This window comes from Ziziphus jujuba, chromosome 9, assembly GCF_031755915.1.
Source record: "Ziziphus jujuba cultivar Dongzao chromosome 9, ASM3175591v1".
Lineage (NCBI taxonomy): Eukaryota > Viridiplantae > Streptophyta > Magnoliopsida > Rosales > Rhamnaceae > Ziziphus > Ziziphus jujuba.
The window spans coordinates 29,124,352-29,196,440 of NC_083387.1; the positions used below are offsets into that span (position 1 = coordinate 29,124,352).

Here is a 72,089-nt window from a genome sequence, read left to right on the forward strand (position 1 = left end):
ACAAGAAAGAATGTCTTCCAAAACTCAAAGGGACTCACTTCACACAAAGCTTTCTTTCGGGTCTGCAACTTTTTCCACTCTCTGTTTTTCTATTCTATATCTAATATATAAAGAAGAAGACCAAAAAATACATATATGTATTTCCAGAAACAAGAAACGGTGTGTTCAACTAATTTCCAACAGCTCTTACGTGGCAAGCAAATTGTTGTAACTAAAAAAAAAAACATGAGATGACTTTTCTATCCTTCATTAACTGATGTGGCAGCAAAGTGTTGTCGTTTTGGAACCTGGAAATTTCCTCTTCTTTCTTCTCTGACCAGCAGCTTGTAAACACATAAATAAATGGCTTGATTTGAGGATTATTATCTTACAAGAAAAAACTAGAACTAACTAATAAATCTTTTATTAACTTAATGCTTTTATGGAATTTGTTTATCCAACAAATAAGGAATTGTAGAATCAACCAATTTGGCTATTGTTCAAGTAGCGTCGACTATTTTGTGTTAGGCTAGTGTAATAAATATATATATATATATATATTTGAAGGCATAAAAACTTTATTGCAGAAATAACTAGTGCTCCTAATTTGTGTGAAGGCAGAATATTGTTAATAGGTTTGACAACATTTCATATATTGTACCTTTTTTACACTAAATCCGAGAATAATATAATGCATCTCCCTTTTATTTACCTACAATTATAAGTTCTCAGAACAAAGATAAGGGCAAGTCAATGGCTTTTAGTCCTGTCCTCTGGTACATTATTCAGCACCTTTTAGATGCTTTATATTTGTTAGAATAATTTTACTTCCGTTCACAATTTGTATCTTTTAATAGGCCAAAATGCTGGACTTGTAAAATTTATATTTTGTCAAGCTAAGGCTTCTATAAATAGTACGCCTCTGCTTTGGGTTAGTAATTATATGCATTTTTCTCGTTGCCAATACGAGATGGTATCCGTTGATCAAGTTTACAAATCATTTATTCACTACAGATAAATGGAAACGCAAAGATAAAAGCAAGTTCATATGTAATTAAGATTAGAACATTTATATAAATTGAAGATCGTTCATAGAGAAAACATAATAAAAACTCTGCTTTCATATAAGCTTTTTTGCTCATGTACTTCTCTAATCACATGGTATCCAATGAAATAACTTACTTTCATAATTAATTAAACATGAATCCTAAGAAATTTTTCTCTATGCAGACTACACATAATCTTAATTTATCCCGTTAGGTTTCTACAATAGATAAATTCATATTAATATTTTAAAGTTGAAAGAATTAAAACAAAGTTACCTTCACAAATTTAAAACAGATAAAAAATGAAAAAATAATAAAATCTTTATAGCAATTATCCTGTTTGGTTTGAAGTAAATGCCTTACATTTATAAAATTATAGTTTCTTTACTTCATACAAAAACTTAATATTTTCCAAACATCAGAATTTGATTCAAACACATTTTTAAAGTACATAGAAGCAAAAAGAGAACATATACACAAAAGAGAAAAAAATAAAAAAAAGAAAAAAAAAAGGAGCCTAAATTAATAGAGTCAACAGCTCGTAAAAAACTTCGTACTCCCAGAATACCAGAAATTTACTCCAAGTGCTCTATTTCTTCATTATTGGACCAAGGGACACCTTCCATTTGAAACGTACGTAGACCAGCAAAGGATGTACAATCCACTGTGAACAATACATTACTTTCTTATAATTTGATATTTGGCAAAAGATGCGTTAATATAAGTTTTGCATATACATTAATAAGAACAAATTGACTATTATTAATTTATTCCCTTGCTATAACTAATTATAATATTATGTTAATAGATGCTTTTGAAATAGAAGACGGTAAATATATTTATTTATTTATTTATTTTGTAATGAGGAAATAATTATGTTAGTTTGATATATAAATATTTTAAGGTAGTGAAGGTGTGTTAAGGTGAGGAAAACACTAGACAGGTACATATTTTCATGCATCATAAAGATATTAAAGGTAATAAAATAGCTCCCACTAATTATATTTATATTTTTGAACATTGCAATTATTCCCTGCATATTTTTATTTATTTCATTTAATCTCAACGTCAAGACAAAAAATGTAACAAAAGACTGAAATTATCAAGAGTATAGGTACCTAAGCAAATGAATAATATTCTAAAGATATATATTAATGTTAGAAGCAATACCTTATAGAAGATGAGACATTTCATTAACTGTTATAACAACTTGTTATCTTTGCACGGAACCATCTCAGCTTTAGGACTGAAGCCACATAGATCTGGTCTTTGATGTAGTCAAGAAACCTAAAATAAGTATGTCTCCATGTCCTATTGAAAATAAGGGAACCACAAACTCCCCAAAAACCTAGAATGAATCCAACAGCCATGCTAATATAAAACCATGACATTTCATGGCCGTCTTCTTTTCTATTCTTTTCAACAACAGTGACTTCACCATTTGCGCTGCAGTTCAGAGTGAGTGGAGGACCACATAGATTGCTGTTGGCAAAGCTTGATGAATTGAAGCTTTGGAGTTGAGTGCCTGTTGGGATCTTTCCACTGAGGTTCTTGTAGGACAAATTCAAATAGCTCAAGAAACTCAAACTCGACATAATTTGAGGGATTTCACCAGAAAGATTGTTCATAGAAAAATCAATGGACTCCAGTTCTCGCATATCACCTATTCTCGTAGGAATCTCTCCATTTAAAAGGTTGTTTGACAAATTTAATGAGAGCAGATTTGAGAGATTTGTGATTTTTGGAGGAATGTGTCCTGACATAGAGTTACTAGACAAGTCTATGTTATTTACAAGTGCAAGTGTCTTATTGTAATTAATTGGCTCGCCTTTCATTAGGAGTAATGCAGCCTCTACGTAAGCATACTAACGATCCCGTGCTGTCATATTGTACAAAAAGTCAGTAACTTCAACCTTTTTTATTGCCATAATAGAGAAATTGTTAAAACATTTTGGTATTGGGCCGGACAGATTGTTGTTTGAAAGGTCCAAGATTTGAAGGGAATTGAGAGCACATAGTTCCTCAGGTATGACCATGGAAATCATTGAAGCCAGCAATAAGAAACCTCAACTTTGAAGGACTTGTTCCAAGCCAAGTAGGAATGTTTCTCTCAAATTTATTTCGACTAAAATCCAGAGTAACTAAATTAATACAATTCTGTAAAGAAGAAAGAGATAATATTCCATATAGGTTGTTACTACGGAGATACAATGATTGAAGAAAAATAAACAAACTGAAGGATGAAGGAATACCACCACCAAAGCTATTGTCATTTAAATATAAGGCCTGTATATTGTTCCATTTACTCCAGCAGTTGGGTAAATTTCCTGACAATTGATTTTTGGCGAGATAGAGAACTACCATATTCATTGGCTCACTTGGTGAGCAACATAGGAATTGAGAAATGGATCCTGAAAGTAGATTATCAGAAAGATCTAGTTTATTCACCTTGGAAGATACCAAAGGCAAAGGCCCCTCGAGGTGGTTTTGGCTCAGGTTGATTTCTGAGTAGTCCTGCATCCCTATATTCATCAGATTGGGAATCCTTCCATGCATTTGATTTTGAGAAAGATCTAAGCATTGCAATTCTGAAGAGAAGTGGAAAATCCAATCGGGAGGAACATCTGCAAGACTTGTGTTGGATAAAACCAAAGAAGAAAGGCTCTTTTGTGATCGTACCCACATTGGATATCGTGGGCCCAAATGGCAAGAGCCCATATGTAATGCTTCAAGTTGAAAAGGAGGAACCCAATCCTGACCTACTTTCAAAGTTAATTGGTCATCCCATGCAGAAAAATATCTAAGACTCGTTGTATTGGCAAAGTGAGCCTCTAAAACGATTCCTTCCATATGATTAATGTGAATGTCTAAATCTTCCAAATTAACAACTTGTCCAAAGATTCAGGGAGAGTTTCACTAATATGATTATAACCAAGGGACACAACTCTCAAAGAGGAAAGATTTCCCAATGATGCTAGAATTGGACCAGAAATTGAATTAAAAGATAGATCAAGATCGATCAGAGTTTTGAACTGCCCAATTTTATTGGTTAAATGACCATATATTTGACCACTCGCAAGTCTCAAAACCTGGAAGCTATCAAAAAGACATCCGGAGCAACTATCTAGGATTTGGGATATGGATCGATTCCATGTGTTGTCTGACAGATCAATTTCTTTTAATTTGCAAAGTTGAGCCATTCGATGATGTTGGCAAATCTCCTTGTAGCTCATTCTCTGACAGATCAAGTGTAATGATAGATGTCATATTTTTTATTTCACTTGATATTGTACCTGTCAATTGATTACTAGCAAGGTTGAGAACCTCCAAATGACTTAAACTATATAACCAGCTGGGTATTGAGGTATTAGAAGAGTTATAAGAAAGATCAAGGTGCACAAGGGAAGTTAAGTTTTGAATATCTTCAGGGATGGGACCTCCATTTCCAGATGTAATATTAATTAGATAAAAAGAAGTCAAACTTCTCAAATTGGAAACCCATATTGGAATATTATTCCCTAAATAGTTTCTCGAAATATCAAAAAGGGCTAAAGATGAAAAATTGACATGATATATTGGACGAAATTTGAAATTCAAATTGCAAGAGCTTAAGCGCAGGACTTCTAAAGAAGGGAGTGAATTTGTTACCTCCAACCAATCGGATGCTTCTTCAAGGTCAATGGAACTCATGTCTAGGTACCGCAACGAAGAAAGTTGAGAAAGCCATTGAAGATTCTTAGCATATGTATAATGCACAATACTATAATTGATAATTATGTATAGATGGCCAAGATCAAGAGTGTGTAAATTTGTGAGATTACCAAGTTGATGAGGAATCATTCCAGTGAATCTAGTTCTAGAGAGATTAAGATATCTTAAACTCTGTAAAGATCTAAGAAACTCTGGAATTCGGCTCCTCCAATATGACTGATGCTTAGATCCAAGTGTCGTAGATGCTTCAAATCCACCAAAGAAGGGTTTATCTCACCACTTAACAGCTTCTCAACAAATTGTTCTCCAGGATCACCAAGAAGGAGCTTGTGAACATGAGAAGTGATTTTGGAGTAGACAACACAGACCAATTACAACAGTCGTCACCAACCCAGGAGGCCAAGCGGGGGGCAGGATCATGGAGATCATGCTTGAAGTTGAGAAGCGCTTGTCTCTCGCTTGGGATGCAGCTGAAATTAGAAGAGGTGGCATTGCAGAATATAGAATTATTATGGAGGATGAAAAATCCAAAGAAAATAATAAAAGCAGGAGCAGCAGCAACTGGAGGAGGTATTGTAAAATCCATGGCTTGCAAGAACTAACAAAAAAGCAGGGGAATGGAAATGGAAATGATAATGGAATGGATGATCGGATTGTGGGTTGTTTTTGATAATAAATATATCTGAAGGATCAATATTGACTTAGAAGATTCTAGAATTAACTAGTATATTTGATATACTTGGTTGGAAGTTGAGCATTAGAATTTGTGAAAAAAATATCTAAAATTGGGGATGAGAGCAAGGACATAGTGGAGAAGTCTAGAAGCTTTGAGAACGCCAAAGCAACCGACTTTGTCAAGTATAAAAGGAAGCTTTGGCTTCCTTGCTTGGTGAGCTACACAAGTGAGCTCCAAGGAGGCTCTCGGTTGGTGTGAATGAAAGAGCTACTCAATTGAGTAGAGTAAGCTCTTAGAAAGAGAGAGCTTTCATGTGTCAATAAATGTTAAGAGTTGTGTTTATGTGTTGAGTCTTAATTATGTGTGTGGGTCCTGCTGCATATATATGAGTATTCTATAGTGTGTTTATGTATTTGTTTTTTTAAAATTATTAATATAAGAGAATTGATTTATTTTCTCCCCCAACAATTTGGTATCAGAGCGGGGTAAGATTCAATAGGATAATAGTTTAATGGGTTTGGTAAGTTTTGGTGTCTTGCTTGGCATAAAAGAGTGGTATGTAAGAGTTTGTTAGGGATCAAGGCATGAGCATTGGTGACCACAATATTGGAGGAAACGGTCAAAGACCGTATGGTGAACGGTTAGAGACCACAAGTGCCAGAGGATGGTCAAGGACCATAAAGTTGTGAGGCAATCAGGGATCGCGGTGATGCATGGAGGCAGTCTAGGACTGCAGTGGCAAGAGGTGGTCAAGAATCGTTGTTGGTGGAGCTTCGTATGATCGTGCACAATCTGGGATTGTGGAGCTTGCTGTTTGGGACCAAGCTTGTTTGGTGCGTGAGCGGACCACCAAACCACGATGAATGACCTTCAAAAGATAGAAGGTATGTGGAAGCTCAATAGCATAGATTACAATATATGTGGTCATTGCAGGGATAGAATTTCTGGGAGATTGTTGGAGGCGACAAGATTATGTCGCTGCTTTGATGAAGTGGAAGATCAAAGCTAGTAAGGCATGTTGGTAATTAAGACTACCATGGAGGAGATAATTTCGAAGCCTACTGGAGATGCCAAGACACCAAAGGAAGAATGTGATAATTTTTCAGCACTCAAGAAGAAAAGAAAGAATGGGAAGTCAATATTGAGGGGGAGAATTGAAGGATCAATATTGACTTAGAAGATTCTAGAATTAACTAGTATATTTGATATACTTGGTTGGAAGTTGAGCATTGGAATTTGTGAAAAAAATATCTAAAATTGGGGATGAGAGCAAGGACATAGTGGAGAAGTCTAGAAGCTTTGAGAACGCCAAAGCAACCGACTTTGTCAAGTATAAAAGGAAGCTTTGGCTTCCTTGCTTGGTGAGCTACACAAGTGAGCTCCAAGGAGGCTCTCGGTTGGTGTGAATGAAAGAGCTACTCAATTGAGTAGAGTAAGCTCTTAGAAAGAGAGAGCTTTCATGTGTCAATAAATGTTAAGAGTTGTGTTTATGTGTTGAGTCTTAATTATGTGTGTGGGTCCTGCTGCATGTGTATGAGTATTTTATATTATATCAATGTATTTGCTTGTATAAATTATTAGTATAGTAGAATTAATTTATTTTCTCCCCCAACAATATCATCATATTACACTGCTCTATCCCCACACGGAAAATATTCACGGCACGTATTTGTCACGCCTTGCAAAGGGGGGCAGGACTCATGCATCTTTTATTTTTCCTTTTCTCTTTTTTATTTTTCCTATCCGTTAACTCTTTATTTTTTTATTTTTTTTAGTTTTTCAACAAAATTTTGAATCCTATTTTCTTAAAAAAAATAATAATAAATATGCTCATACCTGGGTGCTCCTTTTTTTAATTTTTTCTTTATTATTATTATTATTATTATTATTTTTTAACTTTTTCAACAAAATTCTGAATCCTATTTCTTTAAAAATACAAAAATAATAATAAATATGCTCATACCTGGGTGTTCCTTTTTTTTTTTTAATTTTTTAATTTTTTTTATTTTTGGTTTTTCAACAAAATTCTGAATCCTATTTCTGTAAAAAAATAAAAATAATAATAAATATTCTCATAAATTTTTATTTTATTTTATCTATGTCTTCCTCTATTTTACAGCGTCATTTTTTTTTTTTTTGCGTTCTTCCATTTTCTTTCTATCTTTCTTATTTTCCCTTATTTTTTCGTCACTTTTTATTTTTAGGTTTTTTTCTTTTATTTTCATTTTTTCATTTCTTTTCTCTTATCTTTTTTTAATTTCTTTATTTTTTTTTATCTTTTTGTTTTCCTCTAAATTTAATTTTTTTTTTTATTTTTTCCCTTTATATTTTTTTTCTCCTCTTTTAATTTCTTTTTTTGCCCCCATTTTCTTTGTCTCGTTTCTTTCTAACCCTTACATAAATGCTTGAATAGTTTTATTTTTTCTCAATTTTTCATGGCAGTATAAACAAAAATTATATTTTGGAAATTTTCTTGATGTCTAGTACATGCAATTTTGATAATTTATATCAATAAGATATTATTAATATGTCTTAAAGAACTTTAACAGCTACCTCCTTTACCATGTCTGAGCTATGAATGCCTAATCTTAGCATAAGTACATGCAACATAGCACTCCAAAAAAAAAAAAAAAAGTATTGATAATTTATATCAATAAAATATTACAACAATGAGGCAGTCATTTAATTTAGAAATTTGATGACTGCTTTTCTTTGAAAGGGGTTCATGCCCTAGTTTTTTTCTTTTATGCATTTTTTTTTCTGGTTTTATCCTTTTTAATGGGGTTCACCTCCTAGCTTTTCAATTGATTATGTTGTTAGTAGCTGATTGAGGCATTTCAACTTGTTTTCTTACTAGAATTCATGCATATTATATAGTGGATGTAGTTTCAATTGTTATGCATAATCTGCTCATGTCATTAATTTTATAAGTGTTTATATTTATGTATGTTTTTCTAGTTTATATTTAGGATACAAAGTTTCGTTACTTCTTCATTTTTCTTAGATATGGAGAACTTGTACATTTTTTTACTTGAGTAACAATTAGTTATTTTTACATATTAGACTTTGCCAATTTGATTAACATATTAATGAAATTCATGTTGAATTGATTCTAATATTTTGTTCATATAGGATTTATATGTTATTTTATACAATAATAAATTTTTTGGAAAGCAAATTATTAGCTATAAAAATAATTTTGGTCATGAACATAATCTGTAACTAAAAGAACATTTGGTCACGGACTATAATTGTGACTTTTATTATTTTGGTCATGGAACTCATATTTTTCATGACTAAAACTTTTTAATCATGGGGTTTGGTCACGGCTTCATAACGGCCAATTTTTGTGACTAAAACCTTTAGTTATGAACTTTTGCGATGAACAAAAGTGCTTTTTCTGGTAGTGGCATAGGTGAATTAGATTAACCTTTTAATTGATTACTAGATAATTATAATAGTTGTCTAGTTTAAATCATTTTGCTCAATTAAAAAATAAATGTTTTATGTGGTAAAGTTGCAAGTGTTAATTAGTAGTACTTAAAATTTGTTAGACATGCCAAATAATCACAAAGAAAAGGAAGAAAGACCAAATAAAAAGAAAAAAAAAAAGAAAAAGAAAAAACCAAAAGAAAAAAAAAAAAAAAAAGAGTTTTTGTGGGGGGGGGCAGAGAATACGATATAAAACTATGTATAATTTGGTATTTATGTTTTGTTGTTATTTTTTTTGATTTTGTTATTTCTTTTTATTCTTTAAATTTGTGGTTAATTGTGATATATGAAAAACTCTAACTATCATTAACTCATACTAACAAATATTCGAGTTAAGCAAATTATACACAACTAGCTAGGGAAAAAAAAAAAAAAAACATTACTAGATGATACTTACATTTCTAAGATTTGTAAGTTTGTTCTGGTCTATGTTGAAAATTTCCCTATGATTTTCCCTGTACTACAAGGTGGCGTTTAGCAGGTACAATCCTAGCCGCATTGTACTAAAAGATACAATACAATATTTGACATAGAAATATCCTGCACAAACGCACATTTTTTATGCTGCCCATGGCGTATAATTTATATACAGCTGAAACAAATGTGTGCTTGGCTTTTATTTTTATTTTTATTTTTTTGTTGGCAGTAGGGCTTGTCTTTAACAAGTCCCCAGATTGTTTAATGGGAATGTCCATGGGTAGGAACCCATATAAAAGAGCACTAGCTATTCTAATATGAATAGAACCATCCATGGCGATGCTAAATTTTGCAACAAAAATAAAAAAAAATGGATATGATATGAGCACATTCTACTTTTGGAGAGTGGTTTTCGTATACACTTCTAAAGTCTACTGATTCAAAAAGTCTTGGTGGGGATCCAAAAAGTAGAAATTTATATGCATATTTTGGATGATTATTAATTATTGATGAAGAATCAAAGTTTTTGATGCTTCAAGTATTAAATTAGCAATGATCCCAAAAAGCCATGAATAATCTTGGAAGAAGTTGCTTCGAAAATGCTTCCAAGACTTTTCTTTTTATTTTGATCTGGCAGGTGCTTTTCATTAATTTCCATCCATCAATAAGTTACATCATCCTCAATATTTGTTTAATGGTTGTTGTGGCCATGAATTTCTATCAGACGAAAATTAAGTTTTAAAATATCTAATTAAATTTACAATATGAATACTTTTCTGAAAAAAGAAAAACAGGGTAAACTTTAATATAAATAGTTTTATAGATCTGTAATTTATTTTTTACTTTTCTGAATGACGGTTTCGTAAATGTTTGGGTGTATAGGGTTTTAATTAACCGCGAAATCTAGAACTATATATAAGCTAAATTCAAATCGACTATCAATTTGGCATCTTGCTTGTTAGCTACTTGACAGAGTTAATTAATTATTATATACATTTTTAGGTAACACATTAATTTACCTTTAATTTTTACTTTACTTGCCACAAGAAGGCATACATCATATGCATATATAGAGCAATACATCCAGATCAATTAAAGTTAAAATAGACAACTAAACCAGAGTATCCTTATAAATTTAAGCCAGATAAAAAAATAAAAGTATAGAACTTCAATTTTTCACTTTACACAGAGAGAGAGAGAGAGAGAGAGAGAGAGATTCAGATTAACTAAAATTAAAATAAACCACTAAATTAGAGATAACTTGATAAAATTAAACTAGGTATTAACTAAAAATAAAGTAAAATTTTCTAGCAATTGACTTGTTCAAGCTAAAGCAACTGCCTTACATTTATAAATAAATAGTTCCCTAACTAATTTATGCGGTATAATAATTTTCCAAAAATAAGAATTTGATCCCACTACATTTTGAAAAAGAAGTAAAGAAAAAATTCTTCAGTCAAAACAGAGAAAATTCTTCAGTCATAGACCAAAGGTCACCTTCCATCTGAAGCATACATAGATTTATTCATAACCTGCAAGGAAAATACCATCTACCCTATCAACTTTTTAGTATTGAACAATTAATCAAAGTTTTTGATGCTTCAAGTGGACATGAATGGTCCATGGGTTGAACAATTTTCATTTTTTTGTGGTCCATGAATTAATCCAAGTTTTTTAGGAGGAAATTTCCTCTGGTGTTGATGTCGCATTGCTTTTCATTACTTAATATATTATCAATATACATGACTCTCAATGTTTAAATGGTTGTATGTTCAATTTTTTTCTTTTCATATTATTTATTCCAATAAAACTCATATTGATTGGATTTTTTTCGAGAAACTTTTTATGTACATCTAATTTTAAATAATTTCGTCGAAGCAGTTTGGGTTGTTTCTTAATGATATCTCTATTATAATATATATGTTACATGTTTTCTTCTTCTCAATTGAAATCAGAGCACACTTCCCAAAGAAAAAAAACTGTGCTATCATGACAAAGCTTCTAACTACAAATGTAAAATCTTCTATATGCACTTGTGATAAATTTTTTTATGGCACTAAATTTTGTAGCTAATAAAAAAAATGTCATTCAAATCATATGAGAACTTCTGTTTTGTTTTTTGTGAATCAAGTCAATAAGAACTTGTGCAATAAATATAGTGAAAAATAGCTACAAACATATTTTGTGATCAAAATTATATAGTTGCTGCTTAAATAAATCTATGAAGGATTTGAGTGTCCTGAATTAAATATATGGTTATAAACATATTGTGGATGATTGTGAAATTTGGTAAGGAATCCAAGTCTTTGATGCTTAATGTGGACATGAATGGTCCATCCATGGATATGTCGTGGTCATGAACGTGTGCTTTCCATTCATAAATGTGCATGAAGAGGGTATCTTCTTTTCCTTTCTTATTTATTATTTTTTTTTCTTAAATCTCAAAAAAAAATTTTAAGGTGCATGTTACATTAAGTATGGGATCATTAATTTTATCAACATCTTCACAGATTTTGGAGATTTTATACTGCTATAAATTTGTCAACTCACATTAGAGCCGCCACTGCAGAACATATGGAATTATTAATGGATAGGGGTATGAAAAGAACCAAGAAAAAGATAGGTAAACTGCGCGTTGTGCTTGCTTTTGAAGAGTGTTGTCCATATCCCAACTCCAAAGTCTTCTGAATTAAGTTATACACTAGAAATTTGTATACACATTTTGGATGATTATGAAGATTTATAGACAATCCGACCAAGTCTTTGATGGTTAAGTTGTGGGCACAAATATTCGATGGATTTATCTTGGTCATGCATACTGTCCAATATCTAACAACTTTACGTTGGATTGTGAAAGCATAACTTAATTAATTTTGTTGGACTATTTACCATTGCATACCTTTCAACCTTCCAAATTGTATCGGCTGTCAGATCATGTTAAATTTATCGCCTTTTTTAATTTATGTTCTATGTTCATGCTGTGTGTTTTTATGCTTGCAATTGATATCTCTTATTTTATTACATCTCAATGTGAGATTCCACATCGGTTGGAAAGGGGAACGAAGCATGCCTTAAAAGAGGGTGTGGATACCTTTCCTTGTGACGCGTTTTGACAAAACCATGCGGGCTGGGCCCAAAGCGGACAATATCGCATGCGGGTGGACTGGGCTGTTACAGTTGGTATCAGAGCCAGTACCCGGATTGGTGTGCTAGCGAGGACGTTGGGTCCCAAGGGGGGAGGATTGTGAGATCCCACATCGGTTGGAAAGGGGAATGAAGGATGTCTTAAAAGAGGGTGTGGATACCATTTCCTTGCGACGCGCTTTGACAAAACCGTGCGTACTGGGTCCAAAGCGGACAATATCGCATGCAGGTCGACTGGACTATTACATCAAGATCTGATACGAACCTAGGACGACCTGCTCCTAAACCTGTATTATATTAGCCCGGATCTTTAATTAAGTTCAAGTTCTAATGGAATGGACCTCAACCCCTAACCAACCTGTGGTTAGAAACCTTGGTATAATGTAGACGCCACAATAGGGGATGGAAAACCTATTGATAAGTCAAGCCAAAACAACCAATTCTCTAATGGTGTTTTCGGTGTTCTCAAAGAACAAAGAGATAATTAATCTCACAAGTATTTTCTTAATCAAATCAAATTTGTATTCTTATTGAAAAATAAGCCTTAAAATAGGATTTGAAAGAAACAAAGTAAACCCTAAAAACCCTAGGTAAAACAGGCCACACAATAAAGAGTTCTATGGTGGCCGAAATTCTCACTCCTTTCCTAATCTAATTTGGATTAATTAATTCCTTTATTTTGAATTAGGAATGAATTAATTTACAATGAAAATAATAAAATAATAACTTTCCTAAACTTATTTTTCCAGAAAATAAATAAATAAAAACTAAAAAGTAATGGTAATTTTCTAAAACAAAAAGTAGAATCAAATTAGGAAACTATAATACTAGTTTTTTGACTAAGTTGACTTTGACCAATCTTTGACCAAATTGAGCTCCAAATCAGCTTCTAGATGCTTTGTAGGATGCCAAATAAACTGAATATGGAGGCCCACACGTTGCCCATGCTTGGAAAAATAAGAAAAGGCTAATACAGTAAAATACAGTAAAGCCAGCAAGCAATACAGCAAATTCGGCCAAATTGTTGAAGCTGTCCGTACAAGCCTTTTTTGATTGCATTTGAGGCTGCTTTAACTTGATTCCATGACCTCTTAGACATATGTATTGAACCCATAAAGCATTGGAACCATTTCATGCTTCTCGGACTCCAAAAATGTACCAAAACCGTCACCTGGGTCCGTATCGGCTTCCACCACTTGGATGCTTAGAATAGGCTTTGTATCTTCAAGTATGGACAAGCTCTGTTGAGATTGATTACCCCCTATATAAATACTTCCAGGTTGTCCTTAAATCTCTTAATTTGAGCTCTTGTGATTGGCCTAGTCTTCATCCGTGTCGAGTCAGCACCCCAGCGGGTTATCGGTTGAGCGGGCTCGGGCGGAATCACATCATTCCCCTCCTCTTGAAAAGGATTTGTCCTCAAATCAAGATCATCACCTGCAGCAAAAGGAGTTAAATCAAAAACATTAAATGCAGCACTCATGTTATACTCACCCGGTAAATCAAGCTTGTAGGCATTCTTGTTATTCTGCTCCAAAACTTGAAAAAGTCCATCCATAGGCGGCATGAGCTTTGACTTTCTTTGTTTAGGAAACCTTTCCTTTCATAAGTGCAACCAAACCAATTCTCCTGAGTCAAACACTATTATAACAAAATCTAGAAATACATGCTCATTATGGTAAAAATTACACTTTTTAAAGTTAGCAAACAATATTTCCCAAATTTTCAAATTACCACTAAGTAAAGCTCTCAACAATGCAGATAAAGTTCTATGCAATAAAGACATCTTCGAATAAGTATCTTTAAAGTTCATGGTCAGCAATGATTTCTTATTCATAATTACTTTATTAACATCACCAAAGCCAAGATAAAAATTTATATTTTTCCTTTCTTGTCTTCCTTTTCCTTTGTCACTCATGGCTATCTCACCTTCCTCACTCTCGGCTTTTGTACCAAATTTCTCACTCTTGGTTTTATTAAAATTTTTCCACACAACCTGAGTATTAGAAGACTTACCTTGGACAGCAAGCTCACCTTTTCCCTTTTGATTGGATGGTAGTCCACTTGGAATTTCATTTGGGAAGACGTCTCCAAATTCCTTCAAAAAAGAAATCATTGAACTTGGCAATTCAAGTTCTTCAAAGTTAGTTTGATCATCAAAATAATTTTCTTTATAAATCATGACCAGCAAAGGTTTCTTACACTCAATAACCTTATTAATATCCCTTAAACTCAAATAAAAATTTCTACTTGACCTTTCTTTTCTTTCTTTTTCTTTTTCTCTCTCGGATTGGCGCAAACCTTCGGATTTCCCTTCCTTCTCCAAGCTCTCGGGTTTGCCACTTTCCCCTCTCTTTCGGTTTTTCCTTGATCTTTCCACTCAATATGAGTCTTAGAAACCTTACCTTGATCAGCAACCTCATTCTTACCTTCTTGAAAGGATGGTGAAGCCGTTGGTGCCATACTTGCTTTTTCCTTGAGCTTTTCGGCTTCTCTCCTTTGTTGCATTTGTAATTGGTCTTTGTAAACCTCTTTAAGAGATAATGGTTCCAGCTTGACCTTCTTCCCTTCAAACCTGAAAACAATACTATTTTCTCGACCAAAATGAGTAGCATCTTTATCAAATTGCCATGGTCTACCTAATAGTATATGTCCAGCAATCATGGGTACAATATCACATAAAACTACATCCTCATATCTACCTATATTAAATTTTACTTTGGCTTGTTTATTCACTTTTATTTCACCACTATCATTAAGCCATTGTAATCTATAAGGTTCTGGATGTTTAATAGTTATTAAGCCTAATTTATCACACACTCTTGCCTTTTTCCACTCAATGAATTATCTCAAAGTTCTAATTAAGACACCCACAAAACAGTAATTAGATCACTAGTATGTTTTAATTAAACTTATCAACAAACAGTAAGCAAAAAGTAGGCAATACCGAAAGAATCCAACAAATGCTAATTTTTCGGCTTTCTAGACAAGAAAACACAAAATAATGGGAAAACGTTGGAATTTTTGAAAACTGCACCAGATGGTAGTAGATTATGAGTTCAAGAATAAAATTCCAAAAAAAGAAATTCAAATACGAACAAGAATCAAAGAGAACAAAAATATAGAAAAGTTGTTGGTTGTTGTTCTTTGTAATTCAAGTTTTGTATCAATTCCTTTAACTAATTTTAATCCAAATAATTTAAGCACCCAAAATCCAAATACCTAGCAGCAAAAATAATTTCCCAGCAATTCAAATATTGATTAAATAATCAAAAACCAGCAGCTCCAACAAATTTCCAGCAAACAAATCAAACTCCAACAAACCGAAATTTTTTTCTGTTTTTTTTTTTTTTTAATTCGGCTTTGCCTCTTTTTTTTTTTTTCACTCACAGAACATAAACAACTGCAGTAGCAAGAATAATTACCAAAATTGCAATTCCAACTCCAAAACAAACACCAAACCTGTGACCTCCAAATAAACATAAATGTGTAGTTTTTTTTTTTTTTTAAATGTTGCCGCAAACTCTTTTTTTTTTTTTTTTAATAGATGAATGCAAATATTTAAGACTAAAACAGCGAAGAAAAATTAACAAAAACCAAAATTAACAAGAACAATGATGAAAAAAAAACAACCAACAAACTAGGAAACAAAAATACGATAAAACTAGGAAATCCTAATTCAACTAGGAATGGTTTTTTTTTTTTTTTTTTTTAAGATGCAGAACGTGTATGATGATAGAAGCAACCTTAACCTAATGCTAAAATTGTAGATTAAGACAAAAATAAATAAAGCAAATAAAGATAGATCAAACCTGAACAAAATTTAGCTCTGATACCAAATAATACGAACCTAGGACGACCTGCTCCTAAACCCGTATTATATTAGCCCGGATCTTTAATAAAGTTCAAGTTCTAATGGAATGGACCTCAACCCCTAACCAACCTGTGGTTAGAAACCTTGGTATAATGTAGACGCCACAATAGGGGATGGAAAACCTATTGATAAGTCAAGCCAAAACAACCAATTCTCTAATGGTGTTTTAGGTGTTCTCAAAGAATAAAGAGATAATTAATCTCACAAGTATTTTCTTAATCAAATCAAAGTTGTATTCTTATTGAAAAATAAGCCTTAAAATAGGCTTAGAAAGAAACAAAGTAAATCCTAAAAACCCTAGGTAAAACAGGCCACACAATAAAGAGTTCTATGGTGGCCGAAATTCTCACTCCTTTCCTAATCTAATTTGGATTAATTAATTCCTTTATTTTGAATTAGGAATTAATTAATTTACAATGAAAATAATAAAATAATAAATTTCCTAAACTTATTTTTCCAGAAAATAAATAAATAAAAACTAAAAAGTAATGGTAATTTCCTAAAACAAAAAGTAGAATCAAATTAGGAAACTATAATACTAGCTTTTTGACTAAGTTGACTTTGACCAATCTTTGACCAAATTGAGCTCCAAATCAGCTTCTAGATGCTTTGTAGGATGCCAAATAAACTGAATATGGAGGCCCACACATTGCCCATGCTTGGAAAAATAAGAAAAGTCTAATACAGTAAAATACAGTAAAGCCAGCAAGCAATACAGCAAATTCGGCCAAATTGTTGAAGCTGTCCGTACAAGCCCTTTTTGATTGCATTTGAGGCTGATTTAACTTGATTCCATGACCTCTTAGGCATATGTATAGAACCCATAAAGCATTGGAACCATTTCATGCTTCTCGGACTCCAAAAATGTACCAAAACCGTCACCCGGGTCCATATTGGCTTCCACCACTTGGATGCTGAGAATAGGTTTTGTATCTTCAAGTATGGACAAGCTCTGTTGAGATTGATTACCCCCTGTATAAATACTTCCAGGTTGTCCTTAAATCTCTTAATTTGAGCTCTTGTGATTAGCCTAGTCTTCATCCGTGTCGAGTCAGCACCCCAGCGGGTTATCGGTTGAGCGGGCTCGGGCGGAATCACATCATTGGGATACCAAATGATACGAACCTAGGACAACCTGCTCCTAAACCCGTATTATATTAGCCCGGATCTTAATTAAGTTCAAGTTCTAATGGAATGGACCTCAACCCATAACCAACCTGTGGTTAGAAACTTTGGTATAATGTAGACGCCACAATAGGGGATGGAAAACCTATTGATAAGTCAAGCTAAAACAACCAATTCTCTAATGGTGTTTTAGGTGTTCTCAAATAACAAAGAGATAATTAATCTCACAAGTATTTTCTTAATCAAATCAAAGTTGTATTCATATTGAAAAATAAGCCTTTAAATAGGCTACAAAGCCACGAAATAAAATGTCAGGACCCGTCCAGAATTCCTTCCCCGGAACCCTAGACAGCCCTGATCCCAGGGAAACCCTACCGAACCTTCCAACGGAAAATCCGGCAGAGCCTCCCCTAAGGGATTTACTTACCACAAAATTCCCTGCACTGAAAACACACTTCTAAAATTATCCCCTTATTCCTCCCACAGTACTACAAATCGATTCCACAAGTTGCAGCACTTAAAAAAAATAAATACAGTAATCCAGTGCAAAATAAATACAACAAGAGTGAAAGAAATATTACAACTGCAATAAAAGAATAACAGGGTACTGCCGAACTAAAACAGCGAGGAAGATCAAGTCCGCTCCGAGTGAACACCGACAACCTGGTACCTAGAGGAACGGAATTTAAGAGTGTGAGATGCTAATCATCTCAGTGAGCGACCCTACTACTATACCATATAATATCACAGTAATAAGTATAAATAATAATTATTTGGAAATAATATTTTCTCTCAAAACCCTTACAATTCTCTCAGTTGGAAAGGTTCCCCTTTTAAAACAATTTCACAAAACCCTTTATCCATATTCCCCGAAAACCAAGACATCAATTAAATACCAGAAGCGGTAACAATTATATTTTTAATTCCAATTCAGTTTCCAAACATTTTATTTTTAAAACACAGTTCTGAAAATCATTTGATGCACCCACTATATACCAGTGGCGCCAACAGTACCCAGCGTCCCAAGGTACCGCCAGACAGGAGGTTATAGAGAGAAACCGGCATACGGTCGCGTGGCGTCCCACTGCGCCGCTGCTAACCTGGTGTCCCGGCCAAAGGGGGGTGGCCGCCCTCTCCGATGGCATCCACAGGACACCCTCATAATATCAACCGCGCGCTACTCACACCCACCTGCGCGCTAATCACATCACCTGCGCGCTAATCACACCCACCTGCGCGCTAATCACAACCGTGTGCACACTAACCATATCACATATACCATATCACATAATCAGAACACCAGTACGTGCACGGTGCATCTAAAAATTATAAAATCCATAAATTTAAATCATAAAACAATTTTCACATTTTTCATAAGCATAGCGGGCATAATCCATCCGCTTGAACCGGGAAATTCTCCACAATTTCCTTATAATCCATACCATAAATTCCATGATTTTCAAATCCACCAACTCCCAAATCCATCAATTCAAATATCCACATTTTTTCCAAGCATAAATAATTTCTCGAAATATCATAATCAAATCCCATAATATTTTATGGGCATATTTCATAAAAATTGAAATCACCAACATAACCAAATATTTTCCTTGAAATATTTGAAAATCAAATCGTGCCCAATTTACCATTAAAACCACACCAATTTCAAAATCCTCAAAACCATAAAATAATTCCACACGGCATAAATTTGTAGAATTCGCATTTTCTTAAATCCAATAAATTCATAAATAATTCTACAATAAATCCAATAAATATTTGGCACATAGAAATTAAATTCCAAATATTTAATTCACACATAATATATTCATCAATTAAATTCCCCAAAATTAATTTGAAGGTGGGTCACTCACCTGGAGCACGCAATTAACCCATGATCCACTACGGGATCAATTCTACGACTCACCGGTGCTCCTAGAACAAAATTCACAGACAGTCAAATAAAATAATATTTTATTCGGGTAAATAATACCCGGTACCCTGGGGGTCAAAACACAAACGATATCTAGAATTTACGAGTTATATACCGAATCGAAGCTCGAGTGATGCTAATCACAGATCCGGTCTTAATTTTCGATGATCGTACCCGACGGGGTTTGAATTTCGTCGGGAAGCTTTTCGGGTTTCGGCTCCGCAATTCTCCCAAACCGTCGCAAATTGGCGGAAACGGAAGTCGGATTTGGGTTCAGGAGGTCGAACACTGCGGACTGGAGCTGGCCGGAATTTTCGGGTACTCGCCGGAACAGTAATTTCCGGCGGGCCGCCACGTCACCGGCAACCGTCGCCGGAACAGTAATTTTCGACGGTGGCCGTTTGCTGTGAAATTTTGCAGATTTGTAGATCGTGAGGAGAGCAATCCAACGGGACCGACGGTGAGCAAAACGGAGGTCAGACGGCGGAGAAATCACCGTTTGAAGATTTTCGACCCCTCGCCGGAAAACGCTCCGATCCCGGCGCGTCGGTGGTCCGATGGCCGTGATTTTTGGTGGGTAGGCCGGACTTGAGGAGAGGATGCTGGGTGTATGGCGCGTGTACTGTATATCGGCCGGAATAGTGCCGATTCGCGGTGGCCGGCGGTGGAGGGGGAAAAATCGCCGCCAAACTTCGGACGTCCGATCCGGGCGCGTCCGGCGGCCGTTCGCCGTGAAATTTGGAGGTTTTGCCGGAAATGAGGTGGGCAAGCTTTCTGTCCGGCGCGTGTACAGTAACTCGGCCGGAACAGTGGCAAAATCCGGTGGCCGGCGGTGGCTCTCTCTCTCTCTCTTCTCTCTCTCTCTCTCTTCTCTCTCTTTCTCTCTCTTCCCCGAGAGTTTTTCAAAATTAAAACCCTGCATGACACTGTTCATGCCACGTGGACCAATCAAAAACTGACATGTGGCGTTTCACTGTTCACCGACCCAAAAAAAATATTAAAATAATACGGTATCCGGTAAACTTCAAACGTCCATAACTTTTTAACCGGATGTCCGTTTTGAGCGTGCCGCTAGTCTGTGAACTCGTATCGACGAGCACTTCACAACCATGCATGAGTCAAAGCTCAATTCCCCATAAAAAAAAAGTCAACTCCGGCACCCCTTGGACAGTTTGGACCGCAACTTGTTTCGTCCATAACTTTCAAACCGTAGCTCCGTTTTCGACGTGCTACCAGTCTACGAACTCGTGGCATCGTGCACTTCGCCACGGTGCCCTAGTCATCTCGAAATTCCCACCGAGTCAAAAAGTCAACTTTTGACCCCTTTGGTCAACGGTCAACGGTCAACCTCGGTCAACGTGCACGGATTCCGGTGCGATTTGGGACGGGGTGTTACATAAAACCCTAGAACATAAAGAAAACCGGCCACCACACATAAAGAAACCTAGTTGGCCGAAACTATACTTCCTTTCCTAATCTAAGTTTGATTAATTAATTCCTTTATATTAAATTAGGAATTAATTAATTTACAATGGAAAGAATAAAATAAAAACCTTCCTAAAGTTATTTGTCCAGAAAATAAATAAATAAAAGCCAAAAAGTAATGGTAGTTTCCTAAAACAAAAAGTAAAAACAAATTAGGAAACTAAAAATGCTAGCCCTTTGATCAAGTTGACTTTGATCAATCTTTGACCTCTTTAAGCTTCAAATCAGCTTTTAGATTCTTTTTAGGATGCCAAATAAGCTTAATATGAAGTCCCACACGTTGCCCATGCTTGGAAAAATAAGAAAAGGCTAATACAGTAAAATACAGTAAAGCCAGCAAGCAATACAGCAAATTCGGCCAAATTGTTGATGATGTCCGTACAAGCCCTTTTTGATTGCATTTGAGGCTGCTTTAACTTGATTCCATGACCTCTTAGGCATATGTATTGAACCCACAAAGCATTGGAACCATTTCATACTTTCCGGACTCCAAAAATGTACCAAAACCATCACCCGGGTCCGTATCGGCTTCCACAACTTGGATACTTCGAATAGGCTTTGTATCTTCAAGTATGGACAAGCTCTGTTGAGATTGATTACCCTCTGTATAAATACTCCCAGGTTGCCCTTAAATCTCTTAATTTGAGCTCTTGTGATTGGCCTAGTCTTCATCCGTGTCGAGTCAGCACCCCAGCGGGTTATCGGTGGAGCGGGCTCGGGCGGAATCACATCATTCCCCTCCTCTTGAAAAGGATTTGTCCTCAAATCAAGATCATCACCTGCAGCAAAGGGAGTTAAATCAGCAACATTAAATGCAGCACTCATGTTATACTCACCCGGTAAATCAAGCTTGTAGGCATTCTTGTTATTCAGCTCCAAAACTTGAAAAGGTCTATCCATAGGCGGCATGAGCTTTGACTTTCTTTGTTTAGGAAACCTTTCCTTTCGAAAGTGCAACCAAACCAATTCTCCTGGGTCAAATACTATTACAACAAAATCTAGAAATACATGCTCATTATGGTAAAAATTACACTTTTTAAAGTTAGCAAACAATATTTCCCAATCAAGATCTTAAACGAATTAGGAGGAGTGCGTAATTCAACACTCGGATCAAGAAGTTTTAATCTTCTTCTTCTTCTTTTAATTTATATATATATATATATATATATATATATATATCTTGAAATAATGATTTTGATGTGGCAGTTGCTTTTGATATATCATGAGTTCCATTAATCAATATTTACATTTACATCATTTTAATGATTGGGATGATATAGAAAAATTAACCATGTTCTGACCCATGTATTGTTCTAATTCAATATGGGTCTAGTATTTTGGTCATAAATATATGTTGATCACTTATTGCAAAATATATTAATTAAAATGGAAAAAATGAACAAACTCATAGTGATTAATTTTTTTGGAGAAACTTTTTCGTACCTTTTATCTTAACCTGGTGAAAGCAGTTTCGCCATGTATTATATGTTTGCTTCTTTTTACTTTAAATTAAGATCAGATCAAAGTAAATGGGTTTCTAGTCCTGTTGGATATTATTCAGCACCTTTTTTATACTTTTTTTTTTTGTCAGAGTTTAAATGTCTTTGGAAAGGGATCATCATGATATATAAAATGCAATATACTAGTGGAGAAAATGCAATTGACCCATTAATTTGCTCTTCTTTAAAAAGTTAATTTGTCAAACCAAATTGTTTTTAAATAGTCGCTGAGACACCTCAGCTTTGCTTTGAATCCTAATTATATACACGCTTCTTATTGCCAATACAAGATGGGTTTTGCTCATAAAGTTTACAAATAATCTATCCAATACATATATTAATTAAAATGTATGAAGACAAAAACAAGTTCATACCAAATTAAGAATTAAAATATTTATATAAATTGAAGCTGGTATACATAGAGAAAATTGAATTAAGACACTGCTTCCATGCATATTACCTTTTATCACATGTATTTCTCTTATCAAATGGTATCCAATGAAATAACTTACTTCCATATATTAATTAAACATGAATCCTAATAAACATTTCTCTATGCAAACTATACATAACCTTAATTTTTCCCTTTAATTTTCTACTAAATATATATATATATATACACATCGTATGTATAGCCATGCATAACTTTAGATTAATAAACTAAAGTTGCAACAAAGAACTAAGACATAATTACCTTCACAAATTTACACCAGATCAAAAGTGAAAAGATAGTAAAAATTTTCTAGTAATTGTTCTGTTCAATATGAAGCAAAAATATAATACATGGGGTTTTACAAAATTTCTAGAAGCACATGAGGTTGGATTAACATGGTGCATGAATGCCAACTTATGGTTGTTTAGTTTCTTTGAGAAACCAAATTAGCATTTTCTGAATTGGAATGTACACTTTACTTGGTCTGACAGCTATTCAAATTATAATTCAATTTGGCTTCTGCTTCAGGATGGATATTTAAATAACACTATTCTTTGGCAGTCATTTAAATAATACTTGTATTCCTGTTCTCCATCACCATGGAATTTAAAAATACTGTGTTCACAGGCTCAGCAGCTCAGCAGCTTTTTCGGACAACCTTTAGAATCTAGCACACATCCAAACACAGCTTAACCAGGTTCCATCCAATTTCAATTGCTTGTATGGTCAGTATGTCATATGAGTATTTTCCCAAAAAGTGTTCTGACTTTCTAGCACATAACTAAGATATATACCAAATCTACATGAATTATTTTTCCATTTAATATTTTGCCTCACCTAAGACACAGGGCAGCAACATAGTTTGCTGCTGTAAATGATTGAAAAAGTACTGCCATGCGAATAAGAGTATCATATGTTAACCTTGAACCTTTCGTGCAACCAAAAAAATAGACAGACAAATATATATATCTACAGATATACACAAATATATTTATTTATATACGTACATATATTTATATATATATATATTTATACAGTAATTATTTGTCGGCAACACGACGGATTCTCAATGAACATTCCCATCTGCACAGTTTGGATTCAACAAACACGCTGTCTCAGATCCAATCGAAACAACATGAGCATTTTGCATTCCCTTCAAGCCAGGTACAACAATTTCTACAATATTGAAAAATTATAATAAAGAAATTGTACTGTCTCAGCCTACCATAAGCATATTGAATCTCTTGTTGAAACATATAGTTTTTACGTTTTTAATTATAAACAATGATGGGTTTACAATACATGAAGAATATGATAATAACAAGACTTATACTTCACAACAATGGGTTTTTGACAAAAGATCAACAGCATCCTCACATTTTTCAGAAATATCAGTTGAATATACATCATTAAACCACTGCAGGAGAATGAGAATATAAGTTTATGCTTTTATAAAACATGTTAGTTGATATGTAAGACAAATTTGAGTTTAATCTACTTCCCTAAGAAGTGGCTATTACAGCTGAATACTTCCTTTTAGTCGCATGGATCCCAAAATGTTTGAATTGTCAAAGATAAATTTGGAGCACCAGATGGGCCCTCCAAAAGGTGAACAATGATTGCTTTGGCATATAGGCGAGAAGAGACAAATTAATTAATTAATTATTATGGAGTAAAAGCTGGACAAAATTCCAAATAAATCTATTTCCATGCATGACTAGATTTAAATGAGGATAATTATCAACATTATAGAGTCATTAAATCCTAAATCAGAATATCAGATAATTACTTATATATTCTGTAAATGCAATTATCTTTCTTCAAGTACTTTTCTTTTGTTCCGTTCTAGTGGCCAACAAGGTCACATTATAGAAGTAATATCTTGATAATGCAGTTTTTTTCAAAGTTTCTTGGCAAGTACTCAATGGTAAGGTTTTCAAAAAATACCGGTTTCAAACTAATTCTATCCGCAAGAGAGGAGCACAGGATTGCCGATTACCTGATAAATTACAAGTTGAATCAGAAGTCTCTCAAAAATAAAAAACCGACTATCAAAAGATACTCAAAAATAAAAGGTAACTATTGGAAAAACCATCTAATGAGAAACTCTGCAACTAAAGTAAAGGAAAGCTTGCTTACAAGGATGATTTATCAAAAACTAATTGATTAGAATCTCAAAGAAAAATAATATATATATGTTTAAATATATACATATACATATATATATATATAAAATGATTAGAAGCTCAAATTAAATGCAACTCAAAATAATGGATAAACAGTTACAAGCATGATTTTCTTGCACTAGCATTACATCCTCCACAGTCGATGCACTTGTTCCAATAATTTCTAGAGTACCAGAACATAATGACCTGGGAAAGAAAAGAAAGAATCACAATAAATCAAAAACTCTGGCTTTGGTAAAATCTCGCTACAATATCATATTTATATATACATAAACACAAAGATGAACAAAATAAAATATTCAATTTAATCACTAAGAACTTTTTGAACTCTTCATATTACTTTGAGACTATGTTGTAAAGATTCTAGCCTTCTAGGGGTAAGCACAAAGTAGCAGTTAAAAATGATACATCCCAAACTCAACCAGATTTTTTACAGTAAGCATTTTGATTTACCAAAATACATGTTTTAGAGATGATGTCCCAAATATAGGTTCTACTTGACATAAAATTATTAATAGTTGTTCTGTTTATCAATGTAAAATTCATTATAAAAAGTGGAGTGCATGTACTCCAATTGCCTAGCTGGTGTCGGACAATAAAACCAAAGTGACTATCAAACTAATAGCCATTGCACGCACCTTTCTGTTTACCATAGCATGAAAGGCCAATAAAAGGCTTGCAGGCAAATAATTAGAAGTTTCTTTTGTATATTGTACTGAATAAAAACGAATGGCCCATTTTTGACTTAGTAAATACTGATATATAAAGATCAATTCAGTGATTCTGCACAAAACATCTCCAATAAAAAATAAATAAACAAATAAAGCCATAAAGAAATATCAAAATCTGGAGAACAATATCTGGTCCCTATTATACCATCATGTTCCATTTGCAAAGCAATGCATCAGAAAAGGAACTAGTGGATTATTTTCATCTTTAAACTAATAGTGAAAGAGTACCCTTCCATATCAGTGCATCCAAATGTTGTCTTCAAGCACACTGCCCCACAAAGGGAAGAAGGTATACGCACTGAACCTGCTCATTCACAATAGAAAAAGCATAACTAATACTAAATTTAAATATATAAGAAATAATAGTGTAACCCTTTCATATTAAGTTTTCACAACCTCTACCATCTGTTCCAAGCGCTGCAGGGCATATTCCAGAAGCTACAATTGCTGCTGAGGCTGAGGAAGATCCGCCTGTATACCTTTCTGGTGTATGAGGATTTCTTGTTGCTCTTCACCCAACAATTATCCAATTAAACTTAGTACATAAGGATCGGAGTCAGATAGTATAGCAAATTATGTCACAGATATAAATCAATATGATTTGTATTTATCTCCCAAAAGAAACCCATGGTGCAAAAGCATATCGGATAAATTCAGCAATCAAGATACCTTCGCAATGGTTAAACTGGAAACGTTTCTACTGAAAAGAAAAAGAGGATAAAGTTAATGGAGAAAAAGTAAATAAAAGATCTTTAGAAGTTAATTCCAAAATAGCAGGTAGGCATGTGACAATATCAATGACCTCTCTGTATTGTTCATTTATCCCTGAAAAAATAATAAGCCCCAAAATCTCCGTTATACTAAAAATAATTACTTTGAGCCTTTCAATTCCTAGAAAGGTTACACTTCTGATTATTTTCACCCTAGTAACTCTGCATATGCTTAACCTGATCACTAGGTTATTTCAAAGTTACCAACTCAAGCATTCCAAGGATTTCTTACTAATCAAATATTATATGCGCTAATTAAGAAAAAAAAAAAAAAAAAAAAAACTTACCAATAGTTTGGATTGTTTCCAGCCGTTCCCATGTCCAGTTCATGCAAATTTGTCTTCCCTACAAAAGTGACACCACATCTATGCAATCTTGATATACAAATTGCATCCTCCATGACAGAGCAGACTTCATGCATCCATGTTGTCGCACCTGACATCATGGAATAATATATAAATTTGCTAATATTTAAAAAAAATATATATCATAAAGAGCATGGTAAGGTAACCACATCTGTAGTAGGATGGGGATAGCAGTGAATATCGTCCATGATTGCCACAAAAATCCCATCCAAGATAGATAATGGGTTCCCTACAAAATCAAAATTAATAGGTGTCGTAGGTATTTTGCAAGTCTGCATCTACTTCCACCACCATCAACATAAATAGAAACAAGAGTTTTTTCAACTTAAATATAAATACAGATGGTGTAATCTACCAAAACATGGTCATAACTTTAAGATACCTTCTTCAAACCTCCTTGTTGAAGCCGCAGCTTGCTTCCTGACTTCCTCAGCGTCAAAAGAAATCAACAAAGGTTGTGGGGTTGCTTACCGCTTAACTCTTTTATAACTGAGATTACATGCTCTACAATCTACATAATTTGCAATTTAGTTACAACCAAATCAAACTTCGTGCTTACTATTTATTTCAATTTTTTTTTTTTTTATACTGGTTTTAAGCTCCCTAAAATGATGCCAAGTTAAACGAACATGAAACTGTAGGTGAGGCGACCGAAGTGGGGCTCGAAACATGGAAGAGAATGTGAAGCTGTTGCTTATTCATCTGTATTTGGCAAGAGTAGGAGAGAAGAAAGAGATATATGCTCAACCTTAACAAACTCAGACCATGGTGGTGCCTTTTCCACCTGCTCACCATTTCATTTGTATTCATGTTGGCACATATTTTCTGGTGGATGTTTAATTTTCCTGTATAGGTTTCAAAATCTGATGTTAAGGCTGCTATGAAAGTTCTAAACTTTGCAATACATATATATATATATATATATATATATATATATGAAGACCTTACTGAGACAGAGAATCACAAGCAAGAAAGAACGAAAGAGAGCAATTGCAGAACAGAAGTCATCCAAGTGAAAATCGTAGATCTGAAAGTGGTACAGCTGGTATAGAAGAGTAAGTAGTAAGCAATGTATATTATGAGAAACTGCCTATACGTATTGCTGGAGACAATGCTATGGTGGTAACTATGTTTGTGTTGCACATCATATGTGTCACTGTTTCTTTATCTTGCAAACTCTTTTCTACTATTTTCTTAAGCAAACTAGCACCCCAACATGGTGACTTTTATTCTCCTAATTCCTCAAGATTGAATAAAGAACTTGTCTTCATACGAACTGATTATGTAGTCCCTCTAGGTAAAGAGAGGAAATGAAAGGCTTTTAAGTGGAGATGTGTGCCCCACTCTAGACCCCTGTTTGGAATAACAGGGGAAATATTTTGATAGCAACATGCAATTGAAAGCATCTCTTTGAGCTTCGTAAGCTCTTTTTTTTTTTTTTTTTTTTTTTTTTTTTTTTTTTTTTTGTGAAAAGCTAATCAAATTGTGTTGACATCATATGGAACTTCCTAGCCAGTAATTAATTAATTTTTCATAACACTCAGCTATCTCTGCTGTTGTTATTTTAACCCTCAACCTTCTAGTTAGCAACACTGCGGATGAGTTTCACCTCATTTCCTTTTTAACCTGACAGCACATGATCTTTATACCTTTACCCATCTTTTCCCTATCAGCATTTTTAGCATGTTCAAAGTTTTACAACTTTTTGTTGATTCTTACTCTAGGATTTTGCTTTGCTTTTGTTAGTTTAAGAGCCAGTGCCATGGAAATAGATGATCCTGCTGTCCAATCCGCTTCTGCTATTTCTACAGAAAGGTTCAGACAAGCAAGAAATTAGCAGTTTTTTTTTTTTTTTTTTTTTTGGTATTTTTATTGAGAGTTATCAATCTCTACTGTTAGTCTTAATTTCTTTATGTCCTTTTGTCTTGCAGAATTAAAGTATTTAAATATTTATTTGGTGAGCATATGCGTTTGAATCGCTTGGAATGGATTTCTATTGAGGATATAGAGAAGGTTGTCAACTCTAGAGCATATGTCTGCTTCTCAAGAGCAGAGATAACAATCCTGTTAGAGGTAAAGTAGTGTTGCTTATTTTATAAATGCAATAAATGAATTTTAGTGGCTCTTCTAGTCTTGAAGTTTTCAGATAAAATAATCGTGTTTCTTTTGTTTTCCTGCTTATATTCTTGAGTTTGGGTATGCTGCTAGGTAGTACTTTTGTATTTTATTGGTAACTTAACTGGAATTTTTCTCTTTTCAGATGCTGCAAAGTGATAACATAGTTTCGGTAAATAATGAAAAGGATGCATATGATTATCTGTATGAATGCCCATCTCCAATGGCTAAATCTGGGAGATGTATTTTAAGTTGTATAAACTTTTTATTGTCATCCAGACATGGCTTGGATGCATTCGTTGCTAAACTGAACTCTTTGAGCAAAACTGTTGCATACTACATTTTTGCATCTTTCTCTGTTTACTTTTGTCATTTCAGTTTGACACAAATTTGCATGCGCTGTGGGTATCAAAGTACTCATAAACTTTCTAACTGTTTTTGATGTAGTAAAGATTGACAGACAACTTTTCCGAATATTATCCTCTGCATGCTTTGGAGAAGTCATGTACATTCTAAGACTCGTTTGGCATGCATAACTATACTATTTTATTTATATTTAATGCACTGTACTCAATGATTCTAAGAACGCAAGAAAGTTAGTCATAAAATGCATATATTTTGGTTGATTTTTCACAAAAATTAAACAAACACCTTAAAAAAAAAAAAAAAAAATCATGCATTTCCATAAATTTAGCATGAACCAAATGAAGTCAAACGAACAAATAGAGACTTTAAAATCCTCGGTTGGAAGTGCTTCCTAGACAACACTTTTCTATGGCTTGTATGTCAAGCATCAAGAACTTAAACATACAATATTGGCGTATTGGGGTTTTTCAGCCATAAGATTTGAAGAATCTCAAAGGAAAACAAACAGAAATACGTCGAGATCAAGTAATTAAACATAACATTTGACGTTTTGCTGCTCAATACATAAAATTAGTTAAACGAATGGGAATAAAATCGTTTGTTATGAAATTTCCCAATACGCCAACAAGAAAGAAAGAAAGAAAAAGTCTCGTCTATTTTTCTAATATTCATTACACACCTCAAATCAAAGCAACTTCTTAAAGTGGAAATACAACAAGTCTTCTTCATTGACTACAAGTCATAACCAGATTCCAAATTAACAAAAAAAAAAATAATAATAATAATAAAAGAAATATATATATATATATATGTATATATATATATATACAATTTTTTTTTTCCTAAAAGGCAAATCCGAAAACAAATTAGAGAGAGAAAAGCCAAATAAAATCATACTTATCAAGGGGAATAAAAATGTGCATTTTTTTTTTTTGACAGAATAAAAATGTGCTCTAGCATGAAGAAATCAATAGCGCAAAACATTATAGAAGTAGTTAAGTACCCCATTTTGGATTTATTTATTAAAACTTTGCTACATATCCAAGGGCATTGAGTTGTCATGTGGCAAACTAATAATATTCTTCCCCTTCAAACCTGGAATATTTATCTCTATTGCATCATGCCTGTAACACCCCGTCCCAAATCGCACCGGAATCCGTGCACGTTGACCGAGGTTGACCGTTGACCGAGCGGCTCAAAAGTTGACTTTTTGCTCCAGTTGGAATTTCGAGTTGACCAGGGTACCGTGGCGAAGTGCACGATGCCCCGAGTTCGTAGACTGGTAGCACGTCAAAAACGGAGCTACGGTTTGAAAGTTATGAGCAAAACAAGTTGCGGTCCAAACTGTCCAAGGGGTGCCAGAGTTGACTTTTTATTTTTGGGTAAATGAGCTTTGACTCATGCGTGGTTGTGAAGAGCTCGTCGATACGAGTTCACAGACTAGCGGCACGCTTAAAACGGACATCCAGTTAAAACGTTATGGACGTTTGAAGTTTACCGGATACCGTAATATTTTAATGTTTTGAGTCGGTGAACAGTGAAATTCCACGTGTCAGCTTCTGATTGATCCACGTGGCATGAACAGTGTCACACTGGGGTTTTTATTTGATAAAATTCTCGGGGAAGAGAGAGAAAGAGAGAGAGAGTCCGCCGGCCGCCGGAATTTTTCAACTTTTCCGGCCGATCTACAGTACACGCGCCGGCCAGAAAGTTTCCCCTCCCCATTTCCGGCAAAACCTCCAAGTTTCACGGCGATCGGCCGCCGGACGCGCCCGGATCGGACGTCCGAAGATCGGCGGCGAGTTTTTCCCCTCCACCGCCGGCCACCACAGATTGGCCCACTTCCCGCCATTTTCCGGCCACACGCGCCGTACACCCTTGATCCTCTCCTCATGTCCGGCCGACCCACCAAAAATCACGGCCATCGGACCACCGACGCGCCGGGATCGGAGCATTTTCCGGCGAGGGGCCAATTTTCCGGAAAGTACTGTTCCGGCGAGTACCCAGTTTTTCGGCCGGCTCCAGTCCACTGTATTCGACCTCCTGAACCTGAATCCGGCATCCGTTTCCGCCAATTCGCGACGGTTTGGGAGAATTGCGGAGCCAAAATCTAAAAAGCTTTCCGGCGAGATTCCGACCCCGTCGGGTCCGATCACCGGAAAGTAAGACCGAATTTCGTGATCCTCATCATGCGAGCTTCGATTCGGTATATAATTCGTAACCCTTAGATATCGTTTGGTGTTCGCTCCCCGGGTACCCATTTGGGAATTACCCGAATAAAATATTAATATTTTTGGTTGGTACACTGTGGTTGTTTAGGTGCACGTACGAGTGGTGGAGTTGATCCCGAGGAGGATCTTAATTGATTTACGCGCTCAAGGTGAGTGACCCACCTTCAAAAATATTTTGGGCAATTAATTATGTTTAATTGGTATTTAAATTGGTATTTAAGTTATGCTCGTGTGGTGTGATTTAATTATGGTTATATTGTGGTTTAATTTATTATGCATGAGCAAAGTGTATTTTGGTAGTATTTGTACGTGGTTTTAAATTTGATTTTCCGGGCATAATTGGGTTAAATATTTTACGAAAATATTTGTTTAAATTTTATAAATTATGCCCGCGGTATTTTTATGGTTGCATCTCGTATTTCGAGAAAATTGTGGTTTGTTGGTTATCAATGTTTCGTACCGGTTTATTAAATAAAAATATGTGGGATGGTAAGTGTGAGAATTTAATGTATTTCCCACGGTAATTTTGGAAAACGGTACAGTTGGTTAATAATGTTTATTTTTAGACGCACTCATACAGTATTGGTGTTCTGGTGTATGGTGTATGGACACTTGGTAGCGCGCGGTTATTATGTGGTTTAGCGCGTGGTTATTACTTCACCCGTGAGTTTCCATTGGACCGTGGGCAGGCAAGTGTTTTCTTGTGCACAGTTGCCCCCCTCCTTGGCCGGGTTGATGGTTTTAGCAGCGGTACTGTCGGGACGCCGAAGTGACCGTTGCAGGTTTCTCTCTTTAACCCCCCGCCAGTCGGTGCTCAGGACGCTGGGTATCGGAGGGCATCACCGATATATGGTGTGGTGCGTCGGTGTAAATTGCAAATAATGTTTTAAACCCCAAAGGTGTTCAAAAATTACTTACTATAATTTATTACATTTTAATTATATATTGGGGTATGTTTTTATTATTTATTGTTTATCAAATGGTTTAATCCCTTGGTTTTTGGGAGGTATATATATTGGGTTTTGCGAAAAGGTTTTAAAAAGGGAACATTTCAAACGGAGCGATTGGTGAGAGTTTTGAGGGAAATTATTATTTTCCAACAGTTGTTATTATTTATTTATTAATTGTTGGTATTTATTCAATTCCCTTAATTGTTATTATTATTATTTTATTATTATTAAAAGTGTTCAGTAGTTAGGGTCACTCACTGAGATGATTAGCATCTCACACTCTTAAATTCCGTTCCCTTAGGTGCAAGTGGTGGTAGACGTTCTTCCGGAGCGAACCAAGTTTTCCGCTGCTGTTGTGTTTCGAAAAGTACTTTTGTACTCTTTCATTTCAGTGTATTATTTCTTTCAGCCTTGTTGTATTTCTGTTGACTAGCACTTCTTAAAGCTCTGTATACTATTGGGATACTTATGTTTTATTTATACACTGGACTGTTGTTGTTTTTGAGAAGTGCTGAAATTTGTGGAAACAATTTGTAGTTTGCGGGAGGAATAAGGGGGATGAACTTTTGAAGTGTGTTTTCAGTGCAGGTAATTTGTGGTAAGTAAATCCCTTAGGGGAGGCTCTGTTGGATTTTCCATTGGAGGGTCCGGTAGGGTTTTCCTGGGATCAGGACTTGTCTAAAATTCCGGAGAAGGAATTCTGGACGGATCCTGACAACGGCTGACTAAATTTTTGAAAAGTTACATGCAATTAAATAATGGATTACTACAATTTAAAATAAAAAGAAAGTCTTGTGCTGGGTCCCATCAAATAATAGACTCCTCTTATAAAAAAAAATAATAATAAAAAGAAAAAGAAATTCTTTTACTAGGTCTCGTCAAACAAAAACAAAAAACAAAAAAGTATTCGGCCCATATATATTAATTTTGGAAAATTTTTAGTCCTGTCTATACTCCTTTTAACATCCAATCACATTTTCTACATTAATCTGAATCTCTAAAATTCATTATACCTCATATCAAAATATCTTGTTAAAAAGTCTTCCTACTTATTGAATGCGAGTCATCGCAAGAATAAGAAAGTAAACCAATAATAATAATAATAATAGTAATAAAAGAGTTCTAAAAGAAAAAAAAATAAAAATTGAACATATGAAAGTTAGAGGAAAATAAAAAATATTTTTCAAGCATCAAGTATCAAAGCCCAATTGTTTTTCTACCGTAAGTTCAAATCTCCATCTCCAATATGAAAAAAAGAAGAAAAAAATAACAACGAGGAATAAATAGCAAGAAACAAAGCTTAATTATAGGCCTTGCTCTGTCTAAATATCAGAGTTGGTCACAGAATTATGGTTATACCATCATATAACAGTTATTAAAAATATCATGTCTTCTATGGTGCATGGGATTAATATATAATTTATTCATAACTGTTAATAAAGATTCATTACTAGTTTAATTACATTATAAGGCCAAATTAAAGAAAGGGACAACGTAGATAACATTTGCTAATAGATTTAAAGAATAAACACATGCCTCATAAATATCCCGCTTTAGTTAAATTGTGATAAAACTCTAAGGATCATTTTATTTTTATTATTATTATTATTATTATTATTATTTATATAAATGCGTCTTGCACTCTTAAGGATCAATTGGAAAATGCAAGAAATGTCTCTATACCTTTCACTGACCCGGGTCCACAGACCTTACACCAACCTCTCACCGTACAATTTCTCCGCATTTGTAGGCTTCAGATTAAATAATCATGTTCCTCCAAAAGAAATTAAATAGTATTATCATTAACTGCAAGTCACTCTTCGCAGGCGATAATTAAGGTTATAACAAGTTAATTTTTTGTTTTTGTTTTTTCTAAATTGTATGTAACTTATTTCAATAGTTTGTTGATATTAGTTAATGATAATTAAAATTTGTTAAATATATCAATTAACTACAAATGTTAAAAAAATAAAATAAAAACTAAAAACAGCACAATTTTAAGTTGTGTTTTATTTTTTATTTTTTTCATCAAGGAGAAAAAGGTAGACAAAAAGAACATGAAATCCAACGTATAAAGATGAAATACTCAAAACAAAGCTTCAAAAATTTAATTAATATATTAATATGAAAGGGTTTTGAAATATATCATGCCGTGTGGACTAGGCCCCTTAATGATAATGAATATTGAAATCGTGGCGTCCAAGCTACGTACCGTCCAACATAAAGCCAGCCATGACCACAGATTTTTTTTTTTTTTTTTTTTTGAAAAGGATCCCTGACTTGAAATTATTGTACATACATACAAAATTTTTGAGGTGGTTTTCCATCTTAATTTTGCCGTAGAAAAAGTCGAATTAACATTTTTTCAAAAATTTTAAATTTATGAAAGGTATGCTATCATTTTTTTGTTCATTTTCACTAAGACTATAACTTTTATTCTTTTTCTATAAGATTTAATGTTTGATCAAACTCATATAGTCCACCAAAATATCTTTGAATTTTAAACATTAAAGCAATTCAAAAACTAATAATAAAAGTTTTACAGCAAAACTATCGAAACATCCTAATGAATGATGAATATGCATCTAATGCAATTGCATTTGAGATCTTTTAAATCTCTTCCTCAATTCTAAAATACAAAAAGATTTTAAAAGAAATTCTAAATTACAAAAAAAGGAAAACATGCTTTAGATTTTACTAGGCAAATACTCTTAGCCAAATTTTAACAGATATATTAAGCTGTTAATCACTCCCTTATTTGAATTTGCTCACAGATTTTGATAATTTTAAAATGTTTTTACATAACTATCAAAACCAAAAATCATTTCATTTTATCTTTGCCCCAAAAAAAAAAAATCCTTTCATTGAAAAAAAAAAAAAATCGTTTCGTTTTATCTTTGAACTTCTCCCATTAATTAACGTTGCAGATAATTATATATGTCATGGACTCCAAGTAATCGCAAACGATCGGTTTCGAACATTGAAAATGATAAGTAAACCAGCAAAAACGAAAACTTGAAAACAAAAGCATAGAGATGAAATATACAAAACAAGGATCCAGAATTATTAAATAGTGATATTGTTATTGCATGCTAACTTGTTAGATTCTACATGTATGGGCTTGGTCCAACTCTATACAGGAAGAACGAAGAAGCAGTACCATTTTAGAATAGCACCTTAATTAAAGCAGTACCATTTTGAAATGTTTCTTCGTATTTCTTCCCCAAAAAAAAAAAAAAAAAAAAAATAGAACCTAAGGTCGAAGGATTTGAATAAAAAGTCATTTCGTACAAGAATATTTTCAGACATATTTGATTGGAAAATTAGATTAGTAAATAAAAAAATTATGCATTGAAGGTATGTAATATGGAATTTGGAACACCAAATTGAAAATTCCAACAAAAGTCCAGAAAGAGGGTTAAAAATTATTAAATCCTATACGACATTGAGTCAATATTCATGCTAAATGTCCCAAATTACCATGTGTATTAATATGACATTATTTGCTACAGCGTTCACATCTTGCTGTATACAAGATGGGAAGAATTTTCTTACTACATTAAACGAGAATAAAAACATTACGATCTAAACCTAGTATACAGAAATATACTTTAAAATTACTGTAAGCCTATTAAGCCCCGAATCTCATTTCCAAACAGCTACAAAACCAGATCATGATCAATTTTTTATAATTATATAGCAACATCAGTAACAACTTTCCATATTATTCATTTTGCCTCACAGCCAAAAAGAAAAAAGAAAGGAAAAAAAAAAAGGGGCTAATTTGCATCCTTGTTTGACAACCATGAAATACAGCAGCACTTTCATTAACGGAAAGTGTTTATTTATATTTTTGTGTGGAATTATGTTTCTCACCAAACTCAGTTTCTACATTGATGACCTTGATGTAGCATGCATAGATTGACAAGGCCCATCTCGAGAACCCTCCCAGGATCTCCCTGGTGGTCCCGCCTAGTGAAGTCCCACCGGACAATCGCTAAGAATATCCAATGGAACTCCACCTGAAACATGGACAACGAACACCAGCAATATCAATAATACCTCGATATATGAATATAAAATAATTCCACAACAGCGCAAGTCCACAACTGCCCTATTATACCACAGTGCATAACTACACACATATATAGTAGGATCTCTAGTGAGTCCAAAATCTAAGTCAGAGCATTCTAATAATGTCAACGAAGTCTAAGAGTACATGTAAGAAATAAATAAGTCCAGAAGATAATGATAAGTAAAGAAAGGATAGATATGGTTGCTGTCGTGTAAGAAACAAGGCGATAAGCTGTGCACGAGATAGACTGCTACTAGCTGTCTAGGCCTAGAGGAACGAATTTAAAACAATAAAACTTGAGATAATGAAATTTCAGTGAATGACATAGTATAATAGAAAAATAATAGTTTATTTCTGAAAAATCTTTCTCTCAAGATCTCTCGTTCCACTCATTTGAAAAGTTTCCCGTTTAAAAATCATTTTGCAAAATCCTAACTTGTACCTCAAATTAATATCATAAGACCGATGCTGAAAAGTATCAAGTGCATGATCATTGTAATATTATAAAATGTCTTAATCAAGATATAAATATTAAGTATAATATAAAATGAATGCAATTCCACAAAATATTTATGAAAATACAGTAATAATCACTATATTTAAAAATCAACAATGTATTTAGAATGTATACAATGTACCATTTGATGTATCAAACTGTAAACCGTGGGATACCCCCACCTCACGACCCTCAATATTTGAAAGGTATCGTGGAAACAGTAAACCGTCGGGACATACCCAATCTCACGGTCCGTGGCAATAATATCCTGTGGGCCAAGCCCAACCTCACTGTACCATGTCAATAATAACCTGTGAGATAAACACAACTTCACGATCTGTGGCAATAATATCCTGTGGACTGAGCCCAACCTCACGGGACCGTGGCAATAATAATAAACCTTAGAATAAACCCAACCTCATGGTCCATGACAATAATATTCTGTGGGCTGAGCCCAACCTCATGATACCGTGGCAAAAACCCAGCATGCTGTAATGTAATATAATATAATACTGATCCAAAATATTGGCATTACATGGTATATCAATTTAAAAATAACCGATATAGCATTCTTAAAACAATCTTATAAGATCAATTATACTTTTCCCAATCGATACTGTATCCTAAATCATAATTTAATATTTAAATTCCACCGCTTATTCAAATATTTCAAAAATCTCAAATTATTATTTCATACGAAAACCAAAAATATCATAGTGAAATATATTCACCATAAACCAATTTTAGACACCTAAGAATTTATAAAATATTTGAATATGCTTAAAATCATATAATTTTCAATATGCTTTCTCAAATCAATTATTTTCCAAAGTGATTTAAAACCTCAATTCAAATACCAAAATATTTAAATACCACAAGTTCATTCATGAACTCATTAGAATTGCCAAACATTTAAAATATTGACAAAAGTCATATAAAATGATAACACATATATGTAAAAGTAGATCCTCATATATCCATAAAATGAATATTCAAATCAAACGATAGGTATAAGTAAAATACTTAAACCACATATATATTATACTACATACCCAAAACATTTTTTAAAATTATAACCACTCACAATACTGCAGATGCTCACTCCTGCTCCCCTGCAGGATCACTGCCAGGCTCAACTCGAGTGCCTGTAATTTAATAAAATATTCCTCAGGCTCCAAATAACTAAACCAAAGACATTTGTATGATGCAAATGTCTCAAATTGATTTATACTACTATAAAATTATATAAATTGAACACCGGGAGATCCAATTATACTGCGTTCCCTTTGGATCCGGTACCCAAAATTGGACATTTTCACTCGAAGCCTGATCTTTCAAAATTGAACCTCCTAATGGGTCTTAATAAAATCCAATTTCACCAATCTAACTCCAATTTTAACCAATTTGACCAATGCTATCCAAACACAGTCCGAATTTATCCGAAAATTAACTAATTGACCCAAAAATGGAAAAATCATCAAATGACCTCCAAAATTTATAAAATTTATATTGATGGAAAGCCCAAGAGACAAGGAACCCACCAGTATGCTCACCTTGGTCCAAATATTTCTCCGGTGGCCGGAAAACTCAGTTGAAGCTTTGTCCAAAATTAAAGTCATTGTATCTCCCAAATGGTGAGGAATCTGGGAAAAATAACCACGGGAATGAGTATAGAGGGGTTAAAATAATGGAAAAGGTGTATGGGTTGGCCTGAAATGGCCAAAAATCAAGAAAATTCGGCGACCCACCTTGCCGACTGCCGAGGACTTCGCCGGCCCGATCTGGGCACGTCCAGCCTCCTTTCACCATCAAACTCTCCTTGACATGGGATTCCTCCCTGACCAGTGCGTGTGATAGTTTGGTGGTCGAAATTCGGCAAAATGGCGATGACCCAATTAGGCCAAAAAGGGGTTCGAAACAACCCAGTTCAAGTCCGTGGGTCTGAAGAGAAATTCTTGTGTTTGGGTGACAAAATGGGTATTTTGGAACTTGTTTCCTACTAGGCATGCTTTCCCACATTTATATAAAGCCTTTGGTCACTAACAGACGAAAACTGGAGACTGGTTTGGACACTGATATAAAACTTATGCTTAAAACTTCTTAGGACCATAACTTTTTATCCGTAATTCAGAATTTGACATGCCACAAATCTATGAACTCGTATCAATGAGATCCACACAATGGTACCTCTATCAAACCAAAAATATTGGCTATCAAAAAAGTCAACTTGGACCCACCTATTGTTCACTTGGTCAAACTTGGTCAAACTTAGTCAACTTGGTCAAACTTGTTTAATCATGTGTATTTTTGGTACGGGGTGTTACATAGATGCTGAGAAGAAAGCACTTGTCAAGTTCAAGGAAGGCGTAACAGATCCTTCTGGCAGGCTTTCATCATGGGTGGGAGATGATTGTTGTAGATAGGAAGGAGTAAGCTGCAACAACAGAACTGGACATGTGGTCAAGCTCAATCTTCGCTGCCCCTACTCAAACAGTTTGGATGATGCTGGAATAGTACAAATTTTGAGTGGTAAGATTGATCCATCTTAGCTAGTTTTGAAATACCTAAATCACTTAGACTTGAGCATGAATGATTTTGGAGGTTCCCAAATTCCCTCTTTCATTGGATCATTACAGAGATTGAGATATCTCAATCTTTCTGGTGCATCTTTCGATGGAACTTTTCCATCGAGTCTTGGAAACTTATCAACATTGATATATCTTGATCTTAATAAAGATAATTAGTTTGAGTTAACCAAAAATGGCCTGTATTGGCTCTCTGGTCTTTCTTCTTTAAAATACCTGCATTTAGGAGGTTGGGATTTGTCTATGTCTACAACAGATTGGCTCCAAACTGTTAACAGACTTCCATCACTCCTGGAAATGCACTTTCCCTCTGCCAACTTTCTAACCTTCCTTTCACCCTTCCTTCTCTTAATTTCACCTCTCTTATGGTGCTTGATCTCTCAAACAATGGATTCATCTCTGTAATACCAGATTGATTATTCAATCTCAAAAGCCTAGTTTACCTTGTGCTTAACTCCAATAACTTATATGGACCACTTCCAGATAAAATTGCTAATTTGGCATCTCTTGAAAATCTTGACTTTTCACTGAATACCATTGAGGTTCAGCTGTCAAAAGAATTGGGAAAGCTATGCAATTTACGGAGTCTGAAGCTTTCGCAAAATATAATTACAGGTGAAATAACTAATGTTTTGGATAGTTTGTCCACATGCTCCAGAAGTAACCTAGAGACATTGAATTTAGGGTACAATGAGCTGACAGGAAATCTACCTAACTCTTTAGGATATCTAAAGAGTTTAAGGTATCTTCAAATGTCATATAACTTATTTCAAGGCTCACTCCTAGGCTTAATTGGAAACTTGATGTAACAGCCCAAACCACCCGCATGAGATATTGTCCGCTTTGAGCCCAGCCTGCACGGTTTTGTCAAAACGCGTCTCAAGAGAAAGGTATTCACACCCTCTTATAAGGCATGCTTCGTTCCCCTTTCCAACCGATATGGGATCTTACACTTGATATCTTTGGAAGAAATTTCTCTATCCAATAATAAACTGAGTGGTATCCCAAAGAGTCTTGGAAGGCCTCTAAGCTGATTGTATTAGACATCTCAAAGAACAGGTGGGAAGCGGTCATAACTGAAACTCATCTGGCTAATCTTTCGAGCTTGAAAGAGTTAGCAATCGATAAAATATCGCCAAATATTTCTTTTTTCTTCAACATTAGCTCTGATTGGATACATCCCTTTAAACTCACCTACATCCTTGTCAGGACCTGTCCAGAATTCCTCCCCGGAACCCTAGACAAGCCCTGATCCCAGAGAAATACCATCGAACCTTCCAACGGAAAATCCGGCAGCACCTCCCCTAACGGTAGGACTTACCATAAATTTCCTGCACTGAAAACATACTTCTATATTTATCCCCTTATTCCTCCCACATTACTACAAATTGATTCCACAAATTTACAGCACTTCAAAGAATAATAGCTACTCAGTGCATAAATAATAACTACATGTCCAATGCAGTATACAGAGCATTATACAATTAAATGTGGAATTAATACAATGACAGATAAGGAAGCAATACAAGATGAAGAGGAAAAAGAGAAGAAATACTTCTTGGACTTTCGGCAATGAACTGAGACGTCGGGCTCGCCCCGGACGATCAACGTCTCCCAACCTGGACCTAGGGGAATAGAATTTAAAAACATGAGATGCTAATCATCTCAGTGAGTGACCCTATCTACTGAACACGTTTAATATTAATAATATAACAAATAAAGGAATTTAATTAATACCAACAATTAAATAAATAAATAAATAAATAAACATTTGAAGGTAATACTTTCTCTCAAAACCCTTACTATTCACTCCGTTGGAAATGTTTCCCTTTTAAAACATTTTCACAAAACCCGATATTCATATTTCCCGAAAACCAAGGGATCAATTAATTTAATAAACAATAAATAAACACCCCAAATATAAATAAAATGTAATAAGATATAATAAATAAATTTTTAATACTTTGGGGTTTGAAATTTCTTTATCCAAAAATTTATACTTGACGCACCACACCATATACTAGTGATGCCCTCCGATACCCAGCGTCCCGAGCACCGACTGGCGGGAGATTAAAGAGAGAAACTTGCATACGGCACTTCGGCGTCCCGACAGTACCGCTTCTGAAACCGTCATCCCGGCTAAGGAGGGGGGCAGCTGATGCGCAATATATAAGACTTGCCTGCCATCGGTCCAATGGCAACTCACGGGAGACATAATACTTGCGCGCTAACCACATATACACCAGAATACCAATACTGTATGACTGCGTCTAAAATAATTATTAAATTAATTATTACCGTACCGATTTTTCAAAAATTACCGTGGGAAATATACCAAATTTCAATTTCACCATCCCATATATTTTCCTTTAACATACCCGGTACGAAACTATCTATAACAATATAAAAATAATTTTTCTCGAATCACAAAATCCATCAAATAATATTCCACGGGCATAATTATAAAATTTAAAGCACCAATTAAACAAATATTTTTCTTAAAATATTTAAACCAATTATGCCCAAAAATAATATAAAAACCACACACAATTAATTAATGAAAATACTTTGCTCATGTGTAATAAATACAACTAACCCACAATAAAATAATAATCGGGAATTTCTTAACAACCCAAAATTTCGTTTAGCACCAATAAACATATACGTACTTATAAAATAATATTTTTGCACAATTATAATTAAATTGCACCACATGAGCATAATTGCAGATATCAATTAAACACCAATTAAATATAATTAATTACCCCAAAATATTTTTAAAGGTTGGTTACTCACCTGGAGCACACAATTAACCTAAGATCCTCCATGGGATCAATTCCACGACTCACCCGTGCTCCTAGAACACAATTCACACACAGTCAAATAAATTAATATTTTATTCGGATAAATAATACCCGGTACCCGGGGGGTCTAACACAAACGTTAACCAAAATTGAAAAATTATATGTCTATGGAAAGCTTGTGAGATGAGGATCACATTACCGACCTCCGTTGAGCTCAATTCGACCGGCGGTGGCCGGAATTTGGCCGGAAAGCTTCAGCTGAGTTTAAACTTGAGGGATCTCTCAAACGGTGGGGATTTTGGGCAATCTAACCCCAGAAATAGACTCAGAGGGGTCGAAAATGGTGGGATAGAGGTATGGGTTGAGCTGGGTTGGTCGGAAACGGAAAAAATCGCCAGAAAAACTTAACCCGCTGCCACCGACTTCACCGGCCCGATCTGGGCGCGTCCAGCGGCGTCTGGCTGGGAAAATTGGAAGTTGGGGTCGCGGGGAACTGGGCTTCACCGATGGCCGGCACGTGTGGCCGTCCGGCCACTGAAATCCAGCCAAAACAGTCGGTCAAAGAGAGAGGGGGAGAGAGTCAAAGGAGAGAGAGAGAGAATTCCTTGCTGGTGCTTGACGGGCTCGTGGAAGAAGGAGAAGGGAAGGAAAGGAAAAGAAAAGAGGAGAAAGGTGTTTTCCCACATGGGCAAAAGAAAAAAAAGAAAAAAGAAAAGAAATAAAATAAAATAAAATAAAATAAAATAATTATATAATATTAAAAATAATATTATTATATAAAATAACAATAATAAAAATAACATGGTATTAAGCATGGTTGACATGTGGCATCTCAACATGGTAACACATGGTCACATTTATTAAGTCACACGTGGTACATTGTTACACGTTTAAAAAATAATATTAAAATAATACAGTATTTGAAAACTCTACAGGTCCATAACTTTCAAACCACATGTCCAAATCGGACGTGCCGCTAGTCTACGGACTCGTATCGATGAGTACTTCACAACCATGCATGAGTCAAGCCTCAAATTTGCATGAATAAAAAGTCAACTCCAGCACCCCTTGGACACTTTGAACCTCAATTTGTTTTGCCCATAACTTTCAAACCGTAGCTCCGTTTTCAACGTGCTACTAGTCTACGAACTCGTGCCAACGTGTACTTCATACCGGTACCTCAGTCAACCTAGAATTCCATTTGAGTCAAAAAGTCAACTTTGGGCCTTTTTGGTCAACGGTCCACGGTCAAAGTCAACGGTTAACGGTCAAAGTTGAAACATTTTCGTTGTACTTTGGGACGGGGTGTTACATTCTCATCATATCATGCCAATTAGGTCCCAAATTTTCTACATGGCTTAAGAATCAAAGTGATCTGACCTTTGTGGTACTCAACAATGCAATGATTTCAGACACCATACCTAACTGGTTTTTGAATTTGGATTTGCAGCTGGATAAACTTGATATAGCTTATAATCAACTAAGTGGCAGGGTGCCAAACTCATTTAGATTCAACAAAGAGTGCACTATCGAATTGACTACAAACAGATTTCAGGGTCCTCTTCCACTTTGGTCATCAAACATTACCATGTTGTATCTAGGGGACAATCAGTTTTCTGGGCCAATTCCTCCTAACATTGGTGAAGTAATACCTTGGCTATCAGATTTAGATGTCGCTGACAACTCTTTGAGTGGAAGCATACCCTTGTCCATTGGAAATCTAACTGGATTAATGACATTGGGTATCTCCAACAATGAATTATCTGGTCAGATTCCTCATTTCTGGGAAAATAAGCAATCCATGTACATTGTGGACATGTCAAACAACAGTCTTTCAGGAACAATACCAACAACAATGAGCTATCTAAGTTTTCTTCAATTCCTAGTTCTCTCAAGCAAAAAACTCTCATGTGAAATTCCTTCCTCTTTCAAAAACTGCATTAACATGTTTAGTTTGGATCTTGGAGATAACAGATTTACAGGAAGCTTCCAGCTTGGATAGGAGAAAGTATGCACGATTTGTTGATCTTGCGCTTGCAGTCCAACTCCTTCAATGGGAACATTCCTCATCAATTTTGTGGGCTTTCCAAACTTCACATAATTGACATGTCCCACAATCATCTCATTGGTCATATTCCACATTGTATTGGGAATCTCAATGGCTTGAAATCTGAAGGCATAGAAGAAAGTACATACCAAGGAAAATTGAAGGTGGTGGCAAAAGGAAGAGTTCTGACAACCACTTATCAGGAGGTATACCAATGGAACTAACAAATCTCACTAAACTTGGTACTTTGAATTTGTCAATGAATCATTTGACAGGTCAAATCCCATCAAGCATTGGGAATTTTGAGTGGATTGAAACTCTTGATATCTCCATGAACCAAATCTCTGGTCCAATCCCACTTTCAATGACTTGTTTAACACTTCTGAACCATCTCAATCTCTCATACAATAACTTGTTTGAAAAAATCCCAACCACCAATCAGTTTCTGACCCATCAATCTACCAAGGAAATGCCGGTCTCTATGGAAGACCCCTGTCAATTGAATGTCCTGACAATGGCCAAAGAAAACCAGGAGGTGATGAAGAAGACCGAGATGGTGATGGTGGAAGTAAACTTAAGAAACTAGGATTCATCATCAGCATCGTGATTGGATTTTTGTGGGGTTTTGGGGAGTTTGTGGGACTTTGATCATCAAGAGGTGTTGGAGGATTGCATATTTTCACTTTGTTAACAAGGTGAAGAATAACTACTTGTCAATGTTTTGAAGAATGTTTGTCCCAAAGAAACACCCTTGTTTGTTGTGAAAGCATGCCCATCAGATTGCATGTTTCCAAAAATCGTTTCTCTTTGTCTCGGTTTTAGTTATTTTCATGGTAAAATAACTGTATGTGTTATACCATTAAATGTTTGATTTTCCCTTTATTTTTTGTTTAATTATAAATAATAATAAAAGTATTCCCAGTAAACTATATTTTGATATTATGTCCCTAAATATAATGGTAATTAAGTAAATAAATCTATTCAACGTGGACTAGTGCTTTTGCAGTTGTCTCTGCCAGAGCAGACCCTCTGCTGACTTGTTTGGATGCTTCAACCTGTGCTTCAACCCACGGGTATTTTTCAGTATGTTGGCTCCTCTTATTCTCAGCACATAGGGGGATTCCCATTCATTTCTCTTTCCATTCCTTTGTTGTTGATTTTAGATTGGTTCCTACAACATATGAAGCTCCCACCAATTATTGTTTCTCTTAAATACATAAAGAAATTATTGTCTATAAAATTAACTAGAAAAACGAATCATATATATTATTGGCATGAGAAATTTTCAAGCCATAAGTAAATAACAAAAAAAAGTTTAATCCAGTAAGCCTATAAAATCCAATGTTAAACATAAAAATATAGCAGAAATGAAAATAATACAATTCTTCACTTTTGCAGGCTTTAAATTAAATAATCATTTATGGTCCTCCAAAAGAAATTAAATAATAGGGTAAGATACGCTTTACCACCTTAAACTTTACTCCTTTTTCACTTTACCACCTGAACTAATAATTTTGACACATTGCTATCTAAACTCTTATTTTACTAGTATTTCAGTACAATGTCAAACATATATAAAAGCAAACCTAGCAGGATGCATGTGCACCTGATCATGTGATCGAAATCAGGGGCATTTGATGGAAAGAAAAATTGATTCCCATATTTCATGTTTGAAGAGCAAATAAAGGTAAAGATAAATGAATCCTTGGGAGCAATTATTTAGGATTAATCGATGTCGTGCTTAAGTGTGCTCCTTATTTGGAGACCTTTGCATTATTAAAGCAACTGCAAATTAATTTAATTGGATTTTGCAATTTGAGCAATCTTTAAACTAAAGGATTTAAAATCCTCTGTTACAGGAACGTTGAGCAAGGGAAGGAAAATGGTTTCATTCCATTCGGCTAGATATTTGCTTCTCAAACATGAAGTATGGGGATCAATTTTTCTTTCCATCGAATGCCCTTAGTTTTGGTCACAAGAGTTGCATATGTGACCATTCTGTTAGGCCTCCTTTAACACCGTTTGACATGGTACTGAAATGCTAGCAAAACAAGAATTTAGGTGGCAACGTATATTTTTCCTTAAATAATGTTACGTATCATTAATTGCAACTCAATCATTGTGGTTGATGATTAATTAAGTTTCATGTAAAACAAATCAACCAGAAAACAATAGATTCAAAAACACGAAAACAAATATTATAAAGATAAATACACAAAACAGAGCTTCAAAAATTTAATTAATATCATTATAAATTTTAAAATATTTATCATGCTATGTGACTCGGTTCCTCAATGATCATGAATGTTAAAATCCCGGTGTCCAAGTTATGTACTGTCCAACCAACAAAGTGGCCCATGACCATAGGGAGGCGAGGAAACACTATTATTATTATTATTATTATTTTTTGATAATTAATTCAGTCTCTTCATATTCCTTGGTAGTAGGTACTTAATTAATATTTTTAAATGTTGTGTAATATTTCAAGAAAATATTACAGTTTGATGCGTTATATTTCTCAAGTGTACGGACTGTATCAAATAATAAAGCAGTGAGAAAGTATTATTCTCATATAGATTGCTTTTAATATTTAACTAATTACTAAAATTTTTACTAATAATAAAGCAATGAGAAAGTATTATTCTCATGTAGATTGGTTTTAATATTTAACTAATTAATAAAATTTTTACTTATTGTTTTTGTCTAGGTAAACTAATGGAATGTTTCAATGAAAATAAAAGCATGACAATGAATTAAACAATGAAAATTGTAAAGTGTTAAGAGCAATTGACAAGACAAGGAAATTTAGGGGAAAAAAAAAACGCACAAATTCAAGGACTTAAATTGGTAACAATGAATTAGAAACATAGAATTTTGACTTCCCCTTTACCCTTCCAATATTAGCTTAAATAAGTTGATTAAAAGACCAAATTCTATCCAATTTATAGCCTAGAGAGTTTCTAATTTAATCCAACCTCGTAAGTAAAATTAGAATCTATGAGTCTCTAATGAAAACTAAAAATCCCTTTCTAAAAATCCTAAGTCCTTATTCCTTAAACTCTCTCTTTTGTGGCTACACAAATCCTAATCAAGCTTCCCAACACTAATTAGGACCTTTATATAAATCTAGTGACTAATTCTCCAATTTAAACTTTTCCAAGTTGAAAAATAGAAAACTTACCCAAAACCCAAGCAATTTTCTAAATGCAAGAATATATTGAACAATAATTGCAAAAATTACATAAGAAAATTGGATAAACAAAATAATGGTAAACCCATTAATTAAATAATATCAAGATAGAGGATCCATCAAAATCCTAGATGAGAAATTTAGCCTACCATACTCTTATGAAATTTTATACTCAAAATCAAATAAGAATTCATCAAATAAACATAATTCAACACAGAACAATATTAATAAATTCAAATACAAAAGAAATAATAGAAAGAGTTTAGAAAAAAAGAATGGATAGAAGAACTTTTGAAGCCCAATCCCTTGCAATCTTCTATTCTTCTTCAATTCCAAGCTTTCTCTCTCTAGTTTTTCTGTTTCTCTATCTAGAATCTCTCTTGAATTTTGTGCCTATTTTCCTTCTTCATCTTCCCAAAAACGAGCCACCACCCCTTTTATCTTCAATCTCTTTTAAAAACCTCCTAAAAATGGAAGATTAACCCTCCATTTTTCATTAAAAAAACACCCCGTTTTAACACCTCATCATCTTTTTAAGTGGTTGTGTGAGGAGAGCATGTGAGGAAAAGGAGAGGCAGAGCTGCATGGCTTGAAGTTGCTAGATACACTGAATTAGATTAGCTCTAAGCCACTGTTGCTGTGAGACCAAGCTGAGTTTTGCTTGTGAAGGAGCTCTATAGCATGGCTTGGAGTGCTTAAACACGCCTCGTTTGGTGTGGAGTAGCCAATTCTAGCGTGGACTGCCTTCAAAAATAGGGCGGAGCTTGCTTTGACTAAGAAACTGGCATGGACCATGCTATTTGTTAAGCAAATTAGGGTGAACCAACTTCAAAGTGGCGTGGACGACTTGATTTGGCATGAAGATGGCTTAAATGGAGTGGAAGCCACATTTGCTACCAAGTTGAAAATGAGAACTCAAGCATGCCAAGGTTTCTACAAAAATTTGCTCTATCCCTTTCGAAAATATATAATAACTTCACAATCATGCCTCCTATAAAAACTTAACAGAAGACATTAAAAATATCACCATGCTTGAGTTTTCAAGCATTTAATCAAATATTAAGGACCAAATAAGCGAGTCAAAAATTCAATTATCAACAGTCATAATTTTCTCTTCCACATCTTCTTATTAAAGCTATAAAAATACTAGAAAATAAATTTTAAGTGAAATTTTGGAAGTTTAGATTATTATTACTACCATATAAGTGAGTCAAAAACTCACTTATCAACAGTCATAATTTTCTCTTCCATTTTTATTAAAGCTATAAAAATACTAGAAACTAAATTTTTATGAAATTTTGGAAGTTTAGATTATTATTAGTTAACTTTGTATTTTTTTTATTAGTATAAAATTATTGTTATTGTTCATTGTATTTATTTATTTATTTTTAAAATATGTATAGAAGGCCAACATATAAAGTTGGCCTAACACCTCCAAAATCTTATATTAGTGCTGGCCTTGACAACCATGTTTGAAAAAATTTTATACATTTTATAGCAGCATCGATTTGGGTTGTATACATAGAGAGCACACATTGCATTAAACATAAGATATATCCAATTTGCATATTTGCTATCAACACAAGAATGATGGTCGTAACACTAGTTCTCCTTCCAATATTCAATTTCTCTGTCTTCTAACAACAATCTTTATGGACAAATTCCTTCTTCCTTGAAAAATTATACCTTCCTGCTTAGTCTTGATCTTGGTGATAACAAATTTTCTGGAAAACGTACAACTAGGATAGGAGAATGGATGACCATGTTGATGATTTTGAGCTTGCGTTCGAACTTGTTTATAATTGGAGACATCCCTACAAAATTTTGTATACTTTCCCAACTTCATGTGTTGGACCTTTCACACAATAATTTCTCAGGTCATATATATGCCAAATTACGTAGGTGATCTGAGTTTTCCGAATTATGATCTACATCAACTTTTTGAGTACAAATTTAATAGTGAAAGTTTCAAGGTAATCACAAAAGGAAGAGAGCTAGAATACAAGTATTCCATTCTATACCTTGTTAATAGCATTGATCTATCCAATAATAAGTTATCATAGGAGATTCCAGTGGAGCTATAACAAGTCTCAAAAAAATGCAAATTTTGATTTTATCAACGAATCATTTGGCAGGAAAGATTTCAACAACCATGGGTAAACTTGACAATTTTAGAAACTCTTGATTTCTCACGAGACAAGTTTTTTGGTGAAATTTAGCATGGCTTCTTTAACATTTCTGAATCATTTGAACCTCTCATTCAATAACGTGTCCAGAGAAATCCCAACAGCAAATCGGTTTGAAACCCTTGATCCATCAATCTATCAAGGCGACGTCGGCCTCTGTGGAAAGCCTTTGCAAACTGATTGATCGGACAGCGGCCAAAATATTGCAAGGGGAGAGAAAGAAGAGAAAAATGGTGATGATGTTTTTGAGTGTATGAGACGCTAGGCTTCTTCATCAGCATGTCATTAGACTTTGCTTAGGGGTTCTGGGGTGTTTTATGAAGTTATTAATTTGATCATAAAGAAATCTTGGAGACATACCCGCTTTGGCTTTGCTGAAAGGCTTGGAAACAGAGTAGTCAGTTTCCTTTTTTTCGTGTATCATAATTTTTTACTACCGGGCTGCCTTTTTTACATTTTGTCTTTGGTATTTTTGTAATAATTGTTATATGCTATTAAGTGTGCCAAGGAATTTAGGAAAACTTTACTTTGAAATAAAACTTTGAACTTTTATTAAATCGACAAAGAATTACACATACGTGCATCACTTTGAGAAAGGGAAAAAAGAGCCAATCTGGCCCTTCAACCATCCAAACTTGAGCACAAGACAAAGTTAAAGATTGACGAGCTATTTTATGGGCTGGTCTATTTGCTTCTCTTGGAGCATAAGTACAACTAAACTCATTATGAGAAGCTAACAATACTCTTATATATCAGCTAGCTACTAAATAAAGCTCAACAGCCCATATAATTATCACTATCAGCAATAAGTCTAAATGCTTCTTTAGAATCCCTAGATATTTCCACATTCATATAATCTGAATGCCGCCTAAAAAAAACTGAATTGCTTCCTTAATAGCTAGCAATTCAATAGCAAGCGAAGAGTACAACCTTGAAAATGGTTTAGCTAAAGCAGAAATCATCTTGGCATTGCTATGCAAACTGATTTAGCATTTCAACAGTCCCATATAGCATATGTCATATAGTTTCCTCACCTTTTTTACATAAGCTGCAAACCCCATCATTCCGAATGTGTCTACTATAAATTAACTATGCGCAGGGAAAAGCTGGAGAACATGCCCTCCATATAAAGCCGGACATTACTTGGAGCCATTAAAAATTACCATTAACCTTTTGCATATCCCAAGTTCCGAAGGGAGTTAAACAACTCAGAAACCATTGTATTTTCAGGTTAAAAATGAGATGATAACACTGATAAAAGAATTGGATGTTGTAATCCAATTATCCTTACAAATTCTAATGGACCGTACCCAGAACCCACCCTCCAAATATAAACTCTTTCCAATAATACCCTGACCCCAAAGCAAACTACTTCATAACTTAATGAGAAATTAGTAAACCAACTTGTAAGTTCAATTAAGTTTGTATTTTCCATCATTTTTTTTTCTTTTTACTTTAGAGAAACAACTAAAACTTCAAATATTTTCTTAAATTATTAATTGATTACTAAATTAAATTGAATTATTAAAACCGTCTGATAAAATGAGGTGTTTTGAAATTAGAAGTATCAAATAAAATGTATTTACCATTTTAAGATGCTCTTGTCCACTATGGAAAGGATTTTTTTTTTTTTTTTTTTTTTTGGGACTTAAGAGGAAGACCAAAAATCTTCCAAGACAACTACTATTTGGTTTGGAACATTTGTGGCCGGTCTGGTCATATTACTATCACCACACGGTAATTTTGTAAAACTTGACTTTGTGATAAAAAAAATAAAAAAAGAAAAAAAGAAAAAAAGAAAAAAGAAAAGAGACTAGAAATGCTATATATGTATGAAAAGGAAGATGACTCAAAGTGCGTTCTTGCTACAGTGACTCTTAATCACATTTATTTGTGGAACCCAGAGTAAGGCACACGACAGACGCATTAAAGTTTTTTCTCCACGAAAAGTCATGGTCAATAAATGGAACAAACAGGACGGTCATATCAATTTCTTCCCAAGTCCAAACATATTCATAGTCATTTGGAAAATTCTAAGGAACATGTTTTTTTTTTTTTTTTTTCATTATGCGCCTTAACCTACCACCAACCCAACTTGTAACATACAATTTTCTCCACTTTTACACGCTTCCAATCAAATAAAAACATGAAAACAAAAGAATATTGATGCAATTCACACAGGTCTCAAAAACTAATTAATATTTTAAGAGTGGTTTCGGAATATACACCTTGGTCAAGAAAGATGGGGTTCAAAGGATTTGAGTATAAAGTCATTGAAGTGAAATTGAGACATAACAAATGTAAAGCGGGAATGAAATTGCAGGTCTACGTAGAATTTGGAACCACAAATTGGAATTCCAACAAATGACCATAAGGGAGACAATATTGTTACGTCTTTTCTGTCTATACTCAACAATCATTGAAAATTTTCCTTTTCTTTATACTATGAATATTTATGACATTATTTTTTACATTGTTTTACATTTTCTCTGAATTCAAGTGGGAAGATTTTTAAATTATATAAGGGAACAGCAGGACCAAAAAAAAAAAAAAAAAGGACAGAAAACATCCACCATCTCAACCGCATAGATAGTGATCTTCTTGAAAATCGGTATAGATATATATACACTTTCTATGGTATGGATGTTTGCATTTTGTTATCGTGCAGACGTTCTCAAAAGCAAGGTTTTTAAAGAAACTATTGTCAATACAGTTTTTCAAGAAACCGTCAATTTTTAGATAGTCCGCATGATAAAAAAAAAATGCAACATCTGCACCATAAAATTTATATATATATATATATATACACAATATGCTTTCAATATTATATATAACACATTTAATTTGACATGCTTAAAGTAACAAGCAAGTAGGATAGAGTGGAATGTACAAAGTATGTAATCTCTCTCAACATATACTTTTGTACAACCAATAATTATAAATCAATGCATTTTTTGCTGTTTTGTCCATCTTCTTTACTTTGGATAAATCCTTAAGCAAGACTCTGCTATCCCTTCTAAGCATTGATGATCAACAAAGAGAATGAAACCACCATTATGAGCGCAATATAGAAATGCCAATCCCATGCGCACTTAGAAAGTGTCCCAGCACTTCCTCATTTGTTCCTACACTTAGAAATATTAATATCAAATATTTAAGGTTAAGGATGAATAATACTGTTAATGAACAAAAATCAATTCATTTTATTTTTGAAGAAAAAAAGAAAGAAATAAAGAAAGAAATAATTTCGTAAAAAAAAAAAATGTTTCATTTTATCTTTGTACTTCACCAGCATTCGTAAAATTAAAAAAAAAAAAGAAAAAAAGAAAAAAAATTGTTTCATTTTATCTTTGCACTTCACCCACTGTGACGTTGCAGATGATTATATATCTCATTGACTCCAATTCACCTCAAGCGATCAGTTTCAAACATTGAAAATAATAAGTAAACATAGAAACAGAAACATGAAAACAAACGCATAAATATAAATACACAAAACAGGGGATTCAGAATTATTAAATATTGACATTGTTATGTCTAATTTATTAGATACTACATATATAGGCTTGGTCCAACTCTTTGCAGTAAGAAGCAGTACCATTTTAGAATAGCACCTTAATTGAAGTAGAACCTGGGTCCAAGGATTTGAGTTATAAAAATTTAAAAAAAAAAAAAAAAGTTGAAAACGAATATTTTCAGACATATTTGGGTCGGAAAATTAGATTAGTAAATAAATTATGTACGGAAGGTATGAAATGAAAAATCTGTATAGAATTTGGAACACCAAATTGGAATTTTCCAACGAAGGAGACCAGAACGAGAAGATCAGCAAACCATTATATTCTTTTACGACTTTGAGACAATGTTCATCCAAAGTGTTCCTAATTATGTGACATAATTTTCTACAATGTTCTCAACTTGCCGTATTCATGATGGGAAAATTTTTCTTACCGCATTAAAAGGGAATAAAACCATTACAATACCAACCCAATCCATAGCAATCTCATTTAAATACTGTAACTATAAGCCTATAAAACCCCGAGTCAAGTCAGGTCAAACTGATTTCCAAACAGCTATAAAACCAGATCATGATCAATTTTTTATAACAATATATCAGCATCAGTTACAATTTCCTATATTATCCATTTTGCATCACAGCAAAAAATAATAATAATAATAATAATAATAAATAAAAAATAAAAAATTGTATCCTTGTTTGGCAACCATGAAACACAGCAGCACTTTCATTAATGGAAAGTGTTTCTTTATATTTCTGTGCGGAATTCTGTTTCTAACCAAACTCAGTTTTTCCACTGGTGAGCTCGAGGTAGCATGCGGAGATGCTGAGAGGAAAGCGCTTGACAAGTTCAAGCAAGGCCTAGCAGATCCCTCTGGCAGGCTTTCATCATGGGTGGGAGATGATTGTTGTAGATGGGAAGGAGTAAGCTGCAACAATAGAATTAGACACGTGGTCGACCTCAATCTTCACTGTCCCTCCTCAGACAGTTTGGATGGTGAACAATGCAAACTTTGAGTGGTAAGATTGATCCATCCTTGATTGTTCTGAAAGATCTAAATTACTTGGACTTGAGCAAGATTGATTTTGGAGGTTCCCAAATTCCCTCTTTCACTGGATCATTATAGAGCTTGAGATATCTCAATCTTTCTGGTGCATCTTTTGGTGGAACTATTCCACCAAGTTTTAGGAACATGTCAAGATTGGTATATCTTGATCTCAATAAAATTGACCAGTTTGAGTTAACCAAAAGTAGCCTCTACTAGCTTTCTGGTCTGTCTTCTTTAAAATACCTTCATTTAGGAGGTTGGGACTTGTCCATGTCTGCAACAAATTGGCTACAAACCGTTAACAGACTTCCAACACTCTTAGAATTGCACTTAACTTTCCAACCTTACTTTCACCCTTCCTTCTCTTAATTTCACCTCTCTGATGGTGCTTGATCTCTCAAACAATGGATTCAACTCCACAATACCAGACTGGCTATTCAATCTCAAAAGCCTGGTTCATCTTGACCTTAACTCCAACAACTTATATGGGCCACTACCAGATAAAACTGTTGATTTAGGGTCACTTCAAATGCTTGACCTTTCACTAAATACCATCGAGGGTCAGTTGTCAAAAAACTTGGGTAAATTATGCAATTTGTAGAGTCTAGAGCTTTCACAAAGCTTACTGTGCTAAACATCTCAAAGACATATGGGAAGGTGTCATAACCGAAACTCATCTCGCTAATCTTTCAAGCTTACGGAGCTGACAATGGATAAAGTATCCCTAAATATTTCTTTGGTCTTCAAGATTAACTCTGATTGGATACCTCCTTTTAAACTCACGTACCTCCTCATAAGATCATGCCAATTGGGTCCCAAATTTCCTACCTGGCTTAAAAATCAAAGTGAGCTGACCTTTGTAATACTCAACAATGCTATGATTTCAGACACCATACCAAATTGGTTTTTGAATTTGGATTTGCAGCTCGGCAGACTGGAAATGGCTTATAATCAACTAAGCGGTAGGGTGCCAAACTCATTCAGATTTAACAAGGAAAGCATTGTCGACTTGAGTACAAATAGATTTCAAGGTCCTCTTCCAATTTGGTCATCAAACATTACCATCTTATCTCTAAGGGACAATCTGTTTTCTGGGCCAATTCCCCTTAACGTTGGTGAAGCAATGCCTTTGCTATCAGATTTAGATATCTCTGAAAACTCTTGGAGTGGAAGCATTCCTTTGTCCATTGGAAATCTAACTGGATTGACAACCTTAATTATCTCCAACAATAAATTATCAGGTCAGATTCCTCATTTGTGGGAAGATAAACAATTTTTGTATATTGTGGACATGTCAAATAACAGTCTTTCAGGAACAATGCCAACAACAATGGGTTCTCTAAGTTTTCTCGAATTATTGGTTCTCTCAAACAACAAATTTTGAAGTGAACTTCCTTCATCTTTGCAAAACTGCACTAACATGGTTAATTTGGATCTTGGAGATAACAGATTTACAGGTAAGCTTCCGGCTTGGATAGGAGAATGTATGCACAATTTGATGATCTTGTATTTGTGGTCCAACTCCTTCAGTGGGAACATTCCTCATCAGTTTTGTGGGCTTTCCAAACTTCACATAATGAACCTGTCTCACAATCGTCTCACCGGTCACATTCCACATTGCATTGGCAATCTCAGTGGCTTGAAATCTAAAGGCATAGACGAAATTACATACCAAGGAAAATTGAAGGTGGTGGCAAAAGGAAGAGTTCTGTTATATGATTCCACCTTATATCTCTTTAATAGCATTGACCTATCAAACAATAACTTATCGGGGAGGTATACCAATGGAACTAACAGAACTCATAAAACTTGGTACTTTAATTTGTCCACGAATCATTTAACAGGACAAATCCCATCTAGTGATGGGAATTTGGAGTGGATTGAAACTCTTGATATCTCCATGAACCATATTTCTAGTCCAATCCCATTTTCAATGACTTCTTTAACATTTCTGAACCATCTTAATCTCTCATACAATAACTTGTCCGGAAAAATCCCAACCACCAATCAGTTTCTGACCCTTGATGACCCATCAATCTACCAAGGAAATGTTGGTCTCTGTGGAAGACCTCTGTTAACTGAATGTCCTAATCACAGTGGCCAAAGCAAACCAGGAGGTGATGAAGATGACGGAGATGGAGATGGAGATGGTGGAGATAAATTTGAGAAACTAGGCTTAATTATCAACATTGTGATTGTGTTTTTTGTGGGATTTTGGGGAGTTTGTGGAACTTTATCGTCAAGAGGTCTTGGAGAATTGCATATTTCCGCTTTGCTGACAGAATGAAAAGCATCTACTTATCAATGTTTTGAAGAATGTTTGTCGCAAAGATACACCCTTGGATGTGTGAAAGCAAGCCCATCAAATTGCATGTTTCAAAATCGTTTCTCTTTGTCTCATTTTTTGCTATTTTCATAGTGAAATAATTCTGCGTTATACTATTAAATCTTTGATTTCCTCTTTCTTTTTTATTTATTTAACAATACTAATAAAAGTATTCCCAATAAACTATATTTTGATATTATGTCCCAAAATATATTGGTAATTTAGTAAGTAAATATATTTTCTTGTTGATCATAGATTTGTACAATATTGGAATAAGCTCCGACCATTTTTTTTTTTTAAATACATATAGAAATTATTGCCTATAAAATTAACTAGAAAAAAAAATCATAAATATTATTGGGATAAGAAATTATCTGGCCATATATTAACGCCAAAAAAAAAAAGTTTAATTCAGTAAGTGTATAAAATCTAATGTTAAACATTAATAGGACAATTCAATTATTAATTAATTAAGTTTCACCAATTTATTAGTCCACATAGAGGATTTATATTGCAAGATCTCACCTAGGTTATTAGTTAGCTGTATCTTAAATGTAAATAACAAATGCTAATTGAACAATTCAATTAGTAATTAAGTTTCACCATTTATTAGTCCACATAGTATTTATTTTGTAAATTTACAACATCTCACCTAGGTTATTAGCTACATTTTAAATATAGAGAACATTTGTTAATAGAATTAAACACATGCCACATAATCATCCTGATTTAGTTAAATCTCCACTTTTGCAGGTTTCAAATTAAATAATCATTTATGTTCCTCTAAAAGAAATTAAATAATATTACGTATCATTGACTGCAACTCACTCAGGTGATCACTAAGTTTCATGTAAAACAAATTAATGAGAAAACGCTGGAGAACAAAAACATGAAAACAAAAACATAAACATGAAATACACAAAATAGAGCATCATAAATTTAGTTAATATTGTTATAAAACGGTTTTTTAAACATTGCAATGAACACAAGACATATATCCAATTTGCATGTTTGCTACCATCACAAGCATGGTGGGTCATAACACTAGTTCTCCATTAAATATTCAACTTCTCTGGCTTCTAATTATTTATGGAATAATAATTATGTCCTTCAATGGACTCTGTTTCTGCCATGGTGATCTTGGTATGGATTGCATAGAGGAAAGGAAAGCTCTTCTCCACTTCACAGACTGCCCAACATATCCTTCAGGTAGACTCTCATTTTGGGTGGGACTAGATTTCTGCAAGTGGAAAGGAGTACACTACTACAATACAACCAGACGTGTGGTGAAGCTCAATCTTCGCAACCCATCCTCGTCTACTTTCTATGTGAAAGACTTCCCCATGGAACAGTGGGATTAAACTATAAGGTCCCACATCGGTTGGAAAGGGAAACGAAACACTCCTTATAAGTGGGTATGGATACCTTTCCCTTGCTAGGCCTTTTAAAACCTTGAGGGCTGGGTTGTAAGAGAATTCCCCTGGCCCAAAGAGGACAATATTGCATGCGGGTGGTCTGGGCTATTAGAGTTTGTATCAGAGCCAGTACCCGGATTGGTGTGCCAGCGACGATGCTGGGCCCCAAGGGGGTTGGATTGTAAAGTTCCACATCGGTTGGAAAGGGGAATGAAACATGCCTTATAAATGGGTGTGGATACCTTTCCCTTGCGAGGCCTTTTAAAACCTTAAGGGATGGATTGTAAGAGAATTCCTCAGGCCCAAAGAGGACAATATCACATGTGGGGTGATCTGGGTTGTTACAGTTAGTATCAGAGTCAGACCCGGATAGGTGTGCCAGCGAGAACGCTGGGCTCCAAGGGGGGTGGATTGTGAGGTCCCACATCGATTGGAAAGGGAAACGAAACACTCCTTATAAATGAATGTGGATACCTTTCCCTTGCAACACATTTAAAACTGTGAGGGGAAGGTTTGGGCTCACCACCTTGCTTCCAAAGTGGACAGTATCGTAATTGGGCCTGAGAGGCCTGGGCCAGTGGGACTGGCAGGTGAAAGGTGGGACTCCTAACCATTGTGACGCATTTAAAACCGTGAAAGGAAGGTTTAGGCTCACTTACTTACTTCCAAATCGGACAGTTTTGCGGTTGGGCCTGAAAGGCCTGGGCCAGTGAGACTGGTAGGTGAGGGGTGGGACCCCTAACTATTACGACGCGTTTAAAACTATGAGGGGAAGGTTTGGGCTCACCACCTGGCTTCCAAAAAGGATAATATCGCATGTGGGTGGACTGGGCTGTTACAGTTGGTATCAGAGCCAGTACCCGGATCGATGCTGGACCCCAAAGGGGGAGGATTGTGAAGTCCCACATCAGTTGGAAAGGAGAATGAAACACTTCTTATAAATGGGTGTGGATACATTTCCCTTGCGAAGCCTTTTAAAACCTTAAGGGCTGAGTTTTAAAAGGATTCCCCTGGCCCAAAGAGGACAATATCGCATGCGGGTGGACTGGGCTGTTACAGATGGTATCAGAGCTGGTTTCCCGGGCCAGTAGGACTGGCAGGTGAAGGGGTGGGACCCTTAACCCGTGTGAGGCCTTTTAAAACCTTGAGGGCTGGGTTGTAAGAGGATTTTCTAGGCCCAATAAGGACAATATTGCATGCGGGTGGACTGGGCTGTTACAGTTGGTATAAAAGCCAGACCCGGATCGGGTGCTAGCAAGGACTTTGGGCCTCAAGGGGGGTGGATTGTAAGGTCCCACATCGATTGGAAAGGGAAATGAAACATTCCTTATAAGTGGGTATAGATACGTTTCCCTTATAAGGCCTTTTAAAACCTTGAGAGCTGGGTTGTGAGAGAATTTTCGAGGCCTAAAGAGAACAATATCGCATGTGGGTGGTCTGGGCTGTTACACAAACCCTTTGCTTATTTTGAAAGATTTAAATTACTTGGACTTAAGCATGAATTGTTGTGGTTATGGTCACCCAATTCCTTCTTTTATTGGATCATTACGGAAACTAAGGTATCTCAATCTTTGTGGATATTTTCACTTTTGGAGTTGTTCCACAAAGTTTTTCAAATGTCTCAAGATTGACTCATCTGGATCTAAATATAGTTAATAATTACGTGTTCATTAACAAATACGATAGTAGCCTGCAATGGTTTTCTGGTCTTTCATCTTTCTAGTAACTTAACTTCGGAGGCTGGAATTTGAATGAGACTGCATCATACTGGCTTCAAACTATTAATAAGCTTACATCACTCTTGGAATTGCACTTGCCATATTGTGGACTTAAAAATAAGGATCTCACTCTTCCTTTTGTTAACTTCGCATCTCTTTCGGTGCTTCACCTCTCAAACAATTATATCAAGTGCACACTAAAGGAGCTGATGAAAAGCTGATCAGAAAAGTTATTTTATTGAATGAATAGTAACTGATATTTATACAAGCTGACAGTTAATAAAGATAGCTGCACGTTAGAGTGATAGGTACTATTTACAACAGAAAGATAAGACAAGAGATAACATGAAAATAACTAGTCTTTATCATGCCCCCTTAAGCTAAGGGTGGAATGAACACTTAGCTTGGGTTGAAGAAACTCTAATCTCTGTTTGGAAAGTGGTTTGGTTAGAGCATTAGCAAGTTGCTCTATGCTGGAAATATGACACACCCATAGTTCTCCATGAGAAACCTTTTCTCGGACAAAGTGGAAGTCAACCTTTATGTGCTTCATCTTAGAGTGAAGAACCGGATTTGCACAAATGTAGGTAGCACTCACATTGCCACAGTAGATAACTAGAACTTAAGGTATAGCTAATTTTATCTCAAACAACAAAGACCAAAGCCAGCATAATTCAAATGTGGTAGTAGCAACGGAATGGTACTCAGTTTCAGTAGAAGAGCGAGAGACCGTGCATTGCTCCTTGGATATCCAAGAAATTGGATTGGACCCAAGATACATGACATATTCCGAAGATGAAGTACAATCATCCTTATTACTGGCCCAATCAGCATCACAAAAAGCATGAAGAGAGAAAGAAGAGTCATGTTTAAAAAATAAGCCGAAACAGCTTGTATGTAACACCCCATTCCGAAGTACATCGGAAATTTCTAAAATTTGACCAAGGTTGACCGAGTTTGACTGTTGTTGACCGATAAGGGGTCAAATGTTGACTTTTTGCTCCTGATGGAATTTCATATTGACCAAGGTATCGTTAAAAAGTACACATTGTCATGAGTCCATAGACTAGTAGCACGTTGAAAACGGAGCTACAGATTGAAAGTTATGAGCAAAACAATTGAGGTCCAAACTGTCCAAGGGGTGCTAGAGTTGACTTTTTGTTCATGCAAAGTTGAGCTTTGACTCATGTATGGTTGTGAAGTACTCGTCAATACAAGTTCATAGACTAGTGGTACGTCCGATTTGGACATGTGGTTTGAAAGTTATGGACGTGCAAAGTTTTCCGAATATCGTAATATTTTAATATATTTTTACTTAAGTGAATAGTATGTGCCACGTGTCGTATTTTCAGCTAATCCCATGAGTGAACAGTGTCACCCACAGGTGGCTTTTCTTTTGGCCAAAACACATGAGCCGGGGGGAAGAGAGAGAAAGAAGGGAGGAGAGAGAGAGAGAAGGGGGGAGAGAAGCCACCACCGTTGACAACCGTCCGATCACTTTTAAGCCACACGCGCCACCCTAGCTTGAAGCCCACCTGAAAACTGACCGGTCAGCCAAAAATCACGACCAGATCGCTGGTGACGCGCCCGGATCGAGCCATTTTCCGGCTAGTGGTCGATTTCCTTCTCTGGCCAATATCTCCCAAACCAGACCTCCGTTTGCCTCACCGCTGGTCCCGTTGAGTTACCCATCACCAGATCTACCACTTCACCAAGTTTCACAGCCAGTGGCCATCAGACGTGCTGCTGAAGGTGGCGAATTCCAGTGACCACAGCGGCTCACCAAAAAATCCAATTCCGATGAGTTTCCAATCACCCCACCTATCCTTCCCCACTAATTCAACCTCCCTAAACCCAAATCCAAGGTCGCTTTCCTCCAATTCGCGACGGATTGAGAGAATCAACGACTTGAATTCCGAGTGCTTTCCGACGAGATCCCGGCCACCACGAGTCCGATCTCCGGGAGGTAAGCCTCAATCCGCAATCCTCGTTCCATAAGCTTCGTTTTGGTATATTACTCACAAATTTTGGTTAATGTTTGTGTTAAACCCCTGGGATACCGGGTATTATTTACCCGAATAAAATATTAATTTATTTGAGTTATGTAATATTGTTGTTCTAGGAGCACGTGTGTATCGTGGAATTGATCCCATGGAGGATCTTGGTTGGATTGCGTGCTCGAGGTGAGTGACCCACCTTCAAATTAATTTCGGGAATAAAATTTGTAAATATTTTGTATTAATTGAATATTTGAAATTGATATTCTATGGGATAAATATTTAGTAGATTTATATTTGGAAATTTGATGCTCAATTGAGTGAATCAAAATATTTGTATATTAAGAAATATTTTGATCTAAAGAATTTTATGAAATTGAAATTGAAATTATTAATTATTAAATTAATTTGTTGGAATATTTCATAATTGAATATTTCAAAAATATGTTTATGTGTTCGATATTATGAGAATTTCTATCTAGAATTGTATTGCCAATTTATAATGTTTTTAATATATGTTTTGGTGCCAAAGGAATATATTTGGGAATTTAAAGAAATTGTGGTTTTGATTTATTTTAATTATTGCTATAGTTATTATTCAATTATTGTGCACAATTATATGAATTAATTACACATTGAATTTATATGGTTTTCATATTATTGATTTAAATCAATTTTTGAGAATTTGAGAAAAATATGGATTTAAATTATTATATTTCAAAAATATTTATGCATTGAAATATTAATGGCTTGACCTTATGCCATTGAAAAATTTGTATATTCAAAATTGATGGATTTGAACTTGATGGATTTATAATGATGATTTAAAAGAGAATGTGGAAAATTACGGGTTTAATTGGATGGAATAAACCCGATGATATTTATGAAATTTTGAGATTTTGAAAAATATTGATTTATGATTTACGAGTTTTTAGATGCACCATACACGTACTAGTGTTCTATGTATATGGATGTGATTAGTGCGCACATGGATATGACTAGCACGTAGGTGGGTGTGAGTAGCGCGCAGGTGATTTATGGGGTTGTCCTGTGGTTGCCATCGGATGAGGGTAGGCCACCCCTCCATGGCCAGGATGCCTGTTAGCAGCAGCACGGTGCGACGCCATGCAACCGTATGCCGGTTTCTCTCTTTAACCTCCTGTCTGGCGGTACCTTGGGATGCTGGGTACCGTTGGCGCCACTGGTATATAGTGGGTGTATCAAATGGTTTTCAGAACATGGATTTCAAAATAAATATTTTGAAATTATATTTAAATTAAGAATATATTTAATGTTGTTTTTATTATTTATTTCAAATGGAGGTTTTAATTTGATTTAATTTTTCCTTTGCTTCATTATTCAATAAATTGATTTATTTTAATTATTTAATTATTTTATGAATTGTTTTAATGTGAGTTTTATTAATATTTCGGTATTAATTGTTATGACATGCATTAATTATTTAGTAATTGTTATAAATTATTTTTATTTCAATTTATTTCATTATAAATTTGGATTCTTGAATTATCGTATTTTATTAGAAAACTATTGACTAATTGTTTTCCTTGGTTTTCGGGGCATACAAATAGCAGGTTTTGTAAAATGTTTTAAAAGGAGAATTTTCAATTTATTGTCATTTATTTATTCTTGATTAACCAAGTATACTATGATTGTTATTATTACCATAATTGTGTATATAGATTGGGTCACTCACTGAGATGCTAATGTTTTTAAATTTCGTTCCCCTAGGTTCAGTTTAGTAGACGTTGATCGTCCGGAGCGAGCCCGACGTCTCAATTCATTGCGGAAAGTCCAAGAGAAGCTTTTCCTCCCTTTTTCCTTTCCATCTTGTATTGCTTCTTTGTCTGTCATTGTATTAAAGTCATATTTATTTGTATAACGCTCTGTATACGAATTGGACAGATATTTGTTTAATTGCTTACTGATTCCCTGTTATTATTTTGGAGTGCTGTAAATTTGTGGAAACAAATTGTAGTAAGGTGGGAGAATAAAGTGGTGTTTATTGGAGTGTGTTTTATGTGCAGGGAATTTTGTGGTAAGTCCTACCCTTAGGGGAGATGTTGCCGGATTTTCCGTTGGAAGGTTCGGTGGTGTTTCACTGGGATCAGGGATTGTCTAGGGTTCCGGTAAGGAATTTTAGATGGGTCCTGACATTGTACTTTTAAGATATCGAAGAAGTCTTTTAACAGCAACCTAGTGAGTTTCAATGGGCTTATGCAAAAACTGAGACAATTTATTCACAACAAAGGAAATATCAGGACGAGTAAGAGATAGATACAGAAGACTACCAATAACCTGGCGATACTGAGTGGCATCAGTTAAATTAGATCCATCCATGATAGTTAAAATTGTAGAGGTTAACATTGGCGTGGTAACGATTTTGGCATCTAGCATATGAGTCTTTGCCAAGAGATCATGAATATATTTCCTTTGTATGAGGAGAAGACCATTGGTACAGGAAATTACCTCAACTCCAAGAAAAAAATTCAAATCTCCAAGATCTTTAAGAGAGAAGGCATTCGATAGAGCTTTAACAAAATTAGAAAGGGCAGAGAAACTATTCCCAGTTAAGAGAATATCATCCACATAGCCTAGGAGATAAAGAACGATATCTGAATGGTGAAAAATAAATAAAGAGGTATCAAATAAAGAGTTAACAAACCCGTGTGAGAGAAGAAAATTCTTCAACTCAGTATACCATACACCAAGCGCTTGCTTTAACCCGTAGATTGCTTTCTTCAGTTTGCAAACACGGGATGGCTTGGTGGAATCAATGAACCCTTGAGGTTGTTTCATATAAACCTCTTCATTGAGATGACCATGGAGAAAGGCATTGTTAATGTCAAGTTGTTGTAAGGGCCAATTTTTGGTTAAGGCAACGGACAGAATAATTCGGATAGTGGCTGGCTTTATGACCAGACTAAAGTTCTCTGAATAATCAATTCCTGGTCATTGATGGAATCCCTTGGCAACTAAACGTGCTTTATACCTATTGATAGTACCATATGAATTTCTCTTGATTCTGAAGACCCACTTACTACCCATAAGATTATATGTGGGGTTAGATGGAGCCAATTCCCATGTACCGTTCTGAACTAAGACATTGAACTCATCAGACAATGCAGCATGCCAGTTTTTATCCTTCAGTGCTTAAGAGATAGTTTGAGGTTCAATTTCTAAAAGACATGAGTGTGAGGTCGCCATGTAAAAATCAGATACGAGTTTGGGTTTGAAAATATTAGTAAAAGACTTGGACCTCATGGCATGTGTGCGATCAGTGACTTTTTTTTCTTTGTGAGCTTGGTGGGTCCATAGGAAAATTTGAAGGCATGTGATTGGATATACCTTGACAAGGAACTGCTGCTTTTTTAGGACAAGATAACGAAGGTAGTCATTGAATGGCATTTTGTGAGGGAGTAGGTGAAGAAAAAGAGGTTGATGGAGAATGGGGAACATCATGTGGGAGTGATTGGTGAGAAGTACTTTGAATGGGATTAGGTGATTGAGTGGCATGTGGTGAGGAAGTAGGTGAGGAAAAAGAAATTGACTTAGAGAAGGAAACATCACGTGGGAGTAGGTAGTGAGAGGAAATCCTAGTACGAGTAGGTGATAAAGAGATAGAAAAAGATGGAGGATCACAAGCTTTGGATGTAGTGGAAAGAAAAGGGACTGTTGTGTGCGGTTCCCCAATTGAAGGAATAGATAAATCCCAATTATTAATCTTTTTGGCATTAATATTGAGAGAAACCGATGGAGAGGTATAGGGAACACGGACTCTACAAAGGTTACATGTCTCGAGATGTAATATTTATGAAGAGAAAAATCATAGCACAGGTAAGCACTTTGATTAGGTTGATATCCTAAAAAGACATAGGGAATGGATGTGGCTTTTAATTTCTGTTTATTATATGGTTTAATCCAAGGATAACAAAGACAACCAAACACCTTTAAATGATGATAATTAGGTGTCCTTTGAAAAAGAATTTCAAATGGGGATTTCAGATGAAGAGTAGGAGTAGACAACCTATTAATTAAGTAGACTGCTGTTTGAAAACTATGAGACCAAAATTTTAGTAGTAAGCCAGCATGAGATAATAATGCTAAACCAGTTTCCCAAATATGTCTATGACGACGTTTTGCATAACCATTATGCTCTGGTGTATGGGGTGGGGATAAAAAATGAGTGATACCAGCTGTTTCAAAAAAAGATTTTAGTTTAATAAATTCACCTCCATTGTCTGAGTAAAAGGATATAATATTTGTTTCAAAAAAATTTTCCACGTTAGCTCTGAATTTTAGAAAAACATAGTAAACCTCAGATTTTTGTTTTAATGGATAAAACCAAATATATTTAGTGAAATGGTCAACAAAAATGACATAACATTTATAGCCATCAGTTGAGGTGATAGGAGTAGGACCCAATACATCAGAGTATAATAATTGTAAAGGTTTAGAATGTAACATCCCACATCGGTTGGAAAGGGGAGCGAAGCATGGCTTATAAGCGTGTGGATACCTTTCCCTTCAATAGGCCTTTTCCTGTGACCCACTGTTTTAATGGGGTCGGGAAGAGCAAAACCGTGCGGGCCGGGCCCAAAGCAGACAATATCTTGATGCGAGTGGTTTGGGCTATTACAGTGGTATCAGAGCCGGACCCGGATCAGTGTGCTAGCGAGGACGCTGGGCCCTAAGGAAGGTGGATTGTAACATCCCACATCGGTTGGAAAGGGGAACGAAGCATGGCTTATAAGCGTGTGGATACCTTTCCTTTCAAGAGGTCTTTTCCTGTGACCCACCATTGTAATGGGGTCGGGAAGAGCAAAACCGTGTGGGCAGGGCCCAAAGCGGACAATATCTTGATGCGGGTGGTCTGGGTTGTTACATAGAACTTGTCATAGAAGAAATATTAAAAGGAAGCTTGTGAGCTTTATTACATCTGCATGGATTACAAATAAAATTGTTTGATGATGAGACAGCTAAGGAATATGAAAAAATTAAATGACTTAAAATTTTATTTGATGGATGACCTAAGCGCAGATGTCAATCCTTGTATGAAGTCTTGACACTAGAAAAGGAAACAAGCGGTGAAGAAATTCTGGAACTTGATGGATGAAAAGGCCACTCATAGACACCTCCTTTATTTTGGTCCTTGAAACAGAGTCATTCCCGTCGGTATATCCTTCACAATAAACCTAGTGGTGAGAATTCAATGGTAGCATTATTATTAATGCAAAATTTAGAAACAGAAACTATATTTCGACTCATTTGTGGTACACATAAAACATCTGACAATAGAAAAGATTTATTATTGGTAGGAATATGAGTTGAACATGAGTAATATTCAAAGCACTACCATTGCCAACCAAAATTGCATCAGTTCCATCACAATCCGAATGAGCAGAGAAGTTGTGAAGATCATTTGTAACATGGTGAGAGGCACCTAAATCTAGAAGCCAGGAAGGTTGAGGAGAGTTCTGGCTAGGAAGTGAGTGATCCTATGGACTTGAGTAATAGGCTTGCAGCAATTTTTTAATTCGAGGAGTAGGGAGAAGACCGGGCTAAGGAATATAAGTCCACTGTTATTTCAACTGGGGACAAAATTTGGCGGTATGACCTTGTTGACTACACAACTGACAGTGTCCACGGTAGCCTCCAGAAGGAGCAGAAGAAGAGGAAAAATTGCGAGGGGAAAGAAATTTTGAACCAGATTTTTTTTTAGGATGCCGTGTGAAGGAGGGAGGTCCATTGGTTTTATGAGCAACATGAGCAAGTATGGGAGAGTCGTCGGGAGTGTGAGGCTCAGATTTTTGAATGGAGGCTTCATATTCTAGCAACCGTTCATGAAGATCTTCAAATGAGATTTCAGTATCTCTTTATCTTAATGCAACAGAAATCTCTTTCAGATCAGAGTTTAAACCATTAAAGACATAAATTGTTACCTCTTCATCTTTAAGGGGTTCATTTAGTAAGGCTAACTCATCAGCAGCTGCCTTAATATCAAACATATATGCTGTGATACTCCGTGAACCTTGTGGCCGAACAAGTTTTTCACGAAGACGAATGATATGAGATCAAGATGGCTTGGCATAGGTGAGACAAAGCTTGTTCCATAACTCACGAGATGTTTTAATTGAGGCCACCATTTATGCAAGGTCATGTGACAAGGAAGCAAGAAGAGATCCGAAAAGAAGCTGATCTTGACGTATCCAAAACAAATAAGCCAGGTTTGAAGACGAAGGAGGACAAGGTAGAGAACTGTCAACATAACCAATAAGAGCATAGCCATAAAGGAGTGCATCCCATTGGGCTTTCCATGTGAAGAAATTGACTGGTGTGAGCCGAATTGGTGCCTGGGTAGCAACATTGAGGAAGACTAAATTAGCAAAGTCATAGGTTTGAGTATCAATAATAGATGAGGAAGAGGCAGACGAGATGGATGGTTGGGCAGCCATAGTAAAAAGAAATTAATTCGGGCTGGAAGGGAGAGTGGATCGAGAGGGAAAAAAAAAACTCTTTAGAGTATTCGGCTCTGATACCATAAAGGAGCTGATGAAAAGCTTATCAGAAAAGTTATTCTGTTTAATGAATAGTAACTGATATTTATACAAGCTAATAGTTAATAAAGATAGCTACACATTAAAGTGATAAGTACTATTTACAACAGAAAGATAAGACAAGAGATAACACCAAAATAACTAGTCTTTATCACACACTACCTAATTGGTTTTTCAAACTTGAAAACCTAAACCACAACTATTATATCCACCAAATACTGAATCCGAATGTAATTGCTTATTTGACTTCTCTGAAATGCTCGACTTCTCTCACAACCAAGTTTCTGGTCATGTAACACATTTTGTCAACAGATTCTGTAGATGCTCCACAACAGCTTGGAGAAACTATACTGAGCTCCAATGGACTCGTGGGAGATCTACCCAATTCTTTAGGATATATTGAGAGCTTAAAAGTTCTTCAACTTCAAAATAATTTATTTCAAGGTTCGATCCCATAATCCATAGGAAACTTTACATCATTGGAAGAACTTTACCTATTAAATAATCAAATGAGTGTCATTACCAAAAGCCTAGGATGACGCTCAAAGCTAAGTGTGTTAGACATCTCAGAAAACTTATGGGAAGGTGTCATAACAGAATCGATCATCTGATGAATCTTTTGAGCTTGAAAGGGTTATCAATTGATAAACAATCCTTAAACATTACTCTGTTTTTCAATGTGAGCTTTGATTGGATACCTCCTTTTAAACGTAAAACACCTCACCATCAGATCATGCCAATTGGGTCCTAAATTTCCAACATGGCTTCAAAATCAAAATGAGCTTACCACATTGGTACTCAACAATGATGGGATTCTTGACACCATACCAAATTGGTTTTTCCTATTGGGTTTGCATCTGCATGAACTAGCTTTTGATCACAATAACATCAGTGGCAGGGTGCCAAACTCATTAAGGTTTGACAATGATTCAACAATTGATTTGAGCTCAAACCACTTCAATGGTCACTCCCACTTTTCTCAACAAATATTTCTTCTTTGTCATCTAATGAAAATCATCTTTCTAGGCCAATTCCTCCCAACATTGGCAAAGCAGTGCCACTTTTATTATCTTGGACATATCTTTGAACTCATTGAATGGAAGCAGACCATTGTCCATAGGTAATCTAACTCGGTTGCAATTTTTGAGGATCTCTAAATAATCATCTTTCGGGTCATGTTCCTAATATGTGAAAAAATATTTCATCATTTGACTTTTGGACATGTCAAACAATAGTCTTTCTGGAACAATCCCGAGTTCAATTGGTCATCTAACAACTCTATATCCTTTGATTATCTCTAACAACAATCTTTTTGGATAAATTCCTTCGTCCTTGAAAACTTATTCCTTCCTTTTTTAGTCTTGATCTTGTTGATGACAAATTTTCTGGGAAACTTCGAACTTGGATAGGAGAATGCATGACCCTTTCGAAGTTAATTATTGGAGATATCCTTACAAAATTTTGTAACCTTTCCCAACTTCATGTATTCGACCTTTCACAGAATAATTTGTCAGGTCATATACCACATTACATAGGTGATCTAAGTTTCTCAAATTATGATCTACATCTACTTTTTGAAAGGGAAATTAATAGGGAAAGTTTCATGGTAGTGAAGAAGGGAAAAAAGCTAGAATACAAGTATTCCATTCTATCCTTTATCAATAGCATTGATCTATCCAATAATAAGTTATCAGTGGAGATTCCTGTGGAGCTAACAAAACTCCAAAAACTGCAATCTTTGAATTTATCGACTAATCATTTGATAGGGAAGATTCCAACAACCATGGGGTACTTGACAATGTCAGAAACTCTTGACCTCTATGGCAAGAAGTTTTTTGGTGAAATTCCAGTTAGCATGGTTTCTTTAACATTTCTGAATCATTTGAACTTCTCATTCAATAGCCTGTTTGGAAAAATCCCAACTGCCAATCAGTTTCAAACACTCGATGATCCATCAATCTATCAAGGCAATGTCGGCCTCTATGGAAAGCCTTTGCAAAGTGGTTGTCCAGACAGCAGCCAATATGCAACTAGAGGAGAGAAAGAAGAGAAGCATGGCGATGCTTATGAGATGATAGGCTTCTTCATCAGCATGTCATTAGGCTTTGCTGTGGGGTGTTTTAGGTAGCTTGATCATTAAGAAATCTTGGAGACATGTCCACTTTGGCTTTGCTGAAAAAGTTGGAAACAGAGTAGTCAGTTTGCGTTTTACATGAATGATAATTATTATGCCAGGCTGCCTTATTTTACTTTTTTTCCTTTTTCAAATTGTGTTGTTGTAATAATTGTTCTATCCTATAGAGTGTACGAAGGAATTTAGGAAAGCTTTGATGGAGAGATATAAAGCAACTTGTAAGTTCAATCAAGTTTGTATTTTCCATCTTTTCTTTTCACTTTACCTAAATAACTAAAGGTCAAATAATTTTTTAAATTATTAATTATTTGCCGAATTAAATTACATTGGAATCGTCTGATAAAATGAGAGGTGTTTTGGAAGTAGAATTATCAAATAAAAGTCAGTTACCATTTTAAGATGTTATGATCCCCTATGGAAGGAAAAGATTGAGATAGAAACCATGGTTTTCTTTTTTGGGCTTTAGAGGAGGACCAAAAAGCTTCCAGTACTAACAAACTATTTGGTTTGGAACATTTGTGGGGTCTAGTCATATTAATATCACCACACAATAATTTGTAAAGCTTAACATTATGACATATCATATCACCTTTTAGTTTTTTATTCTATTTAAAAAACAAAACAAAACAAAAAAAGACTAGAAATGTTAAATATGTATGAAAAGCAAAAAGGCTTTGCGTGCATCCATCCTACGATACGCATTATTCATATTTATTGGTCTGTATACGAGCCCATCCACATGTCGGCAAGGCACACTATATAATGCCCACAGAAGTCTTCTCTATGAAAGTCATGGTGAATATGAGGGACAAACAAGACAGTTATATCAATTTCTTCCAAGGTCCAAACACATTCCAGAAAGCCACTATACACCAGTTATGCCTTTGCCCACCCCAACATGTCAACATACAATTTTCTCCACTTTTCAAGCTTCCAATCAAAGAAAAACATGAAAACAAAAGCACATGGATGAAATGCACAACCGTTTGCATAAACTAACTAATATTTTAAGAGGGGTTTTGGAATATACACCGTAGTCAAGAAAGACTGGGGTGAAAGGATTTGAGTATAAAGTCATCGCACTGAAATATGGACATAATGCAAATGTAGAGTTGGTATGAAATTAAAGGTCTATATGTGTAGAATTTGGAACCACAAATTGGAATTCCAACAAATGACCATAAAAGAGACAATATTATTACATCTTTTTCAGAATATTAATATGCATGACATTATTTTCTACAATGTTTCAAATCTTCTCGAATTCAAGTGTGAAAATTTTCTTATTTTCAAAGGGGAAAATAAAGCATCCACCATCGAACCCCATATAGATAGTGATCCTCTACAAAATCTGTACATTAAAGAATCAGTAGGTCAAATTTGGTGTCCCAACTACAACCCGGATCATGAGTATATAGCTCCTTACAGCAGCATCAGTTATACACAAGTT

The 72,089-nt window shown here is 35.0% G+C and overlaps 5 protein-coding genes and 1 pseudogene across 5 annotated transcripts; 4 read left to right on the top strand and 2 right to left on the bottom strand.

Annotated features, from left to right (window-relative positions):
* Positions 1-3,047: 3,047 nt before the first annotated feature.
* Positions 3,048-3,875, bottom strand: LOC107434046 (receptor-like protein EIX1). Its single transcript, XM_016045456.3, has one exon. It carries the CDS (start codon positions 3,873-3,875, stop codon positions 3,048-3,050), a length of 828 nt encoding a protein of 275 aa, XP_015900942.3.
* Positions 3,876-24,109: 20,234 nt separating this feature from the next.
* Positions 24,110-27,565, bottom strand: LOC125420077 (fatty acid amide hydrolase-like; annotated as a pseudogene).
* A 1,160-nt stretch (positions 27,566-28,725) lies between these two features.
* LOC107434048 (uncharacterized) lies at positions 28,726-29,430 on the top strand. The gene is made up of 2 exons (XM_048461884.2): positions 28,726-28,936; positions 29,124-29,430. Exons 1-2 carry the CDS (start codon positions 28,829-28,831, stop codon positions 29,418-29,420), a joined length of 405 nt encoding a protein of 134 aa, XP_048317841.2. The 5' UTR covers positions 28,726-28,828; the 3' UTR covers positions 29,421-29,430.
* Positions 29,431-38,976: 9,546 nt separating this feature from the next.
* LOC132799460 (receptor-like protein 43) lies at positions 38,977-45,118 on the top strand. The gene is made up of 5 exons (XM_060811292.1): positions 38,977-39,073; positions 39,425-39,495; positions 43,936-44,370; positions 44,460-44,673; positions 44,808-45,118. Exons 1-5 carry the CDS (start codon positions 38,977-38,979, stop codon positions 45,116-45,118), a joined length of 1,128 nt encoding a protein of 375 aa, XP_060667275.1.
* A 10,776-nt stretch (positions 45,119-55,894) lies between these two features.
* On the top strand, positions 55,895-56,761 carry LOC125424263 (receptor-like protein EIX2). Its single transcript, XM_060811293.1, has one exon. The coding sequence runs from the start codon at positions 55,895-55,897 to the stop codon at positions 56,759-56,761; it is 867 nt and encodes a 288-aa protein (XP_060667276.1).
* Positions 56,762-70,108: 13,347 nt separating this feature from the next.
* On the top strand, positions 70,109-70,633 carry LOC107434040 (receptor-like protein 1). Its single transcript, XM_048466825.2, has one exon. It carries the CDS (start codon positions 70,109-70,111, stop codon positions 70,631-70,633), a length of 525 nt encoding a protein of 174 aa, XP_048322782.1.
* Positions 70,634-72,089: the final 1,456 nt, after the last annotated feature.

Coding starts and splice junctions, on each gene's coding strand:
- LOC107434046 (XM_016045456.3), bottom strand. CDS start 3,875: ATGGAAGGAATCGTTTTAGAGGCTCACTTTGCCAATACAACGAGTCTT.
- LOC107434048 (XM_048461884.2), top strand. CDS start 28,829: ATGCGTTTGAATCGCTTGGAATGGATTTCTATTGAGGATATAGAGAAG. Junction 28,937..29,123: donor AGATAACAATCCTGTTAGAG/GTAAAGTAGTGT, acceptor TTCTCTTTTCAG/ATGCTGCAAAGTGATAACAT.
- LOC132799460 (XM_060811292.1), top strand. CDS start 38,977: ATGGCGATGACCCAATTAGGCCAAAAAGGGGTTCGAAACAACCCAGTT. Junction 39,074..39,424: donor GTGTTTGGGTGACAAAATGG/GTATTTTGGAAC, acceptor GGTGTTACATAG/ATGCTGAGAAGAAAGCACTT. Junction 39,496..43,935: donor CTGGCAGGCTTTCATCATGG/GTGGGAGATGAT, acceptor TTGGATTTGCAG/CTGGATAAACTTGATATAGC.
- LOC125424263 (XM_060811293.1), top strand. CDS start 55,895: ATGGTTAATTTGGATCTTGGAGATAACAGATTTACAGGTAAGCTTCCG.
- LOC107434040 (XM_048466825.2), top strand. CDS start 70,109: ATGGTAGTGAAGAAGGGAAAAAAGCTAGAATACAAGTATTCCATTCTA.